We start from the raw sequence: 72089 nt of genomic DNA on the forward strand, positions 1-72089 counted from the left end.
GGTTGTTCACCTAAATTTTCATATAAGTGCGAACAAGAAGCATGGTTACGAGCTGACCCCTAAATATGTAAAGTTTGGAAATGAGTTAAAACTAAAAATATATACAAAATAATTTAAGAAACCCACTCAATGTTACCGTAACATAAAGTGTATGCGTTTCTAACAGTATTTTGAGGATTGTAAAACGAGCCCATTTTCTTTGTATATTAAAGCTTTTCATGGTGTTGACACGTAAAAAAAAAAAAAAAATTGAATCTTATGATGCTTATTCAAATAATAACTTATGGCGGAAATTAAAAGTAAAGAAATTACAGAAAAGTCTAATGTACGTTCTCGTTATAGAACGAAGTTGTCATATTCCAAAAATCACATAAATTAGTAAGATTTTTTTTATTCACGCAGTTCATAGTGTTTTCGTCGGGCATGAAATCAGATTAAATAAAGGGGGAGACAACTCAAATCAGTGCCAGAAACAAAAACCAGCCTTGTGTTCAATACAATTTAGTAGTGAAATCGCTAAAAGTCGTAACTTTTGATTTTCTTATATTTAAAATGAACTTCACCGATTTGGGTGATTATAAATTTTTTTAACATAGCATCGTTGCTCTGTAACGAATACGTACATATACTTTTCTGTAATTTCGATTACCGCCATTAATATCAATTTAAAGTAGTCAAAATTATATTTGTGGAAGGGGAGATATTAATCTAGAATATTTAAAATTATTCCTTTTTGGCTTGGAATCTTAAATTCAAAAGTAATATCATCTTGACACTGCTCTCAGAATACACTTTCTTTCCTACACGTTAATGCTATTCAACATATAATGTGCCGATATTTTATAACTCTAAAAACATAGAAAACCGGATGTTTGACCCTTAAGGGTCTTAACACGTGTGACAAAAATGAATACACTTTTTTCTTTCTGCGCATATCGTCATTCAGCTCGGCCAATCAGATCTCCCCAAAGAGCTGTACCAGCAGCAGTTACCAATACAATATAAAAGGAGTGGATATTTCACCTCCGCGTCCACTTGTCGCTATTTATCTCGTATCACGGACCTTTGTCAGACATTATAGTACCTAGTTCACAGCTTGCTCTGGCTCACACATGCTAGTTCTAACACTACGACAGCTCGTCGATGACCCAACTTTTTCCGTCGACGTTTTTCTAGATTAGAGACTACACTTGCTGCTTACCCGGCAAATTCTGTTGTCCAGCTTTTTCTTTCCCATTTTTTTTGTGGGGATACTGTGTTCCAATTAAAATCCGCCATAACCCGGAGGATCCTATGTACTATGGAAACCCTGCGAAGTTGGGGTCTATAGTATTATACATGAATCTTGATTAATGATGCTGATTATCTTTCTACGCTATCATCTAAATTATTTTGGAATTTTTACTAATTTCGACGTGACACGTAAGTATGTAATGTTTTCGCACGAAATTCGTTAATTTAAAAGATCACTAAATCTAGACAAGTGCCGGTTATAGAAACGAGGTCTAATCTCTGCATATAATCAACGATAAACCTTTTTTTTTTCAGTGTAAGTAATAGTGGTGGGGACGATTAATCGGTATCGTTAATCGAAAGAATCGGGTATTTAAAGGGAATTAAAATTGCATCGTTAAAAATACCTTAGATTTAAGTTTCTTTCATTACGATTCTCTAATATTTTTAAGTCAAACTGTTTGTTTGAAGCAAGATTAATGTTGTCAAAAATTTATAAGAACGTCATTTTCATAACATATTTAATTATGTAGAAAAATTTTATTAACTACTTTGAAGGTGATCTTTATCTTAATGAGTTTCGAAATTTCTTTTTTTCTTTAATTCTTTGAATATAAAAAAAATAATTTTTATTTTACTTTTAGGGTAACTTGCTTTTATATTTCACCATTTCGTTTTTAGTAATAAATGCTTCTCTACATTAAAAAAAAGACCTTGTGTCCAACTCTGCCCTCGTGGGGAGGCAAGTAAATAAGAAGTAATATGGCGGGTGAGAAACGTTTTTTGCGACCACCATAAAAGCGTAAAATACATTTAAACCCTGAAGAATTTCCGCCATGCGACCTTGTTCTAAGTCACTACTAAAAAATTTTTTAAAGCGCTTTAAAATAATAAAAACACTAAAAAAAAAAAAGTAAAAACACAGCCTTTTCGTTTGGATTGGCGGTTTTGCAATATTTTTCAATAATTAAAAAAAAAATTTATAATCAATTTTTATTTAAAATTTCTAAAATATTTTGTTTATATGTATTTACATTTTGTTTTTAAGTAAAATTAAGAAATTAAAAAATTGTTTATATCCATCTTCATTCAAAATGGCTTGCTTTTCGGTGGCTTTACTGGTTGCTCACCTAAATTTTCCGAATGGCAGAATGCAGCTCAGCTGCAGGACCTACTTATTTAAGCTTCACAATTTTTTTTTTGTTTTTTTTTTGAGTGGATATTTTTTTGTTGCCGTAGTTAATGTAATTATTAACAGGAAAATTGAGTCAAAATGGAATCCGCGCTATTTTTAAATATTATTTTCAAGTTTAATTAAAGTTTACGGTATCCTTTTCTTATTGTTTTTGTATTTTTGGGCCGGATTTAAAAAAAAAAAAAAAAAAAAAAAAATGAGAGGAAAACAAACAAAAATTTGATGCTTATACACTTATGTTACCGTTAGTTTTTTTTAATGGTTTAAGTGACTCGTCCAATGTTTGAAGAGTTTCTAATTGTTTTATAAAGGAAAATTGGTGAAAGTCAAAATTAACATTGTGGCGATACACAAAACTAAACAAGGCTTTAGCGTGTATGTACCTCTCATGGAATGTTATTTGGTGCTGGTGCACTTTTTGATCCGCACTCTTTTTAAATAGTACTTTGAAGGTTAATTAAAGTTTTACAATACCTGTTCTTAAATTGTTAGGTGAAAGTACAGAATAGGTACACAACACTCTATCGTCCCCACGTTAAGAATGGCTTTTTAAATGTCATTTCAGCACTGCTCAATAAGTGCATGAGTACCTTTATATTTTCTTGAATAAAATAAAAACTACTTGACGAGAACACTATTGTTCTTGTTTTAATAATTATTTTTTATTCAAAAATAAAAATTTCAATTGTTCAAAACGTTTTTTCCCAAAAGCTTATTGGGATTTTTTTAATTACCATATTTTTGATGAACATGCTCTAAAAATGCTTCAAAATGATCTAATATTTTTTCACGTTATAAGCCTCTCTATACATGGCCTCCTCGACATGAGACCATTTCATTTCTCCTGATTCCGATATGTATTTTAGTCTCTTAATACGAGACCAATAGGCTTGAATATTGTTGGTGCAAACACCGGTAAGCGGATCCACAAAATTTAGTGAATGGTTTAGACTCCCGTGAACATAATTAAACTTGAAAATAATATTAAAATTAAAGTCGACACTTTGAGTTGTCTCCCCCTTATTTAATCAGATTTTATCATGGCTGACGAAAACAGTACGAATGGCTTAGTCGTAAAATTTTATTTTTTCGAAAAAAAAAAATACTTGATCAATTACGTGATTGTTGGAATATGAAATCTGCGTTCTATAACGAGTACGTACATAAAGACTTCTGTATTTTCTTTGCTTTTAATTTCTGCCATAAGGGCCAATTTGAATAAGCATCAAGTTTTTTTTTTTTTTACGTGTTAACACCATGAAAAATTTGGCAAACATAAAATAAAAATATACACACAAAAAATACCAGTTTCTTCAAAAATTGGTTTGTTCTACACAAAATACTATTAGAAACGCATCTATTATAAGCCACGGTAACATATATTAAGTGGGTTTCTAACAGTATTTTTGTATAATGTTTTGTTTTCAACTCATATACCGAACTTCATATATTTAGGGGACAGCTCGCAACCATTCTTCATGTTCGCACCTATCGATAAACACTGTATGATTTTTCAAACCAATTAAACGTTTTGAAGTTAGTAAAACCAGTGAACTCTTTTCCAGGTAGGTAGAAGAGTAACTTATCTTGCCTTGGTTAACATTTATTTGCTATCTTTGGAGTTTTTTAACACTTTTATAATATGCGAGTGACCTTGGGTGCAGCTTCATTGTCGAATTCCATTGAAAAAATATACAATTATTCTTATAGTTTAAGTGACTTCCCTAAGGTGTAACTTCATTGTCGAGTACGATTAGAATAATATAAAATTAGGCACCGCCAAAACTGGGCGGGGGGGGGGCAGGTCAGTACTTTTTGACGGACCGTCTTTTTAAAAATCTACCAAAAATCAGGTAATTATCTGATCAATAAGAAATTTTCAGCGATTATTAGAAGAATGAACTTTATAACAGTGTACTTATTTTTCATAAACGATATTTATATATATATATATATATATATTGCTTACAAAACCCCCCCTTGTTTTGAAGTGGGAACAAATATGCTATAAATAATCATCTGAAACTGAACACAACATATTGTGTTGTTGTAAGGGACAGAATTATAGATTAAAAAAAAAAAATTGTTTGCATACCTTATTTTGACGTCTGAATATCAGAACTTCGATTGTGTTTAATTATCCCCCTTTTGAGTTTTGAAGTGTGAAATTCGGTGAATATGTTAAGTAAAATAATTAATTTAAGTTAAGCAAAACAAAAAAAAATTTTTTTTAATATTTATACGAAAAAGCCATTTTAAAATTTTTGATAAATAAATTAACAATTTTTTTTTTAGCGAGCCGAATAATGCATGACCATTATTAAACAGGACATGCTTTGAATAATCGATACAAAAAAAAATCGATAAATATTGTGCCCTTTGTGTTAAAAATAGCATCATTTTTTTCGATACCGTTTGAAAACGTTTTCCGCCTTTCGACTACGGTGGACCAAACGCAATGAAATAATTTGTTTTTATTCTGCTTTAAATTGCCCCCCCCCCCATTTTGGGGAGCCTGACACATGAAAAACCAAACTCATACAAATGGTCACCCATCTGGTACTGGCCAGCCTCAGCTTAATAATACATTGAAATTTTCGTCACTGAAAAATAAGTTTTTTTGGTCTTCCATAGTTTTCTTCTTATCAAACGCAAATGTAAACAGCGTCGATCTAGACTCTAGATCGACGCGAAATATCTGGTTACCTATATGAATAAGTGGAATTATTTGAAATTCAGGTATTTATATTATAATATTTTTGCATATTCTCTTAGAAAATCATCCTAAATCTTTGTTAGCCAATAAATAAATAAATAAATTAATTATTTCAAAAACCTTTTTTTTTTTTTTTTTTAAATATTTAAGTACGTTTTTTGTGCAAGACAAAAACTGTCAATTGTTTACTTTTTGGGAAAATTTAACATTTAAAATTTAATTAAAAATAGTAGAAAAAGTTTTATATTATTCTGTTTTCTATATGATAAAATTCAGGGTTTTATCTTTCTGAAAAAAAAAGTTACTCAGAAATAATGGATTTTAATAAATGTAATTTAGTTTTAAAAAACAACTTGATTTTGCGGCCATTTTTGGCGGTGCCTATATAAAATCATTGTAATAATATGCAAGTGACTTCCCTTGGATGTAGCTTTATTGTCGGCTTCCATTAGAATAATATGCAATCATTGTTACAATATGCAAATGACCTCCTTTGGATGTAACTTCATTGTCGAATACCATTAGATTAATATACATTCATTGTCATAATATGTAAGTGACCTTTCTTGGATGTAGCTTCGTTGTCGGATACCATTAGATTATTATAAAATCATTGGTGTAATATGCAAGTCACCTCTCTGGAGTGTAGCTTCATTGTCGGCTTCTTTTAGAAAATATACAATTATTATTATAATATGCGAGTTACTTCCCTTGGGTGTAGTTTCATTGTCGAATGCCATTAGAATAATATAAAATTATTGTCATAATATGCAAGTGACCTTCCTTGGGCGTAGCTTCATTGTCGAATACCATTAGATTAATACAAAAATCATTGTCATATGTAAGTGGCCTCCCTTGGATGTAGCTTTATTGTCAGATTTCATTAGATTAATATACAATCATTGTTATATGTAGATGACCTCCCTTGCGTTTAATTTCATTGTACAATACCATTAGATTAATATACAATCATTGTTAGATCATGCAAGTGACCTCCCTTGGATATAGCTTTTTTGTCAAACGACCACTCTAAGTGTGCGAGCTGGCCGTTTTTCTGCAGGGGAGGGGCAAAAAAAAAGTGACATTTTAACGTTAAATTCCACGTAATTTATAAAACGCCGAGTAATGTCACGGAACCTGACGTCAGCAAGCTGTAATGGCGGCTGCTAATACACAAATTAACTTCCTCCGAAGGATAACTTGATATTATAACCCAGAGTAAAATATTAATTTTCGAGTCGAAAACTTGGTACCAACGTAATTATCGCATTTCAAAACGTAGAATCCCAAGCGGGGAAAATAAAAATATTAGTGATTGAAGTTTTTTCCGACGAGAATCGATTTACTATGTAATGTAAACAATGCATTTCTAAATCAAAAAACATTACATATAGGCGAGTATGAAGGGAAAGTGGGGAGGCATAATATGAGTTAATCAGTGTTTGGTTCACTACACCCTTGGCGATATCCCATGCATCACCTACCCCTTATTTTCTTAGGGGAAGGGGGGGGCGAAAGATGAGACCGCTTGAATTCTAAGAACAGATACTACACTTTGATCTTAGACAAAAGGCCAAGAAAACAAAGATGCAAAATATATATTAATCGTATACTACATTGAGACAAGATGTCATATTCCAAACATCACACATCGCTAAACTGCTGATTCCAAATTCTGAAATAAAAACATTCAGAAAGCCATTCTTAGTATCGGGATGTTATGTTATATAAACAATTATTGTTATAATAGACAAGTGACCTCACTTGGATGTAACGTCATTGTCGAATACCGTTGGATTAATATACAATAATTGTAATAATATGTAAGTGACCTCCCTTGGATTGTGCTTCATTGTCGAATACCATTAGATTAATATAAAATCATTGTTATAATATGCAAGTGACCTTGCTGAGATGTAGCTTCATTGTCGAATACCATTAGAATAATACACAATCATTGTTACAATATGCAAGTGATCTCCCTTGGATGTAGCTTCATTGCCGAATATCATTTCATAAATATACAATCATTGTTATAATATACGAGTGACCTCCCTTGGATGTAACTTCCTTGTCTACTACCATTAGATTATGCAAGTGACCTGCCTTGGATGTAGCTGCATTGTCCAATACCATTAGATTGATATACAATCATTTTTATAATATGCAAGTGACCTCACTCGGATGTAGCTTCATTGTTGAATACCATCAGATTAATATGCAATCATTGTAATATTATGCCAGTGAACTCTCTTGGATGTGGTTTCATAGCTGGATATTTGTACTAGCAGAATACCCAACCTTGCCGGGGTTGTATAAGAAAAGTTGACATATGTACTAGCAAAATACCGACATTGCCTGGTATTGGATGAGATAGGTGGGATGTTTTGTAAGAGAAAGGGGATTATGTGGGTTAAATAATGAAAAATGATTGTCGAAATTAGTAGCATATCTAAGAATTATGAAAAATGATAGAATGCGAGTTATTTGATTGGTGTGTTTGTAATGAAAAAAAAAAAAAAAACCCAGCCAGACAATATCTCAGTTATTATTTTAGTAAGAGGAAGGGGATTATGTGGGTTAAATCATTAAGAACGATTTTTGAAATTAGCAACATATGCAAGAATTATGAAAAGTGATTAAATGTAAGTTATTTGTGTTTATAATGAAATAAAAAGCTCATATAGTCTCAAAGTGATTATTTTAGTAAAAGGGGGTCAATTATGTGGGTTGCATGATAAAAAATGATCGTCAAAACTAGTAACATATCCAAGAATTATGAAAAATGAGTAAATTTGAGTTGTTTGTTTGGTGTGTTCGTAATGAAATAGAAAGCCAAGATGATGTATCAAAGTTATTATTTTAGTAAGAAGGGGGCTATAATTAGTGTTGAATAAAAAAAAATGATTATCGAAATTAGTAAAATATCCAAGAATTATGAAAAATGATGCCATGTGTGTTATTTGATTGGTATGTTTGTAATAAAATAGACAGCCCAGACAATGTCTCAAATGTATTATTTTAGTAGGAGGTGGGTGGGTGATAATGTTGGGTAACTCATGAAATATGATTGTCGAAATGAGTAACATATCAAAGAATTATGAAAAGTTATTAAATGTAAGTTATTTTATTTGTGTTTATAATGAAATAAACAGCCCAGAAAAGGTCTGTTATTTCTTTAGTAGGAGGGGGTCAATTATATGGGTTTAATGATGAAAAATGACTGTCGAAATTAGTAACATACAAAAATTATGAAAAATGATGAAATGTGAATTATTTGATTGGTGTGTTTGTAATAAAATAACTAGCCAGACAATATCTAAGTTATTATTTTAGTAAAGGTATTATTTGGGTTAAATTATAAAAAACGATTGTCGGAATTAGTAACATATTCAAGAATTATGAGAAGTGATGAAATATAAGTTATTGGTTTGGTGTGTTTATAATGAAATGAACAGCCAATATATAGTCTTAAAGTCAATATTTTAGTAAGAGGGGATCGATTATGTGGGTTTCATCATTAAAACTAATTTTAGAAATTAGTAACATATCCAAGAAAAGTGAACAAGGATGAAATGTGAGTTATGTGATTGGTGTGTTTGTAATGAAATTACCAGCACAGACAATGTCTCAAATGTATTATTTTAGTAAGAGGAAGGGGATTATGTGGTTAAACTCATGAAACATGATTGTCGAAATTAGTAACATATCCAAAAATTATGAAAAATGATGAAATGTTAGTTATTTGATTGGTGTGATTCTGTTAGCACAAATATCCACCCATCTGATCTGATCCCAGTTATTCTCCGAGGAAACATCCAATCTATTACATCCAATCCCAGGCAACGTCGGGTATTTTGCAAATACATATCTCCACCTTTCTTACACAATCCCCTGCAATACTGGGTATTATGCTAGTAGAGATATAGAGCTATGAAGCCATATCCAAGAGCAATCACTGGCATAATATTACATTGATTGCATATTAATCTAATGGTATCCGACAATGAGGTTACATCCAAGGGAAGTGGGGGTTCCTTTACTGAGTTCGAAAATTAATCAGAATAGAGAGTATTCTATAGATTTACAAAGTGACAGTTTGCCCATGGAATATTGTTGCCACATCTGGGCTAGTGCAGCTACCATTAGTCTTTGACTCTTAGACAATGCCAAAATAGTCTCAAATCTTTTGCACTATCAGCCAAGTTTCAAGCCCTGTCCCACTAACGAAATGTTGCATCCTTGTGCCTGTTTAACAAGTACTTTAATGGAACGTGTTCTGATCAACCTATAGCACTTGTTCTTTCAATGCGCATACTTCAGACTGATCTGACAAGCAGCAAAATCGCACTCCTTCACTATTAATGTAGCTAAATGCTGGAAAACTTAGTCTTCTTTTGGACTGCTAGATTTTGGATTTTTATACAAATTTACACACACACACACACACACACACACACACATATATATATATATATATATATATATATATATATATATATATATATATATATATATATTATGCATATAACTTGCCTCCTTACAAGGCCATAGTTAGACATGAGCTCGGTTTTTAATATTAGGGGAAATCAGCTCCCCAAAAAGGGGCACTCTGGTCAGTAACAAAAGTAAAAAATGTATCAGTCATGCACATATACACACATACATATGGCATAATTAGATTGACACATCAATAGATCACTGTAGTTAAGCAACGATGAGCCTGCCCAGTACTAGAGTGGTGACCATTTTTGAATACTAGGCGCTGTATGTACTGCGCCAGGATGTAAAGGTTTCCAGGTTTGTATCTGGGGTGCATTAAAAACCACTGGGAGAGATGCACCCTCAGTCTTCATTAAGACATACATCTAGGAGAAAGAAAACTTCGATATGAGACCTGAAATCTACCATTTACTATGTCTTTGACTTTCAATTGAACTGACTGATATAAGCAGCTGTTCTAAAAAGTGTGGATCGTTCTAGACAAGCTTTTAACAAATCCTCTGTGTGGATTTCAGATAAGACTATTGCTGTGTGGGTCTCATAGGTCGAAATCGACAGGAGAATCAATTTACACCAGGGGTTGGCAACCTTTTGGAGAGTGAGGGTCAAACAGCTATGTAGAGTCATGGAAGATGGCCAAACAGCTATGGCTGCAGTGTCATGGAGGAGAACCATGGTATTAAATATGTAAATAAATTTTCTGGGTGTTTAAAGAAAGCAAGAATTCAATCTATTATATCTATAAAAATTAACGTGTGTGTGTGTGCATTTCCCTATGCAATAACGCTGTTAATTTTAAGTCTACAGACTCAAAATTTGATATACAGGGTACTGAGATTTGGGAAAATCTTTGATCAGTTTTCGGCCAGAAATTTGGCTGTTAAGGGTCAATGATTTGTTCTTTTTTTTTTACATGGGGATCACAACTTATCAAGGCACATAAGCCACTCGGGGATAAAGGGTATTTTGTGTACAATAATCAATGGGATAATATCGTAGTAATTCCTGGTATTGGAGATTTGATAAAGCGTCTTAATTAAGGGGTTAGGGGCGATTAATCAGGAATTTGTTTATGTTGGACTTGAAGACGTCCAAGTTGTAGTCAGGTGGGAAACAGGCAAACGGAAGAGAATTCCACAGGCGTGCACTTCTCAGAAAAAAAGCTATGTTCATGGAATCTACGTTTAGGCACAGATAAATAGTGGGGGAAATTACTGACAGTGGTTTTAGCTAGACGGGTGTTTATCATGACGGATTGGCGAGGGGGGGACCAACGATTGGATCTCGGACGAGCACTTGCTATGGAAAAAAACAAAGATAGGCTTGCAACGTCTCTTCTGTGGTAGAGAGGTTGCAGGGAAGAGAAGAGAGCATCTGCCACTAAGCCACAAAGTCTATTTTGTACTTTGTCAAGGCAGGATAGGCTGTTTTTTGAAGCTCCAGCAAAAATGTGTCAGCAGTACTCCATCTTTGTACGTACTTGGCTTTTATATAGATAGAGAATTGCATCAGTAGTGAGATATCTTCTGGAGCGGTAGAAGGATCCTACTATTTTCCCAGCGGCCCAGGCAACAGACTTTGCTCTTTGAGAACTCTACCAAACTCCTCCGACAATTTGGGGTCCAAACACTTGAAGTTTTAGATATAGGTTGCTTGGACATGGATGTAACTTTATAACTCGATTTGAGCCCAAAACAATAAATGTTAAGGAGTCATAATAGGGGTCAAATTTAAAAAAAAATTGACCTTTTTTTTTTTTCAACATATACCTTCAAACACCCGGGCAACGCCGGGATGAAATGCTAGTATAATATAATTGTATTTATACAATACCATTTGTTTTGTTACAGGAATAACAATAAGAAAAGAAATAAAATACAAACACATTTAGGATTTTAAAAAATCCTTATTCAACTGCATGAATAAAAAAAATATCAATCAACAAAAAAAGCAAATTTTTGACTACAAATGAAATACACTTACAAACGATAAATATTTGTTCACAAGCATATGTACTTCCAAATAATGACGTCATCAGTTTCTTATTAGCCATGATGTTTTTATATTTTTCGCTTGGCAATATATATATTTCTTGTAGAACTCCGTAGTGGATTCAAAATGAAATTTTGATTTCAAAGATTTGTTGTACAGGAAGTCAATTAACTTCAACTGATATTCTGCCACTTGCTCCACATCTGTTTCGTAAGGAGTACCAAATAACTCAAACAGAATTCTATATTTCTGGGAGTCAGCAAAATGAGAGGAAAACTCGTTTCTCAGATCTTTAATAAAACTCATAAAAATCTCTGGTATTATATCTCTCTTGTGATTTTGGAGACTTTGGGAAATGAGAGTTTCCTTTTTGAAGCTGTGATTCCCACAGTCGAAGCTTTCTCTCAAAAGCAATAATGTGACCAAATATTTCAAATACTACCTTTTTCTTTCCTTGAAGCTCAAGATTCAGAATGTTCATGTGGGTCGTGATGCCCATTAAAAAAGCTAACTTGACAACCCAATGTGGATCTTCAATATGAGAATTATCTTGTTGTTTGTTGGTCGTGATGTCCACTAAAAAAGGTTTACTTGATGAACCACTGTGGATCTAGAAAGATGTTTTTACATTTTCACCCCAAACAGGACACAATTGCCATTTTGATGTAGAGGGCTACTATCGGGGACCTAAGTTGCAGAGATTCTATGTAGGGAGTTTAGCAGCAAGATGTCTGTTCCCATTACACTTGAACTTCTGCATGTCAGTACAGTTCTTTGCCTTCTAAAAACATGGACATCTCTTCTCTCAATGCATATACTCATTCTAGCATTTTTCCTTGGGTAAGCCATCGAACATTTGAAAAATATGTAAGGTCGCCATACTCTGCTTAGACTTATTTCAGAAATTCTTGGAACTGCTGGTAATTTAGTCTTCTTTACAATATAAAATTCATTGTTTTCACGACCACTGCCTTAAAATGCGAGATCAATATCATATTTACATTATCGACGCTTTAAAACAGTTCGGCAATCCCCCAGCTCGTGGGCCAAATGTGGCCCATGAGTGAATTTTGTCTGTCCCACCATCTTACACTGGACGCGATCTAAATATAGGCACACCAAGTAGAGGATTATTCCATTGCTATCGATGGAACCACAGATATGAAGGATGCTTGTCAACTTGCAGTGTTTGTGGGGGGGGGGACGGTGTGGAACACCAACATTTGATATTGTGGAAGAACTTGTGAAATTGATTCCTATGAAAGACACTAGCACTGGAAAAGATATTTTTAAATGGATTACTGAAATGAATTTGGGTTTATCAAAGCTCTCTGGAGTAATCACAGATGGAGCACCAGCAATATTTGGAGAGAAAAAGGGTTTTGTTGCTCCAAAACCATATAAGCGTTGATAAAATAATAAAACTTCATTGCGTTATTTATCAAGAAGCTTTGTGTGCAAAATCACATAGAAATATGGCGGAGTTACTATCTTTAAAAGCATATCTGAGAAAATTTACCACATCCTGTCTGCTCATCCTTCGGCTAAAATTCACGTCTGTAGAGACTTCAATGTTCACAATGTGGAATGGTTAGCCCACTAAAACAAGAAGGAAGGTTCTGTCACGATTTCTCCCTTGCATACAATCCCACTCAGATTGTTCACAAACCCACCCGTACGCCCAATACTGACGGCCAGTATGCAAGTCTCCTAGACCATTTTTTTTTTTTTATTATTATTACATTTTCACCCCAAACAAGGCACTTTGCCACTTTGGTGTAGGGGGTTACTATCAGGGTCACAGCTACTGGGGTATTATGTAGGGATTTGAGCAGTAAAATGTCGGTTCACGCTACACTTTAACTTCTGCATGTCAGTACAATCGGGGAAGCAGGGACCTGGAATGGAATTCCAGAGTGTAGCGGTTCTGGGCAAGAAACTACTGAAGTAGAAAGATCTTTTACATCTAGGGATCTCTACTGTGTGGGGGTGGGATTTAGCTGCCTGTCGAGAGTGTTTACATCATGGAGCCACAAGTGCTTGCAGTTCGTCAGAGCATTCACCATTTAAAATACTTGTAGAACAGGCAGGGGGATGCAACATTTCGTCGATGGGACAGAGAATGAAGCTTAGATGCTAGTTCAGGGCCTATCAGATTGGCGACTCTCTTTTGAACCTTGTCTAGGAGTGAGAGACTAGTAGCAGATGCACCAGCATTAAATGTGACAGCAATACTCCATATATGGGCAAATGGTGGCCTTATAGAAATACAGGATACTTTTTTCTAGCACGGTAGAGAGAAACCACCTTCGTCGCAGCAGTCCTGGCTATGCACTCAATGTAATTGTTCCAACTAATGTTACCTGTGAACGTTAGGCCAAGGAATTTGAAAGATGTACTTTTAGAAGTTTTCTAGATTAGAAGTACTTTTCTCACAACTTGCCCTGAGCTATCTCCACTGGGTTGTATCAGTTAAGGTAAAAACGAAATATAATAACTCCTCAGATGTACCTCCCAATCATACAGTATATCGATATTCTACGGCTGAGATAGCTTCCGTACATTTATATCAGATCTACCTCTGCGTTCCATGTTTAAAATGATGTTCTTTATAGTATCAGACCTGACAGTAGGTATAAAGCATTTTATACCCTCAAAAGAATTCCAGCAAAAACCTAACGGCCAGCCGTGGTTCTCTCCAGAATATGCTGATGCCATTGTGCACAGAAATTATTTTTCATTGCTTCCAACGTAATAGATATACTGAGACTAAAACCACTTTTAGGACTGCCAGCAACCACAGTAAAAGAGTAATAAAAAATGCGAGAGAGTTGTATGCTCAGTCTGTCAAGTCCAAAGTAGTTGAGTAGTGGCTTGGTTCCCACCAGTTTTTGGCAAACAGGATCCTGAACAGAAGCGTGTGCTCTATCATCGATGGACCTGAGGTAATCTCGTCAGCATCAGATAAAGCCAAACTCTTTGCCAAGAACTTTGCAGCTAATTCTATCCTATGTGACCAATGGCACCAACCCCCAGTATTTCCTCCTGTATCAGAAAACATGCTATGCGACATACAAATATATGTGCGTGATGATGCCAAGCTAATCAAAAAACTTGAATCCAGTAAAGCAACTGGCCCTGATGGCATTCCTATTATAGTGCTCAAAAAGCTTTAGCAGAATTGGCTCCCATACTTACAAAGATATTTAAGCATTATCTTAAAGAGAATTGCTTCCCAACCCTCTGGAAAATCTCATCAGTATGACCTGTATTTAATAATTCAGATGATTGTTCATCTCCCTCTCAGTACAGAATAATAAGTCTCCTGTGCATCATGAGTAAGTTGCTGGAATCTGTATTAAATAGAAATGTAGTCAACCACTTCAGCAGAAATAACCTTCTTAGTGACAGGCAAGATGGTTTCCGTTCTGTTACATCTACAGCAGATGTGCTTACGGTTATATCTCATAGGATTAGCGTATCTTTCGATGGAGGCTTCCTCTCTAGGGCAATTGCTCTTGACATATCAAAAATCTTTGATAGGGTATGACATAAAGGTCTACTTCACAAGATCTTCAGCTACTGTATAGCTGGAATGTCTTCTCAATTATTAAATCATTTCTATCTGATAGGTTCATAAGAGAAGTGGTTGATTGGCAGAAATCAGAAGCTGAAAGTATTTATGCTAGAGTTTCTCATGGGTTCATCCTCGGCCCAACTCTCTTCCTGATCTACATCAATGATCTTCTAAATCACATCCTAAGATCATTCATAGACACTAGCAGGACCCGTGGAAATTCCACGGTAGTTAAATCTTTTAAAACACATCAGTAAGACATTCCTTATAAGAATAAACGTATGGAAGCAAGTAGAACAAACAAAGAAATTTAGTTTAAACTTTTATTGAATGTCAATGCGATCGTAACTGATGCTGTTGATATTGTCAGAAAGTGCTGGTGATGATTGAGGCGGTGACAGGGACGTCGATCAGCTGCTTGGAGTGAGACTAGTGGTCAGTCAGCAGGTTCTTGGGAGTCAGATTGTGAATTTAAAAAACTGTGTGACATTGCTGACATCGATCTTGTGCCAGTTCTGATGACCCCAAGTTATTTAATATTTCAGGACATTTTGGATTACATGTGCGAGTAATGAATAGGTCGCAGAAAACTGCCATTGCATCTTGATAAAGCTGTTGTAGATTCCTAGGACTTCCTGTAAATGTAGATGGTAGAATAACTGGTACACCAGAATAACCATTTTCATTCCTTGCTAAATGATCCATTAAGCCAGAATATTGAGCAGCTCTTTGTTGACTTTGATGGCTTTTAATGAAGTTAAATAAGCAACTGTCAACTTTTACATATGCGATAGATTTTCTATTCATTTTGAATTTTATTCAATGAAGATTTGGAAATTCACAAATATTTTTTAAGTCGAATTATTGATATAGATTTCAATTAATGCATCACAACTTCCTGATAATATAAATAGAACACTTTGAGTTTTCTGTACAAAAGTTTTTTTCCATAAAAACATTGTAATCTGTTATAATATTCAGATTCTTGTGTATTACATGCATAGAAAATGAAGTGTTTCTGTAAATCTTACGAAGTACAGTTAAATTTTGATTTTTCGATAATCAAAATGATGTGAGGTAGGTTATACCTATCAAATTTATTGTCAATGTTATATAGTTAAGTAAGCTGGCTAATTGGCTATAAAGTAAGTTATTCCGAACTTTGATCTAACATTTTAATTAAAAAAAAAACAACTTAACATTTTCTTGTATCTTTTTTTTTTATATTAAGAAAAATGTAAGCATCATGCTGAAATAATAAAATGCCATTCTTAATAAGGGGATAGGGTTTGACTATTCTAAACCTTCACCTAATAACGATTTAACGAAAAAAATGTTTAAAATGTTCTTGTATCTTTTTTATAATTTTTAAATAAGAAAAATCAATAAACTTTGATAGCACTATTGTAAGAATCATGCTGAAAGCCATTCTTAATATGAGGAGGGGGGGTAACTATTCTGAAACTTCACCTAACAATGTAAAAAAAAATAAGGGAAAAATATATGTATGAACAATAAATATTTCTTCAGTTAAATAAAATATACTGTAAATCTTTAAATAAGGAATACATATTTATTTAAACCATAATTATTGAAACAAAGTATTTTACTGCATAAAAAAACGGTTATGGGGAGAAGGGTTAACTATTTTGAACCTTCGCCTAAATAGCGATTTAATGAAGAAAAATTTAATGGTCTTGTATCTTGTTTTTTATAATTTGTTTTAAAATAAGAAAAAAAAAACAAAAAAAAAACCGGTAAATATCCAGATACGCTACTACAGAACACCACCACTCTAATTTGTTTTTGTATAGGTAATTGAGGTCGCTGACAACGAATCTGATAGTCAAACCTGGGGCAAATTTACCGTTTGCATGGTATTTACCCCTGAACCCACGAACTACTTTCCACCATTTTGCAGCTTCCGTTTATGCTACGCGCATGCACGTTATAGCATAAATGACGGCTTTACCAAGCAAACTACGTTGGGGGGAGGGGATTTTTTTTTCCCCAGGACATAGAATTTTCTAATTTTCAAAACTACATTATAGCACTTTTTGGGTGGAAAATTTAAAATTAGCTGAAAAGGAAAGCACTCCAAGTTGGAGTGGGGGGGGGTAATTTATCTGTTGTTTTTTTTTTTTTACCTGGAACATAGAATTTTCAAAAAGTAACACACCGACATTTACCAATTAGAAGACGATTTAACATTTTCCGAAGATTTTACTGTGTACATTGGAGGCGCGAGCGAACATCACATCCGCCCCCCCCCCCGCTCGCGCCCCCAATGTACACAGTAAAATCTTCGGAAAATGTTAAATGGTGTTCTAATTGGTAAATGTCGGTGCGTTACTTACGGAAAAACGTTTAACTAAACTGCAAAAGCACCTATTAAGCCACATAAGTTCTATAATTGAATCCCCCCCCCGCAAAAAAAGAATGAAAAACATAAAGATGTTTGGTGCTTATGTTTTTGTAAACCACATTCAAAACTACGTGAGACAAAAAAAAAAAAAAAAAAAAAAAAGTCCCCCAATTTGTTGTACTTTTCTTTAACTGTAAGTCATTAAAAAAATGTCAGTCCGTAATTATTTGTTTGATTGGTACGCCATGTGAGAAGGCAATTTGCTAGGTGAAGCAAGCCGTCGTTCATGCTGCAGCGCACGCGCGTAGTGTAAACGGAAGCTGCAAAATGGTGGAAAGTTGTTCGGGGGTAAATACCATGCAAACGGTAAATTTGCCCCAAGTTTGACTATCAGATTCGTTGTCAGCGACCTCAATTACCTATAAAACAAAAGAAAAGAAATTAGAGTGGTCGGTGTTCTGTAGTAGCGTATCTGGATATTTCCCGAAACTTCACCTAACAATGTGATAAAAATAATGGAAAAATTCTTCAGTTAAATAAAATATACTGAAAATCTTTAACTAGGAAATAAATATTTCTTTAAATAAATTAAATCGTAAGTAATGAAACACTGTTTTATTTCATATTAAAAAAAAATTGTTGTGTCCATTTTTTTTTATAGTATTTAAATATGTATGCCCTGTCGGTGGGCATTAGAAGATGAATGCCTGTAAAAGAAGCAAAATAAAACGAACAAAACATAAGTAATAACTATGTAAACAACGTGAAGCTGTATAAATGTTACAAAATTACTCGATTCGGCATTAAATAACACGAAAAATGATTGATATGCCGTAAAACAAAAACAAAACAGAACAAGACGTAAAATATGTTTTGACTCTGTATTTGCGAATGGTGACTTTGGTGATTTATTTAATAATGTCATTCTTGACTTTTGTAACATGTATTTCTAAACATATTTTTTGTTGTGCAAGGCTCACTCAAAAGTAAATAAATAAAAAAAAACATAAAGTGGCACAGTAAAAAAAAAAACGTACTCGTAGCGTTAAATGTAAAAAATATGTTTATTACTGAATAAAATAGAATAAGCGTTCCTACAATAATAAACAGAAGACATCGCTAAAAATGTAAGTAAAATACTATACTATTTAAACTGGAACGATACCTTCTATGCATAACTGTCTTTAAAATAATCCGTAACCATAAATAGCCAGTTATTATTTTTTATTTTTTTGATCGGGAACTTTTGGGAAATAAAAGGGTTAATGATTTTTGACTGATAAAGATTGAACAATAAAGGGAGATAATTCACATTAATGTTTGCGATGATGATGACGCGTTTCATTAATTAATGTTTGCGATGATGATGACGTGACACCGTACGGACAAGCAAATTAATATATAGGTATATAGATACTGACAACATTTCCATCTAAGGCAACATATTAAAGGCTATAAATGACCACATTCTCTCTGATTCTCTCTCCTCTGATCTTCAGATCATGATAGAATGGGGAAAAAGGTGGCTGGTTACTGAAGAGACGTTGCGAGCTCGTCTATCCTTTCTCGTTATTTTCATGGCAAGTGCTCGTCTGAGCTCCAATCTAGGGTCCACCCTTGCTAACCTTTCCCGAAAAATAATCGTCTAGCTGAAAACACTATCAATAATTTCTTTATCTGTGCCCAAACCTAAACGCAGATGCCATGAACAAAGATTCTTTCTTAGAATTGCACACCTGTGGAACTTTGTTCTGTTTGCCTGCTTTCCAGCTGACTACTAAGTCCAATGTAAAAAAGTTCTTGGTGAGCCGTTCCCCTTATGTAATCGAATTTATCAAATTTCCACCACTAACGATCATTATGATATTGTCCCCTTGACTACTGTATACTCTTTAACACATCCTCAAATGGCCTTTCACACTTGATAAATAGTGACTCCTATGGTAAAAAAAAAAACTTGGTGGTAGACAAAATAATAAAAAAAATTATTTAGACAGTAAATGGCGAATCAGTTTTGTATATAAATTTAATGCAAAAAATGATCCACGTAAGAAAAAAAACGCACACAATTTATTTCCTATAGCAAAAAGAGGTACTAGTGCACTTATTGATCCGTGCTGAAATAATAACGTTATTTAGAAAGCCATTCTTAACATGGGGAGGGGAGGATGTTTTGTACCTATTCTGTACTTTAACCTTACGATTTAATAAAAACAGATATCATAAAATTTCAATTAAACTTAAAAATTATATTTATAAAAATAGCGCCGATCAATAACTGCACTAGCACCCAAAAAAGAAATAGTGTGAGTTTGAGTGGACCATAAATGGAGTAACATTTTACGTTAAATTTATATATAAAACTGATCCCTCAATAATTGTTTGTGAATGTTTATTTTTCCTTCCATGTTTTTCATGGTGTCCACACGTAATAAAAAAAAAAAAAAATTAAAAACTAGAATCTTATGAGCATTTATCACTATACACTACAAACCGAAAAATGTGGCCAAGAAACAAATGTTAGCAAAGACAAAATAAGTTACTCTTCTACCTACCGGAATAAGTATTTTTGCGTTTTCATTTATTATTAATAAAATGTCCGATATTTGACGATCATCTGAGGAGACTCGATAATCGCCTCAAACTTGAAAATTAAAACAAAATACGGATAGAAATCCACCTAATAAATTTCACAGTGACAGTTACTGAATGGATTTATATCAGTATTTTGTTTTATTCTTTATTTTGAGTGATTATCGAGATTCCCCAATCAGCCATTCTATTCTTGTTTTAACTTAGCAACTCGGCACTAGTTGTCTTTTAAATAAAATATTTCAAATAAATTAAAACACAAATATATCCAAGTAGGTAGAAGAGTAACTTTTGTATTTATAACATGTATTTGCTAAATACGTTTATTAACTAATTTCTGGGTTTTGTATCTATAGTAAAAAAATAAATAAATAAGTAAAAAAAATGTCCGATAAATATTTTGAACTGGCCTAAAATTGGGAATAATTTTACGTTAAATGTATATACAAAACTGATCCCTCAATGTAAGCTCTAAAATAATTTTGGGTTTTATTTTACAATCTAGATTCGGAAAAAAAACGGTTAAAAATTGAAAACATAGCAAATGTTATCAAAGGCAAGATAAGTTACTCTTCTACCTATCTGGAAAAGCTTTTACTGGTATTATTCAGTTAAAAATGTTTTTTCGGTTCGAAAATCGTGTTTATCGATAGGTGCGAACAAGAAGCGTGCTTACGATATGTAAAGTTTGGAAAATGAGTTAAAACTAAAAATATATACAAAATAATTTAAGAAACCCACTCAATGTTACCGTAAAATATAAAGTGTATGCGTTTCTAACTGTTTTTGAGGATTGTAAAACGAGCCCATTTTCTTTTTGTATTTTTTTGTATATTAAAGCTTTCCATGGTGTTGACACGTAAAAAAAAATAATAAATTGAATTTTATGATGCTTATTCAAATAGTAAATTATGGCGGAAATTAAAAGTAAAGAAAATACAGAAAAGTCTAATGTACGTTCTCGTTATAGAACAAAGTTGTCATATTCCAAAAATCACATAAATTAGTAAGATTTTTTTTATTCAAAAAATATCTTACGACAAGGGGGATATAAATCTAGAATATTTGAAATCATTCCTTTTTGGATTGGAATCTTAAATTCAAAAGTAATATCATCTTGACACTGCTCTCAGAATACACTTTCTTTCCTACACGTTAATTCTATTCAACATATAATGTGCCGATGTTTTATAACTCTAAAAACATAGAAAACCGGATGTTTGACCCTTAAGGGTCTTAACACGTGTGACAAAAATGAATACACTTTTTTCTTTCTGCGCATATCGTCATTCAGCTCGGCCAATCAGATCTCCCCAAAGAGCTGTACCAGCAGCAGTTACCAATACAATATAAAAGGAGTGGATATTTCATCTCCGCGTCCACTTGTCGCTATTTATCTCGTATCACGGACCTTTGTCAGACATAGTACCTAGTTCACAGCTTGCTTTCGCTCACACATGCTAGTTCTAACACTACGACAGCTCGTCGATGACCCAACTTTTTCTGTCGACGTTTTTCTAGATTAGAGACCACACTTTCTGCTTACCCGGCCAATTCTATTGTCCAGCTTTTTCTTTCCCATTTTTTTTTTGTGGGGATACCGTGTTCCAGTTAAAAGCCGTCATAACCCGGAGCACCTATGTACTATGGAAACCCTGCGAAGTTGGGGTCTATAGTATTATACATGAATCTTGATTAATGATGCTGATTATTTTTCTACGCTATCATTTAAATTATTTGGGAATTTTTACTAATTTCGACGTGACACGTAAGTATGTAATTTTTTCGCCCGAAATTCGTTAATTTAAAAGATCACTAAATCTACACAAGTGCCGGTTATAGAAACGAGGTCTAATCTCTGCATATAATCAACGATAAACCTTTTTTTTTCAGTGTAAGTAATAGTGGTTGGGACGATTAATCGGTATCGTTAATCGTAAGAATCGGGTATTTAAAGGGAATTAAAATAGCATCGTTAAAAATACCTTAGATTTACGTTTCTTTCATTACGATTCTCTAATATTTTTAAGTTGAACCGTTTGTTTGAAGCAAGATTAATGTTGTCAAAAATTTATAAAAACGTCATTTTCATAACATATTTAATGATGTAGAAAAATTGTATGAACTACTTTGAAGGTGATCTTTATCTTAATGAGTTTCGAAATTTCTTTTTTTCTTTAATTCTTTGAATAATAATAAAAAAAATTTATTTTACTTTTAGGGTAACTTGCTTTTATATTTCACCATTTCGTTTTTAGTAATAAATGCTTCTCTACATTAAAAAAAAGACCTTGTGTCCAACTCTGCCCTCGTGGGGAGTCAAGTAAATAGGAAGTAATATGGCGGGTGAAAAACGTTTTTTGCGACCACCATAAAAGCATTACATTTAAAGCCTGAAAAATTTCCGCCATGCGACCTTGTTCTAAGCCACTACTTGCGTTTCTAACTTAAAAAAAATTTAAACAAGCGCTTTAAAATAATGAAAACGCTAAAAAAAAAAACAGCTTTTTCGTTTGGATTGGCGGTTTTGCAATATATTTCAATAATTAAAAAAAATTTATAATCAATTTTTATTTAAAATTTCTAAAATATTTTGTTTATATGTATTTACATTTTGTTTTTAAGTAAAATTAAGAAATTAAAAAATTGTTTATATCCATCTTCATTCAAAATGGCTTACTTTTCGGTGGCTTTACTGGTTGTTCACCTAAATTTTCCGATAGGTGCGAACAAGAAGCATGGTTACGAGCTGACCCCTAAATATGTAAAGTTTGGAAAATGAGTTAAAACTAAAAATATATACAAAATAATTTAAGAAACCCACTCAATGTTACCGTAACATAAAGTGTATGCGTTTCTAACAGTATTTTGAGGATTGTAAAACGAGCCCATTTTCTTTGTATATTAAAGCTTTTCATGGTGTTGACACGTAAAAAATAAATAAATAAATTGAATCTTATGATGCTTATTCAAATAATAACTTATGGCGGAAATTAAAAGTAAAGAAATTACAGAAAAGTCTAATGTACGTTCTCGTTATAGAACGAAGTTGTCATATTCCAAAAATCACATAAATTAGTAAGATTTTTTTTATTCAAAAAATATCTTTCGACAAAGCAGTTCATAGTGTTTTCGTCGGGCATGAAATCAGATTAAATAAAGGGGGAGACAACTCAAATCAGTGCCAGAAAAAAAACAGCCTTATGTTCAATACAATTTAGTAGTGAAATCGCTAAAAGTCGTAACTTTTAATTTTCTTGCTTTTAAAATGAACTTCACCGATTTGGGTTATTAAAATTTTTTTAACATAACATCTTTGCTCTGTAACGAATACGTACATATACTTTTCTGTAATTTCGATTACCGCCATTAATATCAATTTAAAGTAGTCAAAATTATATTTGTGGAAGGGGAGATATTAATCTAGAATATTTAAAATCATTCCTTTTTGGCTTGGAATCTTAAATTCAAAAGTAATATCATCTTGACACTGCTCTCAGAATACACTTTCTTTCCTACACGTTAATGCTATTCAACATATAATGTGCCGATATTTTATAACTCTATACACATAGAAAACCGGATGTTTGACCCTTAAGGGTCTTAACACGTGTGACAAAAATGAATACACTTTTTTCTTTCTGCGCATATCGTCATTCAGCTCGGCCAATCAGATTTCCCCAAAGAGCTGTATCAGCAGCAGTTACCAATACAATATAAAAGGAGTGGATATTTCACCTCCGCGTCCACTTGTCGCTTTTTATCTAGTATCACGGACCTTTGTCAGACATTATAGTACCTAGTTCACAGCTTGCTCTCACTCACACATGCTAGTTCTAACACTACAACAGCTCGTCGATGGCCCGACCTTTTCTGTTGACGTTTTTCTAGATTAGAAACCACACTTTCTGCTTACCCGGCAAATTCTGTTGTCCAGCTTTTTCTTTCCAATTTTTTTTGTGGGGATACCGTGTTCCAATTAAAAGCCGTCATAACCCGGAGCACCTATGTACTATGGAAACCCTGCGAAGTTGGGGTCTATAGTATTATACATGAATCTTGATTAATGATGCTGATTATTTTTCTACGCTATCATTTAAATTATTTTGGATTTTTACTCATTTCAACGTGACACGTAAGTATGTAATGTTTTCGCCCGAAATTCGTTAATTTAAAAGATCACTAAATCTAGACAAGTGCCGGTTATAGAAACGAGGTCTAATCTCTGCATATAATCAACGATAAACCTTTTTTTTTTTCAATCTAAGTAACAGTGGTGGGGACAATTAATCGGAATCGTTAATCGTAAGAATCGGGTATTTAAAGGGAATTAAAATCGCATCGTTAAAAATACCTTAGTTTTACCATTCTTTCATTACGATTCTCTAATATTTGTAAGTTGAACTGTTTGTTTGAAGCAAGATTATTGTTGTCAAAAATTTATAAGAACGTCATTTTCATAACATTTAATTATGTACAAAAAATTTATTAACTACTTTGAAGGTGATCTTTATCTTAATGAGTTTCGAAATTTCTTTTTTTCTTTTATTCTTTGAATAAATTTTTTTTTATTTTACTTTTAGGGTAACTTGCTTTTATATTTCACCAATTCGTTTTTAGTAATAAATGCTTCTCTACATTAAAAAAAAAAACGACCTTGTGTCCAACTCTGCCCTCGTGGGGAGGCAAGTAAATAGGAAGAATTGTGGCGGCTGGAAAACGTTTTTTGCGACCACCATAAAAGCATAAAATACATAAACCCTGAAGCATTTCCGCCGTGCGCCCTTGTTCTACGCCACTACTAAAAATTTTTTTAAAAGCGCTTTAAAATAATAAAAACACTAAAAAAAAAAGGTAAAAACACAGCCTTTTTGTTTGCATTGGCGGTTTTGCAATATTTTTCAATAATTAAAAAAAAAAAATTATAATCAATTTTTATTTAAAATTTCTACGGGACCTACTTATTTAAGCTTCACAATTTTTTTTGTTTGTTTTTTTGAGTGGATATTTTTTTTTTTGCCGTAGTTAATGTAATTATTAACAGGGAAATTGAGTCAAAATGGAATTCGCGCTATTTTTATATATATTATTTTCAAGTGTAATTAAAGTTTACGGTACCCTTTTCTTATTGTTTTTGTATTTTTGGGCCGGATTTAACAAAAAAAAAAAAAAAAAAAAAAATGAGAGGAAAACAAACAAAAATTTGATGCTTATACACTTATGTTACCGTTAGTTTTTTTAATGGTTTAAGTGCCTCGTCCAATGTTTGAAGAGTTTCTCATTGTTTTATAAAGGAAAATTGGTGAAAGTAAAAATTAACACTTGTGGCGATACACAAAACTAAACAAAGCTTTAGCGTGTATGTACCTCTCATGGAATGTTATTTGGTGCTGGTGCACTTATTGATCCGCACTGTTTTTAAATAGTACTTTGAAAGTTTTACGATACCTGTTCTTAAATTGTTAGGTGAAAGTACAGAATAGGTACACAACACACTATCGTCCCCACGTTAAGAATGGCTTTTTAAATGTCATTTCAGCACTGCTCAATAAGTGCATGAGTACCTTTTTATTTTCTTGAATAAAATAAACACTACTTGACGAGAACACTATTGTTCTTGTTTTAATAATTATTTTTTATTTAAAAATAAAAATTTCAATTGTTCAAAACGTTTTTTCCCCAAAGCTTATTGGGATTTTTTTAATTACCATATTTTTGATGAACATGCTCTAAAAATGCTTCAAAATGATCTAATATTTTTTCACGTTATAAGCCTCTCTATACATGGCCTCCTCGACATGAGACCATTTCATTTCTCCTGATTCCGATATGTATTTTAGTCTCTTAATACGAGACCAATAGGCTTCAATATTGTTGGTGCAAACACCGGTAAGCGGATCCACAAAATTTAGTGAATGGTTTAGACTCCCGTGAACATAATTAAACTTGAAAATAATATTAAAATTAAAGTCGACACTTTGAGTTGTCTCCCCCTTATTAAATCAGATTTTATCATGGCTGACGAAAACAGTACGAATGGCTTAGTCGTAAAATTTTATTTTTTCGAAAAAATAAAAAATACTTGATCAATTACGTGATTGTTGGAATATGAAATCTGCGTTCTATAACGAGTACGTACATGATATAGACTTCTGTATTTTCTTTGCTTTTAATTTCTGCAATAAGGGCCAATTTGAATAAGCACTAATTTTTTTTACGTGTTAACACCATGAAAAACTTGGCAAACATAAAATAAAAACATACACACAAAAAATACCAATTTCTTCAAAAATTGGTTTGTTCTACACAAAATACTATTAGAAATGCATCTATTATAAGCCACGGTAACATATATTAAGTGGGTTTCTAACAGTATTTTTGTATGTTTTGTTTTCAACTCATATACCGAACTTCATATATTTAGGGGACAGCTCGCAACCATTCTTCATGTTCGCACCTATCGATAAACACTGTATGATTTTTCAAACCAATTAAACGTTTTGAAGTTAGTAAAACCAGTGAACTCTTTTCCAGGTAGGTAGAAGAGTAACTTATCTTGCCTTGGTTAACATTTATTTGCTATCTTTGGAGTTTTTTAACACTTTTATAATATGCGAGTGACCTTGGGTGCAGCTGCAGCTTCATTGTCGAATTCCATTGAAAAAATATACAATTATTCTTATAGTATTCAAGTGACTTCCCTAAGGTGTAACTTCATTGTCGAATACGATTAGAATAATATAAAATTAGGCACCGCAAAAACTAGGGCGGGGAGGGCAGGTCAGTACTTTTTGACGGACCGTCTTTTTAAAAATCTACCAAAAATCAGTTAATTATCCGATCAATACGAAATTTTCAGCGATTATTAGAAGAATGAACTTTATAACAGTACTTATTTTTCATAAACGATATTTATATATATATATTTTTTTGCTTACAACCCCCCCTTGTTTTGAAGTGGGAACAAATATGCTTAAAATAATCATCTGAAACTAAACACAAGATATTGTGTTGTTGTAAGGGACAGAATTATAGATTAAAAAAAAGTAATTGTTTGCATACCTTATTTTGACGTCTGAATATCAGAACTTCGATTGTGTTTAATTATCCCCCTTTTGAGTTTTGAAGCGTGAAATTCGGTGAATATGTTCAGTAAAATAATTAATTTAAGTTAAGCAAAACAAAAAAAAAATTTTTTAATATTTATACGGAAAAAAGCCATTTTTATATTTTTGATAAATAAACAATTTTTTTTTTTTTTTTTAGCGAGCCGAATAATGCATGACCATTATTAAACAGGGCATGCTTTGAATAATCGATACAAAAAAAAATTCGATAAATATTGTGCCCTTTGTGTTAAAAATAGCATCATTTTTTTCGATCCCGATTGAAAACGTTTGCCGCCTTTCGACTACGGTGGACCAAACGCAATGAAATAATTTGTTTTTATTCTGCTTTAAATTGCCCCCCCCCATTTTGGGGAGCCTGGCTCCGACACACATACACATTAAAAACCAAACTCATACAAATGGTCACCCATCTGGTACTGGCCAGCCTCAGCTTAATAATACAATGAAATTTTCGTCACTTAAAAATAAGTTTTTTTGGCCTGTTTGGTCTTCCATATTTTTCTTATCAAACGCAAACGTAAACAGTGTCGATCTAGACTCTAGATCGACGCGAAATATCTGGTTACCTATATGAATAAGTGGAATTATTTGAAATTCAGGTACTTATATTATAATATTTTTGCATATTCTCTTAGAAAATCATCCTAAATCTTAGTTAGACAATAAATAAATAAATAATTTCAAAAACCTTCTTTTTTTTTTAAATATTTAAGTACGTTTTTTGTGCAAGACAAAAACTGTCAATTGTTAACTTTTTGGGAAAATTTAACATTTAAAATTTAATTAAAAATAGTAGAAAAAGTTTGACATTATTCTGTTTTGTATATGATAAAATTCAGGGTTTTATCTTTCTGGAAAAAAAAGTTACTCAGAGATAATGGATTTTAATAAATGTAATTTAGTTTTAAAAAACAACAACTTGATTTTGCGGCCATTTTTGGCGGTGCCTATATAAAATCATTGTAATAATATGCAAGTGACTTCCCTTGGATGTAGCTTTATTGTCGGCTTCCATTAGAATAATATGCAATCATTGTTACAATATGCAAATGACCTCCTTTGGATGTAACTTCATTGTCGAATACCATTAGATTAATATACATTCATTGTCATAATATGTAAGTGATCTTTCTTGGATGTAGCTTCGTTGTCGGATACCATTAGATTATTATAAAATCATTGGTGTAATATGCAAGTCACCTCTCTGGAGTGTAGCTTCATTGTCGGCTTCCCTTAGAAAATATACAATTATTATTATGATATGCGAGTTACTTCTCTTGGGTGTAGTTTCATTGTCGAATGCCATTAGAATAATATAAAATTATTGTCATAATATGCAAGTGACCTTCCTTGGGCGTAGCTTCATTGTCGAATACCATTAGATTAATACAAAAATCATTGTCATATGTAAGTGGCCTCCCTTGGATGTAGCTTTATTGTCAGATTTCATTAGATTAATATACAATCATTGTTATATGTAGATGACCTCCCTTGGGTTTAATTTCATTGTACAATACTATTAGATTAATATGCAATCATTGTTAGATCATGCAAGTGACCTCCCTTGGATATAGCTTTTTTCAAACGACCACTTTAAGTGTGCCAGCTGGCCGTTTTTCTGCAGGGGAGGGGCAAAAAAAAAGATACATTTTAACGTTAAATTCCACGTAATTTAAAAAACGCCGAGTAATGTCACGGAACCTGACGTCAGCAAGCTGTAATGGCGGCTGCTAATACACAAATTAACTGCCTCCGAAGGATAACTTGATATTATAACCTAGAGTAAAATATTAATTTTCGAGTCGAAAACTTGGTACCAACGTAATTATCGCATTTCAAAACGTAGAATCCCAAGCGGGGAAAATAAAAATATTAGTGATTGAAGTATTTTTTCCGACGAGAATCGATTTACTATGTTTTAAAATGTAAACAATGCATTTCTAAATCAAAAAACATTACATATAGGCGAGTATGAAGGGAAAGTGGGGAGGCATAATATGAGTTAATCAGTGTTTGGTTCACTACACCCTTGGCGATATCCCATGCATCACCTACCCCTTATTTTCTTAGGGGAAGGGGGGGGGCGAAAGATGAGACCGCTTGAATTCTAAGAACAGATACTACACTTTGATCTTAGACAAAAGGCCAAGAAAACAAAGATGCAAAATATACATTAATCGTATACTACATTGAGACAAGATGTCATATTCCAAACATCACACATCGCTAAACTGCTGATTCCAAATTCTGAAATAAAAACATTCAGAAAGCCATTCTTAGTATCGGGATGTTATGTTATATAAACAATTATTGTTATAATAGACAAGTGACCTCACTTGGATGTAACGTCATTGTCGAATACCGTTAGATTAATATACAATAATTGTAATAATATGTAAGTGACCTACCTTGGATTGTGCTTCATTGTCGAATACCATTAGATTAATATAAAATCATTGTTATAATATGCAAGTGACCTTGCTGAGATGTAGCTTCATTGTCCAATACCATTAGAATAATACACAATCATTGTTACAATATGCAAGTGATCTCCCTTGGATGTAGCTTCATTGTCGAATATCATTTCATAAATATACAATCATTGTTATAATATACGAGTGACCTCCCTTGGATGTAACTTCCTTGTCTACTACCATTAGATTATGCAAGTGACCTGCCTCGGGTGTAGCTGCATTGTCTAATACCATTAGATTAATATACAATCATTTTTATAATATGCAAGTGACCTCACTTGGATGTAGCTTCATTGTTGAATACCATCAGATTAATATGCAATCATTGTAATATTATGCCAGTGAACTCTCTTGGATGTGGTTTCATAGCTGGATATTTGTACTAGCAGAATACCCAACCTTGCCGAGGTTGTATAAGAAAAGTTGATATATATACTAGAAAAATACTCGACGTTGCCTGGGATTGGATGAGATAGGTGGGATGTTTCCCAGGAGAATACCTGGGATCGGATAAGATACGTGGATATTTATGCTAACAGAATACCCTATATAGGAAGATCAGGAAAAATTACTGTCCAAATAAGTAACATATCCAAGAATTATGAAAAATGATGAAATGTGTGTTATTTGATATGTGTGTTTGTAATGAAATAACTAGCCTAACATTGTCTCAAATGTATTTTTTTGTAAGAGAAAGGGGATTATGTGGGTTAAATAATGAAAAATGATTGTCGAAATTAGTAGCATATCCAAGAATTATGAAAAATGAAAGAATGCGAATTATTTGATTGGTGTGTTTGTAATGAAAAAAAAAAACCCCAGCCAGACAATGTCTCAGTTATTATTTTAGTAAGAGGAAGGGGATTATGTGGGTTAAATCATTAAGAACGATTTTTGAAATTAGCAACATATGCAAGAATTATGAACAGTGATTAAATGTAAGTTATTTGTGTTTATAATGAAATAAACAGCTCATATAGTCTCAAAGTGATTATTTTAGTAAAAGGGGGTCAATTATGTGGGTTGCATGATAAAAAATGATCATCACAATAACTAACATATCCAAGAATTATGAAAAATGAGTAAATTTGAGTTGTTTGTTTGGTGTGTTCGTAATGAAATAAAAAGCCAAGATGATGTATCCTATATAGGAAGATCAGGAAAAATTACTGTCCAAATTAGTAATATATCCAAAAATTATGAAAAATGATGAAATGTTAGTTATTTGATTGGTGTGATTCTGTTAGCACAAATATCCACCCATCTGATCTGATCCCAGGTATTCTCCGAGGAAACATCACATCTATTACATCCAATCCCAGGCAACGTCGGGTATTTTGCAAATACATATCTCCACCTTTCTTACACAATCCCCTGCAATACTGGGTATTATGCTAGTAGAGATATAGAGCTATGAAGCCATATCCAAGAGCAATCACTGGCATAATATTACATTGATTGCATATTAATCTAATGGTATCCGACAATGAGGTTACATCCAAGGGAAGTGGGGGTTCCTTTACTGAGTTCGAAAATTAATCAGAATAGAGAGTATTCTATAGATTTTTAAAGTGACAGTTTGCCCATGCATGGAATATTGTTGCCACATCTGGGCTAGTGCAGCTACCATTAGTCTTTGACTCTAAGACAATGCCAAAATAGTCTCAAATTTTTTGCACTATCAGCCAAGTTTCAAGCCCTGTCCCACTAACGAAATGTTGCATCCTTGTGCCTGTTTAACAAGTACTTTAATGGAACGTGTTCTGATCAACTTATAGCACTTGTTCTTTCAATGCGCACACTTCAGACTGATCTGACAAGCAGCAAAATCGCACTCCTTCACTGTTAATGTAGCTAAATGCTGGAAAACTTAGTCTTCCTTTGGACTGCTAGATTTTGGATTTTTATACAAATTTACACCCACACACATATATATTTTATGCATATAACTTGCCTCCTTACAAGGCCATAGTTAGACATGAACTCGGTTTTTAATATTAGGGGAAATCAGCTCCCCAAAAAGGGGCACTCTGGTCAGTAACAAAAGTAAAAAATGTATCAGTCATGCACATATATATACATTCATTCATATATACACACATACATATGGCATAATTATATTGACACATAAATAGATCACTGTAGTTAAGCAACGATGAGCCTGCCCAGTACTAGAGTGGTGAGCATTTTGGAATACTAGGCGCTGTATGTACTGCGCCAGGATGTAAAGGTTTCCAGGTTTGTATCTGGGGTGCATTAAAAACCACTGGGAGAGATGCACCCTCAGTCTGCATTAAGACATACATCTAGGAGAAAGAAAACTTCGATATGAGACCTGAAATCTACCATTTACTATGTCTTTGACTTTCAATTGAACTGACTGATATAAGCAGCTGTTCTAAAAAGTGTGGATCGTTCTAGACAAGCTTTTAACAAATCCTCTGTGTGGATTTCAGATAAGATTATTGCTGTGTGGGTCTCATAGGTCGAAATCGACAGGAGAATATATATATACACCAGGGGTTGGCAACCTTTTGGAGAGTGAGGGTCAAACAGCTATGTAGAGTCATGGAAGATGGCCAAACAGCTATGGCTGCAGTGTCATGGAGGAGAACCATGGTATTAAATATGTAAATAAATTTTCTGGGAGTTTACAGACTCAAAATTTGATATACAGGGTACTGAGATTTTAAGTCTACAGAAATTTGGCTGTTAAGGGTCAATTATTTGTTTTTTTTTACATGGGGATCACAACTTATCAAGGCACATAAGCCACTCGGGGATAAAGGGTATTTTGTGTACAATAATCAATGGGATAATATCGTAGTAATTGTTGGTATTGGAGATTTGATAAAGCGTCTTACTTAAAGAGGCGATTAATCAGGAATTTGTTCATGTTGGACTTGAAGACATCGAAGTTGTAATCAGGTGGGAAACAGGCAAACGGAAGAGAATTCCACAGGCGTGCACTTCTCAGAAAAAAAGCTATGTTCATGGAATCTGTTTTGATTTAGGCACAGATAAACAGTGGGGGAAATTACTGAAAGTGGTTTAAGCTAGACGGGTGTTTATCCACCCATCTGATCCGATCCCAGGTATTCTCCTAGGAAACATCCCATCTATTACATCCAATCCCAGGCAACGTCGGGTATTTTGCAAATACATATCTCCACCTTTCTTACACAATCCCCTGCAATACTGGGTATTATGCTAGTAGAAATATAGAGCTATGAAGCCATATCCAAGAGCAATAACTGGCATAATATTACATTGACTGCATATTAATCTAATGGTATCCGACAATAAGGCTACATCCAAGGGAATAATATACAATCATTGTTATAATATGGAAGTGACCACACTCAATTACTCAAAGATATTATAGCACACTCCATCACACAAAGGCATTATGGCACACTCCATCATGCAAATACATTATAGCAGACTCCATTATACAAAGACATTAAAGCACACTCCATTGCACAAAGACATTATAGCAGACTCCATTGCACAAAGACATTATAGCAGACTCCATTGCACAAAGACATTATAGCAGACTCGATTACACAAAGACATTATAGCTGACTCGATTACACAAAGACATTATAGCAGACTCGATTACAGAAAGACATTATAGCAGACTCGATTACAGAAAGACATTATAGCAGACTCGATTACAGAAAGACATTATAGCAGACTCGATTACAGAAAGACATTATAGCAGACTCCATTATACGAAGACATGATAGCAGACTCCATTATACAAAGACATGATTGCAGACTCCATTATACAAAGACATGATAGAAGACTCCATTATACAAAGACATGATTGAAGACTCCATTATACAAAGACATGATTGAAGACTCCATTATACAAAGACATGATTGCAGACTCCATTATACAAAGACATGATAGAAGACTCCATTATACAAAGACATGATAGAAGACTCCATTATACAAAGACATTATAGAAGACTCCATTATACAAAGACATGATTGCAGACTCCATTATAGAAAGACATGACTGCAGACTCCATTATAGAATGACATGATAGCAGACTCCATTATACAAAGACATGATAGTAGACTCCATTATACAAAGACATGATAGCAGACTCCATTATACAAAGGCATGACTGCAGACTCCATTATACAAAGACATGATAGAAGACTCCATTATACAAAGACATGACTGCAGACTCCATTATAGAAAGACATGATTGCAGACTCCATTATACAAAGGCATGATTGCAGACTCCATTATACAAAGACATGATTGCAGACTCCATTATACAAAGACATGATAGCAAACTCCATTATACACAGACATGATAGAAGACTCCACTAAACAAAGACATGATAGCAGACTCCATTATACAAAGACATGATTGAAGACTCCATTATACAAAGACATGATTGCAGACTCAATTATACAAAGACATGATTGAAGACTCCATTATACAAAGACATGATTGCAGACTCCATTATACAAAGACATGATTGCAGACTCCATTATACAAAGACATGATTGCAGACTCCATTATACAAAGACATGATTGCAGACTCCATTATACAAAGACATGATAGAAGACTCCATTATACAAAGACATGATAGAAGACTCCATTATACAAAGACATGATAGAAGACTCCATTATACAAAGACATGATTGCAGACTCCATTATAGAAAGACATGACTGCAGACTCCATTATAGAATGACATGATAGCAGACTCAATTATACAAAGACATGATAGCAGACTCCATTATACAAAGGCATGACTGCAGACTCCATTATACAAAGACATGATAGAAGACTCAATTATACAAAGACATGACTGCAGACTCCATTATAGAAAGACATGATAGCAGACTCCATTATACAAAGGCATGATTGCAGACTCCATTATACAAAGGCATGATTGCAGACTCCATTATACAAAGACATGATTGCAGACTCCATTATACAAAGACATGATTGCAGACTCCATTATACAAAGACATGATTGCAGACTCCATTATACAAAGACATGATTGCAGACTCCATTATACAAAGACATGATAGCAAACTCCATTATACAAAGACATGATAGAAGACTCCACTAAACAAAGACATGATAGAAGACTCCACTAAACAAAGACATGATAGCAGACTCCATTATACAAAGACATGATAGCAGACTCCATTACAGAAAGACATGATTGCAGACTCAATTATAGAAAGGCATGATTGCAGACTCCATTATAGAAAGACATGATTGCAGACTCCATTATAGAAAGACATGAGAGCAGACTCCATTATAGAAAGACATGAGAGCAGACTCCATTACAGAAAGACATGACTGCAGACTCCATTATACGAAGACATGACTGCAGACTCCATTATCGAAAGACATGATTGTAGACTCCATTATAGAAAGACAAGATTGCAGACTCTATTATAGAAAGACATGATTGCAGACTCTATTATAGAAAGACATGATTGCAGACTCTATTATAGAAAGACATGATTGCAGACTCCATTATACAAAGACATGATAGCAGACTCCATTATACAAAGGAATGATAGCAGACTCCATTGTACAAAGACATGTTTGCAGACTCCATTATACAAAGACATGTTTGCAGACTCCATTATACAAAGACATGTTTGCAGACTCCATTATACAAAGACATGATTGCAGACTCTATGATACAAAGACATGATTGCAGACTCTATGATACAAAGACATGATTGCAGACTCCATTATAAAAGACATGATCGCAGACTCCATTATAAAAGACATGATTGCAGACTCCATTATACAAAGGCATGACTGCAGACTCCATTATAGAAAGACATGATAGCAAACTCCATTACACAAAGACATGATTGCAGACTCAATTATACAAAGGCATGATAGCAGACTTCATTATACAAAGACATGATTGCAGACCCCATTATACAAAGGCATGACAGCAGACTCCATTATACAAAGACATGATAGCAGACTCCATTTTACAAAGGCATGACAGCAGACTCCATTATACAAAGACATAACAGCAGACTCTATTATACAAAGACACGATTGCAGACTCCATTATACAAAGACATGATTGCAGACTCCATTATACAAAGACATGATTGCAGACTCCATTATACAAAGACATGATTGCAGACTCCATTATACAAAGACATGATTGCAGACTCCATTATACAAAGACATGATTGCAGACTCCATTATACAAAGACATGATTGGAGACTCCATTATACAAAGACATGATAGCAGACTCCATTATACAAAGACATGATTGCCGACTCCATTATACAAAGACATGATTGCCGACTCCATTATACAAAGACATGATTGCAGACGCCATTATACAAAGACATGATTGCAGACTCCATTATACAAAGACATGATTGCAGACACCATTATACAAAGACATGATTGCAGACACCATTATACAAAGACATGATTGCAGACACCATTATACAAAGACATGATTGCAGACACCATTATACAAAGACATGATTGCAGACACCATTATACAAAGACATGATTGCAGACTCCATTATACAAAGACATGATAGCAGATTCCATTATACAAAGACATTAAAGCACACTCCATGATACAAAGACATGATAGCAGACTCCATTATACAAAGACATGATTGCAGACTCCATTATACAAAGACATGATTGCAGACTCCATTATACAAAGACATGATAGCAGACTCCATTATACAAAGACATGATAGCAGACTCCATTATACAAAGACATTATTGCAGACTCCATTATAGAAAGACAGGATAGCAGACTCCATTATAGAAAGACAGGATAGCAGACTCCATTATACAAAGACACGATTGCAGACTCAATTATACAAAGACACGACTGCAGACTCAATTATACAAAGACATGATTGCAGACTCAAATATACAAAGACATGATTGCAGACTCCATTACACAAAGACATGATAGCAGAATCCATTACACAAAGACATGATAGCAGACTCCATTATACAAAGACATGATAGCAGACACCATTATACAAAGGCATGATTGCAGACTCCATTATAGAAAGACATGATTGAAGACTCCATTATAGAAAGACATGATAGCAGACTCCATTACATAAAGACATGATTGTAGACTCCATTCTACAAAGACATGATTGTAGACTCCATTATACAAAGACATGATTGCAGACTCCATTATACAAAGACATGATTGCAGACTCCATTATAGAAAGACAGGGTAGCAGACTCCTTTATAGAAAGGCATGACTGCAGACTCCATTATACAAAGACATGATAGCAGACTCCATTATACAAGGGCATTACTGCAGACTCCATTATAAAAAGACATGATAGCAGACTCCATTATACAAAGACATGATAGCAGACTCCATTATACAAAGACATGATTGCAGACTCCATTATAGAAAGACATGATTGCAGACTACATTATAGAAAGGCATGATTGCAGACTACATTATAGAAAGACATGATAGCAGACTCCATTATAGAAAGACATGATAGCAGACTCCATTATAGAAAGACATGATAGCAGACTCCATTATAGAAAGACATGATTGCAGACTCCAATTTACAAAGACATGATTGCAGACTCCCTTATACAAAGACATGAGAGCAGACTCCATTATAGAAAGCATGATTGCAGACTCCATTATAAAAAGACATGATAGCAGACTCCATTATAAAAAGACATGATAGCAGACTCCATTATACAAAGACATGATAGCAGACTCCATTATACAAAGACATGATAGCAGACTCCATTATACAAAGGCATGACTGCAGACTCCATTATACAAAGACATGATTGCAGACTCCATTATAGAAAGACATGGCAGCAGACTCCTTTATAGAAAGGCATGACTGCAGACTCCATAATACAAAGACATGATAGCAGACTCCATTATACAAAGACATGATAGCAGACTCCATTATACAAAGACATGATTGCAGACTCCATTATACAAAGACATGATTGCAGACTCCATTATACAAAGACATGATTGGAGACTCCATTATACAAAGACATGATAGCAGACTCCATTATACAAAGACATGATTGCCGACTCCATTATACAAAGACATGATTTCCGACTCCATTATACAAAGACATGATTGCAGACGCCATTATACAAAGACATGATTGCAGACTCCATTATACAAAGACATGATTGCAGACACCATTATACAAAGACATGATTGCAGACACCATTATACAAAGACATGATTGCAGACACCATTATACAAAGACATGATTGCAGACACCATTATACAAAGACATGATTGCAGACTCCATTATACAAAGACATGATAGCAGATTCCATTATACAAAGACATTAAAGCACACTCCATGATACAAAGACATGATAGCAGACTCCATTATATAAAGACATGATTGTAGACTCCATTATACAAAGACATGATTGCAGACTCCATTATACAAAGACATGATTGCAGACTCCATTATACAAAGACATGATTGCAGACTCCATTATACAAAGACATGATTGCAGACTCCATTATACAAAGACATGATAGCAGACTCCCTAATACAAAGACATGATTGCAGACTCCATTATACAAAGGCATGGCTGCAGACCCAATTATAGAAAGAAATTATAGCAGACTCCATTATACAAAGACATGATTGCAGACGCCATTATAAAAGACATGATTGCAGACTCCATTATACAAAGGCATGAGTGCAGACTCCATTATACAAAGGCATGACTGCAGACTCCACTATAGAAAGACAGGATTGTAGACTCAATTATAGAAAGACATGATTGCAGACTCCATTATACAAAGACATGATTGCAGACTCTTTATACAAAGACATGATTGCAGACTCCAGTATACAAAGACATGATTGCAGACTCCATTATACAAAGACATTATTGCAGACTCCATTATACAAAGACATGATTGCAGACTCCATTATACAAAGACATGATTGCAGACTCCATTATACAAAGACATGATTGCAGACTCCATTATAAAAAGACATGATAGCAGACTCCATTATACAAAGACATGATTGCAGACTCCATTATACAAAGACATGATTGCAGACTCCATTATACAAAGACATGATAGCAGACTCCATTATACAAAGACATGATAGCAGACTCCATTATACAAAGACATTATTGCAGACTCCATTATAGAAAGACAGGATAGCAGACTCCATTATAGAAAGACAGGATAGCAGACTCCATTATACAAAGACACGATTGCAGACTCAATTATACAAAGACACGACTGCAGACTCAATTATACAAAGACATAATTGCAGACTCAAATATACAAAGACATGATTGCAGACTCCATTACACAAAGACATGATAGCAGAATCCATTACACAAAGACATGATAGCAGACTCCATTATACAAAGACATGATAGCAGACACCATTATACAAAGGCATGATTGCAGACTCCATTATAGAAAGACATGATTGAAGACTCCATTATAGAAAGACATGATAGCAGACTCCATTACATAAAGACATGATTGTAGACTCCATTATACAAAGACATGATTGTAGACTCCATTATACAAAGACATGATTGCAGACTCCATTATACAAAGACATGATTGCAGACTCCATTATACAAAGACATGATTGCAGACTCCATTATAGAAAGACAGGGTAGCAGACTCCTTTATAGAAAGGCATGACTGCAGACTCCATTATACAAAGACATGATAGCAGACTCCATTATACAAGGGCATTACTGCAGACTCCATTATAAAAAGACATGATAGCAGACTCCATTATACAAAGACATGATAGCAGACTCCATTATACAAAGACATGATTGCAGACTCCATTATAGAAAGACATGATTGCAGACTACATTATAGAAAGGCATGATTGCAGACTACATTATAGAAAGACATGATAGCAGACTCCATTATACAAAGACATGATAGCAGACTCCATTATAGAAAGACATGATAGCAGACTCCATTATAGAAAGACATGATTGCAGACTCCAATTTACAAAGACATGATTGCAGACTCCCTTATACAAAGACATGAGAGCAGACTCCATTATAGAAAGCATGATTGCAGACTCCATTATAAAAAGACATGATAGCAGACTCCATTATAAAAAGACATGATAGCAGACTCCATTATACAAAGACATGATAGCAGACTCCATTATACAAAGACATGATAGCAGACTCCATTATACAAAGGCATGACTGCAGACTCCATTATACAAAGACATGATTGCAGACTCCATTATAGAAAGACATGGCAGCAGACTCCTTTATAGAAAGGCATGACTGCAGACTCCATAATACAAAGACATGATAGCAGACTCCATTATACAAGGGCATGACTGCAGACTCCATTATACAAAGACATGATAGCAGACTCCATTATACAAAGACATGATAGCAGACTCCATTATACAAAGACATGATAGCAGACTACATTATACAAAGACATGATAGCCGACTCCATTATACAAAGACATGATAGCAGACTCCATTATACAAAGACATGATAGCAGACTCCATTATACAAAGACATGATAGCAGACTCCATTATACAAAGACATGATAGCAGACTCCATTATACAAAGACATGATAGCAGACTCCATTATACAAAGGCATGACGGCAGACTGCATTATACAAAGACATGATAGCAGACTGTTTATACAAAGACATGATAGCAGACTGCATTATACAAAGACATGATAGCAGACTGCATTATACAAAGACATGATAGCAGACTGCATTATACAAAGACATGATAGCAGACTGCATTATACAAAGACATGATAGCAGACTGCATTATACAAAGACATGATAGCAGACTGCATTATACAAAGACATGATAGCAGACTGCATTATACAAAGACATGATAGCAGACTGCATTATACAAAGACATGATAGCAGACTGCATTATACAAAGACATGATAGCAGACTGCATTATACAAAGACATGATAGCAAACTCCATTATACAAAGGCATGATTGCAGACTTCATTATAGAAAGACAGGATTGTAGACTCAATTATAGAAAGACATGATTGCAGACTCCATTAGACAAAGACATGATAGCAGACTCAATTATACAAAGACATTATAGCAGACTCCATTATACAAAGGCATGATTGCAGACTCCATTATACAAAGGCATGATTGCAGACTCCATTATACAAAGACATGATAGCAGACTCCATTATACAAAGACATGATAGCAGACTCCATTATAGAAAGACATGATTGCAGACTCCATTATAGAAAGACATGATTGCAGACTACATTATAGAAAGGCATGATTGCAGACTACATTATAGAAAGACATGATTGCAGACTCCATTATAGAAAGACATGATAGCAGACTCCATTATAGAAAGACATGATTGCAGACTCAATTTTACAAAGACATGATTGCAGACTCCCTTATACAAAGACATGAGAGCAGACTCCATTATAGAAAGCATGATTGCAGACTCCATTATAAAAAGACATGATAGCAGACTCCATTATAAAAAGACATGATAGCAGACTCCATTATACAAAGACATGATAGCAAACTCCATTATACAAAGACATGATAGCAGACTCCATTATACACAGACATGATAGCAGACTCCATTATACAAAGACATGATAGCAGACTCCATTATACAAAGACATGATAGCAGACTCCATTATACAAAGACATGATTGCAGACTCCATTATAGAAAGACAGGATAGCAGACTCCATTATACAAAGACACGATTGCAGACTCCATTATACAAAGACACGATTGCAGACTCCATAATACAAAGACACGATTGCAGACTCGATTATACAAAGACACGATTGCAGACTCAATTATACAAAGACACGATTGCAGACTCAAATATACAAAGACATGATTGCAGACTCCATTACACAAAGACATGATAGCAGACTCCATTACACAAAGATATGATAGCAGACTCCATTATACAAAGACATGATAGCAGACACCATTATACAAAGGCATGACTGCAAACTCCATTATAGAAAGACATGATTGAAGACTCCATTATACAAAGACATGATAGCAGACTCCATTATAAAAAGACATGATAGCAGACTCCATTATACAAAGACATGATAGCAAACTCCATTATACAAAGACATGATAGCAGACTCCATTATACAAAGGCATGACTGCAGACTCAATTATACAAAGGCATGACTGCAGACTCCATTATAGAAAGACATGATTGAAGACTCCATTATAGAAAGACATGATTGAAGACTCCATTATACAAAGACATTATAGCAGACTCCATTATAGAAAGGCATGATAGCAGACTCCATTATACAAGGGCATGACTGCAGACTACATTATACAAGGACATGATTGCAGACTCCATTATACGGAGGCATGATTGCAGACTCCATTATAGAAAGACATGATTGCAGACTCCATTATAGAAAGGCATGATTGCAGACTCCATTATAGAAAGGCATGATTGCAGACTCCATTATAGAAAGGCATGATTGCAGACTCCATTATAGAAAGGCATGATTGCAGACTCGATTATAGAAAGGCATGATTGCAGACTCGATTATAGAAAGGCATGATTGCAGACTCGATTATAGAAAGGCATGATTGCAGACTCGATTATAGAAAGGCATGATTGAAGACTCCATTATAGAAAGGCATGATTGCAGACTCTATTATAGAAAGACATGATAGCAGACTCCATTATACAAAGACATGATTGCAGACTACATTATACAAAGACATGATTGCAGACTCCATTATACGGAGGCATGATTGCAGACTCCATTATAGAAAGACATGTTTGCAGACTTCTATATAGAAAGACATGAGAGCAAACTCCATTATACAAAGACATGACTGCATACTCCATTATACGAAGACATGATTGCAGACTCCATTATCGAAAGACATGATTGTAGACTCCATTATAGAAAGACATGATTGCAGACTCCATTATAGAAAGACATGATTGCAGACTCCATTATACAAAGACATGATAGCAGACTCCATCATACAAAGACATGATAGAAGACTCCATTATACAAAGACATGATAGCAGACTCCATTATACAAAGACATGATAGCAGACTCCATTATACAAAGACATGATAGCAGACTCCATTATACAAAGACATGATAGCAGACTCCATTATACAAAGACATGATTGCAGACTCCATTATACAAAGACATGATAGAAGACTCCATTATACAAAGACATGATTGCAGACTCCATTGTACAAAGACATGATTGCAGACTCCATTATAGAAAGACATGATTGCAGACTACATTATAGAAAGGCATGATTGCAGACTACATTATAGAAAGGCATGATTGCAGACTACATTATAGAAAGACATGATTGCAGACTACATTATAGAAAGACATGATTGCAGACTCCATTATAGAAAGACGTGATTGCAGACTCCATTTTACAAAGACATGATTGCAGACTCCATTTTACAAAGACATGATTGCAGACTCCCTTATACAAAGACATGATTGCAGACTCCATTATAGCAAGCATGATTGCAGACTCCATTATAAAAAGACATGATTGCAGACTCCATTATAAAAAGACATGATAGCAGACTCCATTATAAAAAGACATGATAGCAGACTCCATTATAAAAAGACATGATAGCAGACTCCATTATACAAAGACATGATAGCAGACTCCATTATACAAAGACATGATAGCAGACTCCATTATACAAAGGCATGACTGCAGACTCCATTATACAAAGGCATGACTGCAGACTCCATTATAGAAAGACATGATTGAAGACTCCATTATACAAAGACATTATAGCAGACTCCATTATAGAAAGGCATGACTGCAGACTCCATTATAGAAAGGCATGATTGCAGACTCCATTATGGAAAGGCATGATTGCAGACTCGATTATAGAAAGGCATGATTGCAGACTCGATTATAGAAAGGCATGATTGCAGACTCCATTATAGAAAGGCATGATTGCAGACTCCATTATAGAAAGGCATGATTGCAGACTCCATTATAAAAAGACATGATAGCAGACTCCATTATAAAAAGACATGATAGCAGACTCCATTATACAAAGACATGATAGCAGACTCCATTATACAAAGGCATGATAGCAGACTCCATTATACAAGGGCATGACTGCAGACTACATTATACAAGGACATGATTGCAGACTCCATTATACGGAGGCATGATTGCAGACTCCATTATAGAAAGACATGATTGCAGACTCCATTATAGAAAGGCATGATTGCAGACTCCATTATAGAAAGGCATGATTGCAAACTCCATTATGGAAAGGCATGATTGCAGACTCGATTATAGAAAGGCATGATTGCAGACTCCATTAGAGAAAGGCATGATTGCAGACTCCATTATAGAAAGGCATGATTGCAGACTCTATTATAGAAAGACATGATAGCAGACTCCATTATACAAAGACATGATTGCAGACTACATTATACAAAGACATGATTGCAGACTCCATTATACGGAGGCATGATTGCAGACTCAATTATAGAAAGACATAATTGCAGACTTCATTATAGAAAGACATGAGAGCAAACTCCATTATACAAAGACATGACTGCATACTCCATTATACGAAGACATGATTGCAGACTCCATTATCGAAAGACATGATTGTAGACTCCATTATAGAAAGACATGATTGCAGACTCCATTATAGAAAGACATGATTGCAGACTCCATTATACAAAGACATGATAGCAGACTCAATCATACAAAGACATGATAGCAGACTCCATTATACAAAGACATGATTGCAGACTCCATTATACAAAGACATGATAGCAGACTCAATCATACAAAGACATGATAGCAGACTCCATCATACAAAGACATGATAGCAGACTCCATTATACAAAGACATGATAGCAGACTCCATTATACAAAGACATGATAGCAGACTCCATTATACAAAGACATGATTGTAGACCACCATTATACAAAGACATGATAGCAGACTCCATTATACAAAGACATGATAGCAGACTCCATTATACAAAGACATGATAGCAGACTCCATTATAAAAAGACATGATAGCAGACTCCATTATACAAAGACATGATTGCAGACTCCATTATAGAAATACATGATTGCAGACTCCATTATAGAAAGACATGATTGAAGACTCCATTATAGAAAGACATGATTGCAGACTCCATTATAGAAAGACATGATTGCAGACTCCATTATAGAAAGACATGATTGCAGACTCCATTATAGAAAGACATGATTGCAGACTCCATTATAAAAAGACATGATTGCAGACTCCATTATAAAAAGACATGATTGCAGACTCCATTATAAAAAGACATGATTGCAGACTCTATTATAAAAAGACATGACAGCAGACTCCATTATAGAAAGGCATGACAGCAGACTCCATTATACAAAGACATGATAGCAGACTCCATTATACAAAGACATGATTGCAGACTCCATTATACAAAGACATGATTGCAGACTCCATTATACACAGAATGATTGCAGACTCCATTATACAAAGACATGATTGCAGACTCCATTATACAAAGACATGATAGCAGACTCCATTATACAAGACATGATAGCAGACTCCATTATACAAAGACATGATTGCAGACTCAATGATAGAAAGACATGATTGCAGACTCAGTGATAGAAAAATATCATTTCAGACTCCATGATAGAAAGACATGATTGCAGACTCCATTATAGAAAGACATGATTGCAGACTCCATTATAGAAAGACATGATTGCAGACTCCATTATAGAAAGACATGATTGCAGACTCCATTATAGAAAGACATGATTGCAGACTCCATTATAGAAAGACATGATTGCAGACTCCATTATACAAAGACATGATTGCAGACTCCATTATAGAAAGACATGATTGCAGACTCCATTATAGAAAGACATGATTGCAGACTCCATTATAGAAAGACATGATTGCAGACTCCATTATAGAAAGACATGATTGCAGACTCCATTATAGAAAGACATGATTGCGGACTCCATTATAGAAAGACATGATTGCAGACTCCATTATAGAAAGACATGATTGCAGACTCCATTATACAAAGACATGATTGCAGACTCCATTATAGAAAGACATGATTGCAGACTCCATTATAGAAAGACATGATTGCAGACTCCATTATAGAAAGACATGATTGCAGACTCCATTATAGAAAGACATGATTGCAGACTCCATTATAGAAAGACATGATTGCAGACTCCATTATAGAAAGACATGATTGTAGACTCCATTATAGAAAGACATTATTGCAGACTCAATTATACAAAGACATTATAGCAGACTCCATTATACAAAGGCATGATTGCAGACTCCATTATACAAAGACATGATAGCAGACTCCATTATACAAAGACATTATAGCAGACTCCATTATACAAAGACATGATTGCAGACTCCATTATACAAAGACATGATTGCAGACTCCATTATACAAAGACATGATAGCAGACTCCATTATACAAAGACATGATAGCAGACTCCATTATACAAATACATGATAGCAGACTCCATTATACAAAGACATGATAGCAGACTCCATTATACAAAGGCATGACGGCAGACTCCATTATACAAAGACATGATTGCAGACTCCATTATACAAAGACATGATTGCAGACTCCATTATAGAAAGACATGATTGCAGACTCCATTATAGAAAGACATGATTGCAGACTCCATTATACAAAGACATGATTGTAGACTCCATTATACAAAGACATGATTGTAGACTCCATTATACAAAGACATGATTGTAGACTCCATTATACAAAGACATGATTGTAGACTCCATTATACAAAGACATGATTGTAGACTCCATTATACAAAGACATGATTGTAGACTCCATTATACAAAGACATGATTGTAGACTCCATTATACAAAGACATGATTGTAGACTCCATTATACAAAGACATGATTGTAGACTCCATTATCGAAACACATGGTAGCAGCATCCTTTATAGAAAGGCATGACTGCAGACTCCATTATACAAAGACATGATAGCAGACTCCATTATACAAAGACATGATAGCAGACTCCATTATACAAAGACATGATAGCAGACTCCATTATACAAAGACATGATAGAAGACTCCATTATACAAAGACATGATAGAAGACTCCATTATACACACACATGATAGCAGACTCCATTATACAAAGGCATGACTGCAGACTCCATTATACAAAGGCATGACTGCAGACTGCATTATACAAAGACATGATAGCAGACTGTTTATACAAAGACATGATAGCAGACTGCATTATACAAAGACATGATAGCAGACTGCATTATACAAAGACATGATAGCAGACTGCATTATACAAAGACATGATAGCAGACTGCATTATACAAAGACATGATAGCAGACTGCATTATACAAAGACATGATAGCAGACTGCAATATACAAAGACATGATAGCAGACTGCATTATACAAAGACATGTTAGCAGACTGCATTATACAAAGACATGATAGCAGACTGCATTATACAAAGACATGATAGCAGACTGCATTATACAAAGACATGATAGCAGACTGCATTATACAAAGACATGATAGCAAACTCCATTATACAAAGGCATGATTGCAGACTTCATTATAGAAAGACAGGATTGTAGACTCAATTATAGAAAGACATGATTGCAGACTCCATTAGACAAAGACATGATAGCAGACTCAATTATACAAAGACATTATAGCAGACTCCATTATACAAAGGCATGATTGCAGACTCCATTATACAAAGGCATGATTGCAGACTCCATTATACAAAGACATGATTGCAGACTCCATTATACAAAGACATGATAGCAGACTCCATTATACAAAGACATGATAGCAGACTCCATTATAGAAAGACATGATTGCAGACTCCATTATAGAAAGACATGATTGCAGACTCCATTATACAAAGACATGATTGCAGACTCCATTATACAAAGACATGATTGCAGACTCCATTATAAAAAGACATGATAGCAGACTCCATTATACAAAGACATGATAGCAGACACCATTATACAAAGGCATGAGTGCAGACTCCATTATAGAAAGACATGAGTGCAGACTCCATTATACAAAGACATGATAGCAGACTCCATTATACAAAGACATGATTGTAGACTCCATTATACAAAGACATGATTGCAGACTCCATTATACAAAGACATGATTGCAGACTCCATTATACAAAGACATGATTGCAGACTCCATTATACAAAGACATGATTGCAGACTCCATTATAGAAAGACAGGGTAGCAGACTCCTTTATAGAAAGGCATGACTGCAGACTCCATTATACAAAGACATGATAGCAGACTCCATTATACAAGGGCATGACTGCAGACTCCATTATAAAAAGACATGATAGCAGACTCCATTATAAAAAGACATGATTGCAGACTCCATTATACAAAGACATGATTGCAGACTCCATTATAGAAAGACATGACTGCAGACTCCATTATAGAAAGACATGATTGCAGACTCCATTATAGAAAGACATAATTGCAGACTCCATTATAGAAAGACATGATTGCAGACTCCATTATAGAAAGGCATGATTGCAGACTACATTATAGAAAGACATGATTGCAGACTCCATTATAGAAAGACATGATAGCAGACTCCATTATAGAAAGACATGATTGCAGACTCAATTTTACAAAGACATGATTGCAGACTCCCTTATACAAAGACATGAGAGCAGACTCCATTATAGAAAGCATGATTGCAGACTCCATTATAAAAAGACATGATAGCAGACTCCATTATAAAAAGACATGATAGCAGACTCCATTATACAAAGACATGATAGCTAACTCCATTATACAAAGACATGATAGCAGACTCCATTATACAAAGGCATGACTGCAGACTCAATTATACAAAGGCATGACTGCAGACTCCATTATAGAAAGACATGATTGAAGACTCCATTATACAAAGACATTATAGCAGACTCCATTATAGAAAGGCATGACTGCAGACTCCATTATACAAAGGCATGATAGCAGACTCCATTATACAAGGGCATGACTGCAGACTACATTATACAAGGACATGATTGCAGACTCCATTATACGGAGGCATGATTGCAGACTCCATTATAGAAAGACATGATTGCAGACTCCATTATAGAAAGGCATGATTGCAGACTACATTATAGAAAGGCATGATTGCAGACTCCATTATGGAAAGGCATGATTGCAGACTCGATTATAGAAAGGCATGATTGCAGACTCGATTATAGAAAGGCATGATTGCAGACTCCATTATAGAAAGGCATGATTGCAGACTCCATTATAGAAAGGCATGATTGCAGACTCCATTATAAAAAGACATGATAGCAGACTCCATTATAAAAAGACATGATAGCAGACTCCATTATACAAAGACATGATAGCAGACTCCATTATACAAAGGCATGATAGCAGACTCCATTATACAAGGGCATGACTGCAGACTACATTATACAAGGACATGATTGCAGACTCCATTATACGGAGGCATGATTGCAGACTCCATTATAGAAAGACATGATTGCAGACTCCATTATAGAAAGGCATGATTGCAGACTCCATTATAGAAAGGCATGATTGCAAACTCCATTATGGAAAGGCATGATTGCAGACTCGATTATAGAAAGGCATGATTGCAGACTCGATAATAGAAGGGCATTATTGCAGACTCCATTAGAGAAAGGCATGATTGCAGACTCCATTATAGAAAGGCATGATTGCAGACTCTATTATAGAAAGACATGATAGCAGACTCCATTATACAAAGACATGATTGCAGACTACATTATACAAAGACATGATTGCAGACTCCATTATACGGAGGCATGATTGCAGACTCAATTATAGAAAGACATAATTGCAGACTTCATTATAGAAAGACATGAGAGCAAACTCCATTATACAAAGACATGACTGCATACTCCATTATACGAAGACATGATTGCAGACTCCATTATCGAAAGACATGATTGTAGACTCCATTATAGAAAGACATGATTGCAGACTCCATTATAGAAAGACATGATTGCAGACTCCATTATACAAAGACATGATAGCAGACTCAATCATACAAAGACATGATAGCAGACTCCATTATACAAAGACATGATTGCAGACTCCATTATACAAAGACATGATAGCAGACTCAATCATACAAAGACATGATAGCAGACTCCATCATACAAAGACATGATAGCAGACTCCATTATACAAAGACATGATAGCAGACTCCATTATACAAAGACATGATAGCAGACTCCATTATACAAAGACATGATTGTAGACCACCATTATACAAAGACATGATAGCAGACTCCATTATACAAAGACATGATAGCAGACTCCATTATACAAAGACATGATAGCAGACTCCATTATACAAAGACATGATAGCAGACTCCATTATAAAAAGACATGATAGCAGACTCCATTATAGAAATACGTGATTGCAGACTCCATTATAGAAAGACATGATTGAAGACTCCATTATAGAAAGACATGATTGCAGACTCCATTATAGAAAGACATGATTGCAGACTCCATTATAGAAAGACATGATTGCAGACTCCATTATAGAAAGACATGATTGCAGACTCCATTATAGAAAGACATGATTGCAGACTCCATTATAAAAAGACATGATTGCAGACTCTATTATAAAAAGACATGACAGCAGACTCCATTATAGAAAGGCATGACAGCAGACTCCATTATACAAAGACATGATAGCAGACTCCATTATACAAAGACATGATTGCAGACTCCATTATACAAAGACATGATTGCAGACTCCATTATACACAGAATGATTGCAGACTCCATTATACAAAGACATGATTGCAGACTCCATTATACAAAGACATGATAGCAGACTCAATTATACAAGACATGATAGCAGACTCCATTATACAAAGACATGATTGCAGACTCCATGATAGAAAGACATGATTGCAGACTCAGTGATAGAAAAATATCATTTCAGACTCCATGATAGAAAGACATGATTGCAGACTCCATTATAGAAAGACATGATTGCAGACTCCATTATAGAAAGACATGATTGCAGACTCCATTATAGAAAGACATGATTGCAGACTCCATTATACAAAGACATGATTGCAGACTCCATTATAGAAAGACATGATTGCAGACTCCATTATAGAAAGACATGATTGCAGACTCCATTATAGAAAGACATGATTGCAGACTCCATTATAGAAAGACATGATTGCAGACTCCATTATAGAAAGACATGATTGCGGACTCCATTATAGAAAGACATGATTGCTGACTCCATTATAGAAAGACATGATTGCAGACTCCATTATACAAAGACATGATTGCAGACTCCATTATAGAAAGACATGATTGCAGACTCCATTATAGAAAGAAATGATTGCAGACTCCATTATAGAAAGACATGATTGCAGACTCCATTATAGAAAGACATGATTGCAGACTCCATTATAGAAAGACATGATTGCAGACTCCATTATAGAAAGACATGATTGTAGACTCCATTATAGAAAGACATTATTGCAGACTCAATTATACAAAGACATTATAGCAGACTCCATTATACAAAGGCATGATTGCAGACTCCATTATACAAAGACATGATAGCAGACTCCATTATACAAAGACATTATAGCAGACTCCATTATACAAAGACATGATTGCAGACTCCATTATACAAAGACATGATTGCAGACTCCATTATACAAAGACATGATAGCAGACTCCATTATACAAAGACATGACAGCAGACTCCATTATACAAATACATGATAGCAGACTCCATTATACAAAGACATGATAGCAGACTCCATTATACAAAGACATGATTGCAGACTCCATTATACAAAGACATGATTGAAGACTCCATTATACAAAGACATGATTGCAGACTCCATTATACAAAGACATGATTGCCGACTCCATTATACAAAGACATGATAGCAGACTCCATTATACAAAGACATGATAGCAGACTCCATTATACAAAGACATGATAGCAGACTCCATTATACAAAGGCATGACGGCAGACTCCATTATACAAAGACATGATTGCAGACTCCATTATACAAAGACATGATTGCAGACTCCATTATAGAAAGACATGATTGCAGACTCCATTATAGAAAGACATGATTGCAGACTCCATTATACAAAGACATGATTGTAGACTCCATTATACAAAGACATGATTGTAGACTCCATTATACAAAGACAGGATTGTAGACTCCATTATACAAAGACATGATTGTAGACTCCATTATACAAAGACATGATTGTAGACTCCATTATACAAAGACATGATTGTAGACTCCATTATACAAAGACATGATTGTAGACTCCATTATACAAAGACATGATTGTAGACTCCATTATACAAAGACATGATTGTAGACTCCATTATCGAAACACATGGTAGCAGCATCCTTTATAGAAAGGCATGACTGCAGACTCCATTATACAAAGACATGAAAGCAGACTCCATTATACAAAGACATGATAGCAGACTCCATTATACAAAGACATGATAGCAGACTCCATTATACAAAGACATGATAGCAGACTCCATTATACAAAGACATGATAGAAGACTCCATTATACAAAGACATGATAGAAGACTCCATTATACACACACATGATAGCAGACTCCATTATACAAAGACATGATTGTAGACTCCATTGTACAAAGACATGATTTCAGACTCCATTATAGAAAGACATGATTGCAGACTACATTATAGAAAGGCATGATTGCAGACTACATTATAGAAAGGCATGATTGCAGACTACATTATAGAAAGACATGATTGCAGACTCCATTATAGAAAGACATGATAGCAGACTCCATTATAGAAAGACGTGATTGCAGACTCCATTTTACAAAGACGTGATTGCAGACTCCATTTTACAAAGACATGATTGCAGACTCCATTATAGCAAGCATGATTGCAGACTCCATTATAAAAAGACATGATAGCAGACTCCATTATAAATAGACATGATAGCAGACTCCATTATAAATAGACATGATAGCAGACTCCATTATACAAAGACATGATAGCAGACTCCATTATACAAAGACATGATAGCAGACTCCATTATACAAAGGCATGACTGCAGACTCCATTATACAAAGGCATGACTGCAGACTCCATTATAGAAAGACATGATTGAAGACTCCATTATAGAAAGACATTATAGCAGACTCCATTATAGAAAGGCATGACTGCAGACTCCATTATAGAAAGGCATGATTGCAGACTCCATTATGGAAAGGCATGATTGCAGACTCGATTATAGAAAGGCATGATTGCAGACTCGATTATAGAAAGACATGATTGCAGACTCCATTATAGAAAGACATGATTGCAGACTCCATTATACAAAGACATGATAGCAGACTCAATCATACAAAGACATGATAGCAGACACCATTATACAAAGACATGATTGCAGACTCCATTATACAAAGACATGATTGCAGACTCAATCATACAAAGACATGATAGCAGACTCTATCATACAAAGACATGATAGCAGACTCCATTATACAAAGACATGATAGCAGACTCCATTATACAAAGACATGATAGCAGACTCCATTATACAAAGACATGATTGTAGACTCCATTATACAAAGACATGATAGCAGACTCCATTATACAAAGACATGATAGCAGACTCCATTATACAAAGACATGATAGCAGACTCCATTATACAAAGACATGATAGCAGACTCCATTATACAAAGACATGATTGCAGACTCCATTATAGAAATACATGATTGCAGACTCCATTATAGAAAGACATGATTGCAGACTCGATTATAGAAAGACATGATTGCAGACTCGATTATAGAAAGACATGATTGCAGACTCGATTATAGAAAGACATGATTGCTGACTCCATTATAGAAAGACATGATAGCAGACTCCATTATAGAAAGACATGATTGCAGACTCCATTATAGAAAGACATGATTGCAGACTCCATTATAAAAAGACATGTTTGCAGACTCTATTATAAAAAGACATGATAGCAGACTCCATCATACAAAGACATGATAGCAGACTCCATTATACAAAGACATGATAGCAGACTCCATTATACAAAGACATGATAGCAGACTCCATTATATAAAGACATGATTGTAGACTCCATTATACAAAGACATGATAGCAGACTCCATTATACAAAGACATGATAGCAGACTCCATTATACAAAGACATGATAGCAGACTCCATTATACAAAGACATGATAGCAGACTCCATTATACAAAGACATGATTGCAGACTCCATTATACAAAGACATGATTGCAGACTCCATTATACAAAGACATGATTGCAGACTCCATTATAGAAAGACAGGGTAGCAGACTCCTTTATAGAAAGGCATGACTGCAGACTCCATTATACAAAGACATGATAGCAGACTCCATTATACAAGGGCATGACTGCAGACTCCATTATAAAAAGACATGATAGCAGACTCCATTATAAAAAGACATGATTGCAGACTCCATTATACAAAGACATGATAGCAGACTCCATTATACAAGGGCATGACTGCAGACTCCATTATAAAAAGACATGATAGCAGACTCCATTATAAAAAGACATGATTGCAGACTCCATTATACAAAGACATGATTGCAGACTCCATTATAGAAAGACATGACTGCAGACTCCATTATAGAAAGACATGATTGCAGACTCCATTATAGAAAGACATAATTGCAGACTCCATTATAGAAAGACATGATTGCAGACTCAATTATAGAAAGGCATGATTGCAGACTACATTATAGAAAGACATGATTGCAGACTCCATTATAGAAAGACATGATAGCAGACTCCATTATAGAAAGACATGATTGCAGACTCAATTTTACAAAGACATGATTGCAGACTCCCTTATACAAAGACATGAGAGCAGACTCCATTATAGAAAGCATGATTGCAGACTCCATTATAAAAAGACATGATAGCAGACTCCATTATAAAAAGACATGATAGCAGACTCCATTATACAAAGACATGATAGCTAACTCCATTATACAAAGACATGATAGCAGACTCCATTATACAAAGGCATGACTGCAGACTCCATTATACAAAGACATGACTGCAGACTCCATTATAGAAAGACATGATTGAAGACTCCATTATACAAAGACATTATAGCAGACTCCATTATAGAAAGGCATGACTGCAGACTCCATTATACAAAGGCATGATAGCAGACTCCATTATACAAGGGCATGACTGCAGACTACATTATACAAGGACATGATTGCAGACTCCATTATACGGAGGCATGATTGCAGACTCCATTATAGAAAGACATGATTGCAGACTCCATTATAGAAAGGCATGATTGCAGACTACATTATAGAAAGGCATGATTGCAGACTCGATTATGGAAAGGCATGATTGCAGACTCGATTATAGAAAGGCATGATTGCAGACTCGATTATAGAAAGGCATGATTGCAGACTCGATTATAGAAAGGCATGATTGCAGACTCCATTATAGAAAGGCATGATTGCAGACTCTATTATAGAAAGACATGATAGCAGACTCCATTATACAAAGACATGATTGCAGACTACATTATACAAAGACATGATTGCAGACTCCATTATACGGAGGCATGATTGCAGACTCCATTATAGAAAGACATGTTTGCAGACTTCTATATAGAAAGACATGAGAGCAAACTCCATTATACAAAGACATGACTGCATACTCCATTATACGAAGACATGATTGCAGACTCCATTATCGAAAGACATGATTGTAGACTCCATTATAGAAAGACATGATTGCAGACTCCATTATAGAAAGACATGATTGCAGACTCCATTATACAAAGACATGATAGCAGACTCCATCATACAAAGACATGATTGCAGACTCCATTATACAAAGACATGATAGAAGACTCCATTATACAAAGACATGATTGCAGACTCCATTATACAAAGACATGATTGCAGACTCCATTGTACAAAGACATGATTTCAGACTCCATTATAGAAAGACATGATTGCAGACTACATTATAGAAAGGCATGATTGCAGACTACATTATAGAAAGGCATGATTGCAGACTACATTATAGAAAGACATGATTGCAGACTCCATTATAGAAAGACATGATAGCAGACTCCATTATAGAAAGACGTGATTGCAGACTCCATTTTACAAAGACATGATTGCAGACTCCCTTATACAAAGACATGATTGCAGACTCCATTATAGCAAGCATGATTGCAGACTCCATTATAAAAAGACATGATAGCAGACTCCATTATAAAAAGACATGATAGCAGACTCCATTATAAAAAGACATGATAGCAGACTCCATTATACAAAGACATGATAGCAGACTCCATTATACAAAGACATGATAGCAGACTCCATTATACAAAGGCATGACTGCAGACTCCATTATACAAAGGCATGACTGCAGACTCCATTATAGAAAGACATGATTGAAGACTCCATTATAGAAAGACATTATAGCAGACTCCATTATAGAAAGGCATGACTGCAGACTCCATTATAGAAAGGCATGATTGCAGACTCCATTATGGAAAGGCATGATTGCAGACTCGATTATAGAAAGGCATGATTGCAGACTCGATTATAGAAAGGCATGATTGCAGACTCGATTATAGAAAGGCATGATTGCAGACTCCATTATAGAAAGGCATGATTGCAGACTCCATTATAGAAAGGCATGATTGCAGACTCCATTATAAAAAGACATGATAGCAGACTCCATTATAAAAAGACATGATAGCAGACTCCATTATACAAAGACATGATAGCAGACTCCATTATACAAAGGCATGATAGCAGACTCCATTATACAAGGGCATGATTGCAGACTACATTATACAAGGACATGATTGCAGACTCCATTATACGGAGACATGATTGCAGACTCCATTATAGAAAGACATGATTGCAGACTCCATTATAGAAAGGCATGATTGCAGACTCCATTATAGAAAGGCATGATTGCAGACTCCATTATGGAAAGGCATGATTGCAGACTCGATTATAGAAAGGCATGATTGCAGACTCGATTATAGAAGGGCATGATTGCAGACTCCATTAGAGAAAGGCATGATTGCAGACTCCATTATAGAAAGACATGAGAGCAAACTCCATTATAAAAAGACATGACTGCATACTCCATTATACGAAGACATGTTTGCAGACTCCATTATCGAAAGACATGATTGTAGACTCCATTATAGAAAGACATGATTGCAGACTCCATTATAGAAAGACATGATTGCAGACTCCATTATACAAAGACATGATAGCAGACTCAATCATACAAAGACATGATAGCAGACACCATTATACAAAGACATGATTGCAGACTCCATTATACAAAGACATGATTGCAGACTCAATCATACAAAGACATGATAGCAGACTCCATCATACAAAGACATGATAGCAGACTCCATTATACAAAGACATGATAGCAGACTCCATTATACAAAGACATGATAGCAGACTCCATTATACAAAGACATGATAGCAGACTCCATTATACAAAGACATGATTGCAGACTCCATTATAGAAATACATGATTGCAGACTCCATTATAGAAATACATGATTGCAGACTCGATTATAGAAAGACATGATTGCAGACTCGATTATAGAAAGACATGATTGCAGACTCGATTATAGAAAGACATGATTGCAGACTCCATTATAGAAAGACATGATTGCTGACTCCATTATAGAAAGACATGATAGCAGACTCCATTATAGAAAGACATGATTGCAGACTCCATTATAGAAAGACATGATTGCAGACTCCATTATAAAAAGACATGTTTGCAGACTCTATTATAAAAAGACATGATAGCAGACTCCATCATACAAAGACATGATAGCAGACTCCATTATACAAAGACATGATAGCAGACTCCATTATACAAAGACATGATAGCAGACTCCATTATATAAAGACATGATTGTAGACTCCATTATACAAAGACATGATAGCAGACTCCATTATACAAAGACATGATAGCAGACTCCATTATACAAAGACATGATAGCAGACTCCATTATACAAAGACATGATAGCAGACTCCATTATACAAAGACATGATTGCAGACTCCATTATAGAAATACATGATTGCAGACTCCATTATAGAAAGACATGATTGCAGACTCGATTATAGAAAGACATGATTGCAGACTCGATTATAGAAAGACATGATTGCAGACTCGATTATAGAAAGACATGATTGCAGACTCGATTATAGAAAGACATGATTGCAGACTCGATTATAGAAAGACATGATTGCAGACTCCATTATAGAAAGACATGATTGCAGACTCCATTATAGAAAGACATGATTGCAGACTCCATTATAAAAAGACATGTTTGCAGACTCTATTATAAAAAGACATGACAGCAGACTCCATTATAGAAAGGCATGACAGCAGACTCCATAATACAAAGACATGATAGCAGACTCCATTATACAAAGACATGATTGCAGACTCCATTATATAAAGACATGATTGCAGACTCCATTATACAAAGACATGATAGCAGACTCCATTATACAAAGACATGATAGCAAACTCCATTATACAAAGACATGATAGCAGACTCCATTATACAAAGACATGATTGCAGACCCCATTATACAAAGACATGATAGCAGATTCCATAATTCAAAGACATGATTGCAGACTCCATTATACAAAGACATGACTGAAGACTCCATTATACAAAGACATGATAGCAGACTCCATTATACAAAGACATGACTGCGGACTCCATTATACAAAGACATGATAGCAGACTCCATTATACAAAGACATGACTGCAGACTCCATTATACAAAGACATGATAGCAGACTCCATTATACAAAGACATGATAGCAGACTCCATTATACAAAGACATGATTGCAGACTCCATTATACAAAGACATGATTGCAGACTCCATTATACACAGAATGATTGCAGACTCCATTATACACAGAATGATTGCAGACTCCATTATACAAAGACATGATTGCAGACTCCATTATACAAAGACATGATAGCAGACTCCATTATACAAGACATGATAGCAGACTCCATTATACAAAGACATGATTGCAGACTCCATGATAGAAAGACATGATTGCAGACTCAGTGATAGAAAAATATGATTTCAGACTCCATGATAGAAAGACATGATTGCAGACTCCATTATAGAAAGACATGATTGCAGACTCCATTATAGAAAGACATGATTGCAGACTCCATTATAGAAAGACATGATTGCAGACTCCATTATACAAAGACATGATTGCAGACTCCATTATAGAAAGACATGATTGCAGACTCCATTATAGAAAGACATGATTGCAGACTCCATTATAGAAAGACATGATTGCAGACTCCATTATAGAAAGACATGATTGCAGACTCCATTATAGAAAGACATGATTGCAGACTCCATTATAGAAAGACATGATTGCAGACTCCATTATACAAAGACATGATTGCAGACTCCATTATAGAAAGACATGATTGCAGACTCCATTATAGAAAGACATGATTGCAGACTCCATTATAGAAAGACATGATTGCAGACTCCATTATAGAAAGACATGATTGCAGACTCCATTATAGAAAGACATGATTGCAGACTCCATTATAGAAAGACATGATTGTAGACTCCATTATAGAAAGACATTATTGCAGACTCAATTATACAAAGACATTATAGCAGACTCCATTATACAAAGACATTATAGCAGACTCCATTATACAAAGGCATGATTGCAGACTCCATTATACAAAGACATGATAGCAGACTCCATTATACAAAGACATGATAGCAGACTCCATTATACAAAGACATGATTGCAGACTCCATTATACAAAGACATGATTGCAGACTCCATTATACAAAGACATGATAGCAGACTCCATTATACAAAGACATGACTGCAGACTCCATTATACAAAGACATGATAGCAGACTCCATTATACAAAGACATGATAGCAGACTCCATTATAAAAGACATGATTGCAGACTACATTATACAAAGACATGATTGCAGACTCCATTATACAAAGACATGATTGCAGACTCCATTATACAAAGACATGATTGCAGACTCCATTATACAAAGACATGATTGCAGACTCCATTATACAAAGAATGATAGCAGACTCCATTATACAAAGACATGATTGCAGACTCCATTATACAAAGACATGATAGCAGACTCCATTATACAAAGACATGATTGCAGACTCCATTACACAAAGACATGATAGACGACTCCATCATACAAAGACATGATAGCAGACGCCATTATACAAATAAATGATAGCAGACACCATTATACAAAGACATGATTGCAGACTCCATTATACAAAGTAATGACTGCAGACTCCATTATAGAAAGACATGATTGTAGACTCAATTATAGAAAGACATGATTGCAGACTCCATTATACAAAGACATGATTGCAGACTCTATTATACAAAGACATGATGGCAGACTCTATTATACAAAGACATGATGGCAGACTCCATTATACAAAGACATGATTGCAGACCCCATTATACAAAGACATGATAGCAGATTTCATTATACAAAGACATGATAGCAGATTCCATTATACAAAGACATGATTGCAGACTCCATTATCGAAAGACATGATTGTAGACTCCATTATAGAAAGACATGATTGCAGACTCCATTATAGAAAGACATGATTGCAGACTCCATTATACAAAGACATGATAGCAGACTCAATCATACAAAGACATGATAGCAGACTCCATTATACAAAGACATGATTGCAGACTCCATTATACAAAGACATGATAGCAGACTCAATCATACAAAGACATGATAGCAGACTCCATCATACAAAGACATGATTGCAGACTCCATTATACAAAGACATGATAGCAGACTCCATTATACAAAGACATGATAGCAGACTCCATTATACAAAGACATGATTGTAGACTCCATTATACAAAGACATGATAGCAGACTCCATTATACAAAGACATGATAGCAGACTCCATTATACAAAGACATGATAGCAGACTCCATTATACAAAGACATGATAGCAGACTCCATTATACAAAGACATGATAGCAGACTCCATTATACAAAGACATGATGGCAGACTCCATTATACAAAGACATGATTGCAGACTCCATTATAGAAATACATGATTGCAGACTCCATTATAGAAATACATGATTGCAGACTCCATTATAGAAAGACATGATTGCAGACTCCATTATAGAAAGACATGATTGCAGACTCCATTATAGAAAGACATGATTGCAGACTCCATTATAGAAAGACATGATTGCAGACTCCATTATAGAAAGACATGATAGCAGACTCCATTATACAAAGACATGATTGCAGACCCCATTATACAAAGACATGATAGCAGATTCCATTATACAAAGACATGATTGCAGACTCCATTATACAAAGACATGAGTGCAGACTCCATTATACAAAGACATGAGTGCAGACTCCATTATACAAAGACATGATAGCAGACTCCATTATACAAAGAAATGATTGTAGACTCCATTATAGAAAGACATTATTGCAGACTCCATTATAGAAAGGCATGATTGCAGACTCCATTATAGAAAGGCATGATTGCAGACTCCATTATAGAAAGGCATGATTGCAGACTCCATTATAGAAAGGCATGATTGCAGACTCCATTATACAAAAACATGATAGCAGACTCCATTATACAAAGACATGATTGCAGACTTTATTATACAAAGACATGACTGCAGACTCCATTATACAAAGACATGATAGCAGACTCCACTTATACAAAGACATGACTGCAGACTCCATTATACAAAGACATGATAGCAGACTCCATTATACAAAGACATGATAGCAGACTCCATTATACAAAGACATGATAGCAGACTCCATTATACAAAGACATGATTGCAGACTCCATTATACAAAGACATGATTGCAGACTCACTTATACAAAGAATGATAGCAGACTCCATTATACAAAGACATGATAGCAGACTCCATTATACAAAGACATGATTGCAGACTCCATTATACAAAGACATGATAGCAGACTCCATTATACAAAGACATGATTGCAGACTCCATTACACAAAGACATGATAGCAGACTCCATTATACAAAGACATGATAGCAGACGCCATTATACAAAGAAATGATTGCAGACACCATTATACAACGACATGATTGCAGACTCCATCATACAAAGTAATTACTGCAGACTCCATTATAGAAAGACATGATTGTAGACTCAATTATAGAAAGACATGATTGTAGACTCAATTATAGAAAGACATGATTGCAGACTCCATTATACAAAGACATGATAGCAGACTCCATTATACAAAGACATGATAGCAGACTCCATTATACAAAGACATGATAGCAGACTCCATTATAGAAAGACATGATTGCAGACTCCATTATAGAAAGACATGATTGCAGACTCCATTATAGAAAGACATGATTGCAGACTCCATTATAGAAAGACATGATTGCAGACTCCATTATAGAAAGACATGATTGCAGACTCCATTATAGAAAGACATGATAGCAGACTCCATTATAGAAAGACATGATTGCAGACTCCATTATAGAAAGACATGATTGCAGACTCCATTATAGAAAGACATGATTGCAGACTCCATTATAGAAAGACATGATTGCAGACTCCATTATAGAAAGACATGATTGCAGACTCCATTATAGAAAGACATGATTGCAGACTCCAGTATAGAAAGACATGATTGCAGACTCCATTATAGAAAGACATGATTGCAGACTCCATTATAGAAAGACATGATTGCAGACTCCATTATAGAAAGACATGATTGCAGACTCCATTATAGAAAGACATGATTGCAGACTCCATTATAGAAAGACATGATTGCAGACTCCATTATAGAAAGACATGATTGTAGACTCCATTATACAAAGACATGACTGCAGACTCCATGATACAAAGACATGACTGCAGACTCCATGATACAAAGACATGATAGCAGACTCCATTATACAAAGGCATTATAGCAGACTCCATTATACAAAGACATGATAGCAGACTCCATTATACAAAGACATGATAGCAGACTCAATTATACAAAGACATGATAGCAGACTGCATTATACAAAGACATGATAGCAGACTGCATTATACAAAGACATGATAGCAGACTGCATTATACAAAGACATGATAGCAGACTGCATTATACAAAGACATGATAGCAGACTGCATTATACAAAGACATGATAGCAGACTGCATTTTACAAAGACATGATAGCAGACTGCATTATACAAAGACATGATAGCAGACTGCATTATACAAAGACATGATAGCAGACTGCATTATACAAAGACATGATAGCAGACTCCATTATACAAAGACATGATTGCAGACTCCATTATAGAAAGACATGATTGCAGACTCCATTATAGAAAGACATGATTTCAGACTCCATTTTAGAGAGACATGATTGCAGACTCCGTTATACAAAGACATGACTGCAGACTCCATTATACAAAGACCTGATAGCAGACTCCATTATACAAAGAAATGATTGTAGACTCCATTATAGAAAGACATTATTGCAGACTCAATTATACAAAGACATTATAGCAGACTCCATTATAGAAAGGCATGATTGCAGACTCCATTATACAAAGACAAGATAGCAGACTCCATTATACAAAGACATGATTGCAGACTCCATTATACAAAGACATGATTGCAGACTCCATTATACAAAGACATGATTGCAGACTCCATTATACAAAGACATGATTGCAGACTCCATTATACAAAGACATGATTGCAGACTCCATTATACAAAGACATGATGGAAGACTCCATTATACAAAGACATGATTGCAGACCCCATTATACAAAGACATGATAGCAGACTCCATTATACATAGACATGAGTGCAGACTCCATTATACATAGACATGAGTGCAGACTCCATTATACAAAGACATGAGTGCAGACTCCATTATACAAAGACATGAGTGCAGACTCCATTATACAAAGAAATGATTGTAGACTCCATTATAGAAAGACATTATTGCAGACTCAATTATACAAAGACATTATAGCAGACTCCATTATAGAAAGGCATGATTGCAGACTCCATTATACAAAGACATGATAGCAGACTCCATTATACAAAGACATGATTGCAGACTCCATTATACAAAGACATGACTGCAGACTCCATTATACAAAGACATGACAGCAGACTCCACTTATACACAGAAATGACTGCAGACTCCATTATACAAAGACATGATAGCAGACTCCATTATACAAAGACATGATAGCAGACTCCATTATACAAAGATGATTGCAGACTCCATTATACAAAGACATGATTGCAGACTCCATTATACAAAGACATGATTGCAGACTCCATTATACAAAGAATGATAGCAGACTCCATTATACAAAGAATGATAGCAGACTCCATTATACAAAGACATGATTGCAGACTCCATTATACAAAGACATGATAGCAGACTCCATTATACAAAGACATGATTGCAGACTCCATTATACAAAGACATGATTGCAGACTCCATTATACAAAGACATGATAGCAGACGCCATTATACAAAGAAATGATTGCAGACTCCATTATAGAAAGACATGATTGCAGACTCCATTATAGAAAGACATGATTGCAGACTCAATTATAGAAAGACATGATTGCAGACTCAATTATAGAAAGACATGATTGCAGACTCCATTATAGAAAGACATGATTGCAGACTCCATTATAGAAAGACATGATTGCAGACTCCATTATAGAAAGACATGATTGCAGACTCCATTATAGAAAGACATGATTGCAGACTCCATTATAGAAAGACATGATTGCAGACTCCATTATACAAAGACATGATTGTAGACTCCATTATACAAAGACATTACTGCAGACTCCATGATACAAAGACATGACTGCAGACTCCATGATACAAAGACATGATAGCAGACTCCATTATACAAAGACATGATAGCAGACTCCATGATACAAAGACATGATTGCAGACTCCATTATACAAAGACATTGTAGCAGACTCCATTATACAAAGACATGATTGCAGACTCCATTATACAAAGACATGATTGCAGACTCAATTATACAAAGACATGATAGCAGACTCAATTATACAAAGGCATTACTGCAGACTGCATTATACAAAGACATGATAGCAGACTGCATTATACAAAGACATGATAGCAGACTGCATTATACAAAGACATGATAGCAGACTGCATTATACAAAGACATGATAGCAGACTGCATTATACAAAGACATGATAGCAGACTGCATTATACAAAGACATGATAGCAGACTCCATTATACAAAGACATGATTGCAGACTCCATTATAGAAAGACATGATTGCAGACTCCATTATAGAAAGACATGATTGCAGACTCCATTATAGAAAGACATGATTGCAGACTCCATTATAGAAAGACATGATTGCAGACTCCATTATAGAAAGACATGATTGCAGACTCCATTATAGAAAGACATGATTGCAGACTCCATTATAGAAAGACATGATTGCAGACTCCATTATACAAAGACATGATTGCAGACTCCATTATAGAAAGACATGATTGCAGACTCCATTATAGAAAGACATGATTGCAGACTCCATTATAGAAAGACATTATAGCAGACTCCATTATACAAAGGCATGATTGCAGACTCCATTATACAAAGACATGATAGCAGACTCCATTATACAAAGACATGATAGCAGACTCCATTATACAAAGACATGATTGCAGACTCCATTATACAAAGACATGATTGCAGACTCCATTATACAAAGACATGATAGCAGACTCCATTATACAAAGACATGACTGCAGACTCCATTATACAAAGACATGACTGCAGACTCCATTATACAAAGACATGATAGCAGACTCCATTATACAAAGACATGATAGCAGACTCCATTATACAAAGACATGATTGCAGACTACATTATACAAAGACATGATTGCAGACTCCATTATACAAAGACATGATTGCAGACTCCATTATACAAAGACATGATTGCAGACTCCATTATACAAAGAATGATAGCAGACTCCATTATACAAAGACATGATTGCAGACTCCATTATACAAAGACATGATAGCAGACTCCATTATACAAAGACATGATTGCAGACTCCATTACACAAAGACATGATAGACGACTCCATCATACAAAGACATGATAGCAGACGCCATTATACAAATAAATGATAGCAGACACCATTATACAAAGACATGATTGCAGACTCCATTATACAAAGTAATGACTGCAGACTCCATTATAGAAAGACATGATTGTAGACTCAATTATAGAAAGACATGATTGCAGACTCCATTATACAAAGACATGATTGCAGACTCCATTATACAAAGACATGATAGCAGACTCTATTATACAAAGACATGATGGAAGACTCCATTATACAAAGACATGATTGCAGACCCCATTATACAAAGAAATGATAGCAGATTCCATTATACAAAGACATGATAGCAGATTCCATTATACAAAGATATGATTGCAGACTCCATTATCGAAAGACATGATTGTAGACTCCATTATAGAAAGACATGATTGCAGACTCCATTATAGAAAGACATGATTGCAGACTCCATTATACAAAGACATGATAGCAGACTCAATCATACAAAGACATGATAGCAGACTCCATTATACAAAGACATGATTGCAGACTCCATTATACAAAGACATGATAGCAGACTCAATCATACAAAGACATGATAGCAGACTCCATCATACAAAGACATGATTGCAGACTCCATCATACAAAGACATGATTGCAGACTCCATTATACAAAGACATGATAGCAGACTCCATTATACAAAGACATGATAGCAGACTCCATTATACAAAGACATGATTGTAGACTCCATTATACAAAGACATGATAGCAGACTCCATTATACAAAGACATGATAGCAGACTCCATTATACAAAGACATGATAGCAGACTCCATTATACAAAGACATGATAGCAGACTCCATTATACAAAGACATGATAGCAGACTCCATTATACAAAGACATGATTGCAGACTCCATTATAGAAATACATGATTGCAGACTCCATTATAGAAATACATGATTGCAGACTCCATTATAGAAAGACATGATTGCAGACTCCATTATAGAAAGACATTATTGCAGACTCCATTATAGAAAGGCATGATTGCAGACTCCATTATAGAAAGGCATGATTGCAGACTCCATTATACAAAAACATGATAGCAGACTCCATTATACAAAGACATGATTGCAGACTCCATTATACAAAGACATGACTGCAGACCCCATTATACAAAGACATGATAGCAGATTCCATTATACAAAGACATGATTGCAGACTCCATTATACAAAGACATGAGTGCAGACTCCATTATACAAAGACATGAGTGCAGACTCCATTATACAAAGACATGAGTGCAGACTCCATTATACAAAGACATGATAGCAGACTCCATTATACAAAGAAATGATTGTAGACTCCATTATAGAAAGACATTATTGCAGACTCCATTATAGAAAGGCATGATTGCAGACTCCATTATAGAAAGGCATGATTGCAGACTCCATTATACAAAAACATGATAGCAGACTCCATTATACAAAGACATGATTGCAGACTCCATTATACAAAGACATGACTGCAGACTCCATTATACAAAGACATGATAGCAGACTCCACTTATACAAAGACATGACTGCAGACTCCATTATACAAAGACATGATAGCAGACTCCATTATACAAAGACATGATAGCAGACTCCATTATACAAAGACATGATAGCAGACTCCATTATACAAAGACATGATTGCAGACTCCATTATACAAAGACATGATTGCAGACTCACTTATACAAAGAATGATAGCAGACTCCATTATACAAAGACATGATAGCAGACTCCATTATACAAAGACATGATTGCAGACTCCATTATACAAAGACATGATAGCAGACTCCATTATACAAAGACATGATTGCAGACTCCATTACACAAAAACATGATAGCAGACTCCATTATACAAAGACATGATAGCAGACGCCATTATACAAAGAAATGATTGCAGACACCATTATACAACGACATGATTGCAGACTCCATTATACAAAGTAATTACTGCAGACTCCATTATAGAAAGACATGATTGTAGACTCAATTATAGAAAGACATGATTGTAGACTCAATTATAGACAGACATGATTGCAGACTCCATTATACAAAGACATGATGGCAGACTCCATTATACAAAGACATGATAGCAGACTCCATTATAGAAAGACATGATTGCAGACTCCATTATAGAAAGACATGATTGCAGACTCCATTATAGAAAGACATGATTGCAGACTCCATTATAGAAAGACATGATTGCAGACTCCATTATAGAAAGACATGATTGCAGACTCCATTATAGAAAGACATGATTGCAGACTCCATTATAGAAAGACATGATAGCAGACTCCATTATAGAAAGACATGATAGCAGACTCCATTATAGAAAGACATGATTGCAGACTCCATTATAGAAAGACATGATTGCAGACTCCATTATAGAAAGACATGATTGCAGACTCCATTATAGAAAGACATGATTGCAGACTCCATTATAGAAAGACATGATTGCAGACTCCAGTATAGAAAGACATGATTGCAGACTCCATTATAGAAAGACATGATTGCAGACTCCATTATAGAAAGACATGATTGCAGACTCCATTATAGAAAGACATGATTGCAGACTCCATTATAGAAAGACATGATTGCAGACTCCATTATAGAAAGACATGATTGCAGACTCCATTATAGAAAGACATGATTGCAGACTCCATTATACAAAGACATGATTGTAGACTCCATTATACAAAGACATGACTGCAGACTCCATGATACAAAGACATGACTGCAGACTCCATGATACAAAGACATGATAGCAGACTCCAGGATACAAAGACATGATAGCAGACTCCATTATACAAAGACATGATAGCAGACTCCATTATACAAAGGCATTATAGCAGACTCCATTATACAAAGACATGATAGCAGACTCCATTATACAAAGACATGATAGCAGACTCAATTATACAAAGACATGATAGCAGACTGCATTATACAAAGACATGATAGCAGACTGCATTATACAAAGACATGATAGCAGACTGCATTATACAAAGACATGATAGCAGACTGCATTATACAAAGACATGATAGCAGACTGCATTATACAAAGACATGATAGCAGACTGCATTATACAAAGACATGATAGCAGACTGCATTATACAAAGACATGATAGCAGACTGCATTATACAAAGACATGATTGCAGACTCCATTATAGAAAGACATGATTGCAGACTCCATTATAGAAAGACATGATTTCAGACTCCATTATAGAGAGACATGATTGCAGACTCCGTTATACAAAGACATGACTGCAGACTCCATTATACAAAGACCTGATAGCAGACTCCATTATACAAAGAAATGATTGTAGACTCCATTATAGAAAGACATTATTGCAGACTCAATTATACAAAGACATTATAGCAGACTCCATTATAGAAAGGCATGATTGCAGACTCCATTATACAAAGACATGATTGCAGACTCCATTATACAAAGACATGATAGCAGACTCCATTATACAAAGACATGATTGCAGACTCCATTATACAAAGACATGACTGCAGACTCCATTATACAAAGACATGACAGCAGACTCCACTTATACACAGAAATGACTGCAGACTCCATTATACAAAGACATGATAGCAGACTCCATTATACAAAGACATGATAGCAGACTCCATTATACAAAGATGATTGCAGACTCCATTATACAAAGACATGATTGCAGACTCCATTATAGAAAGACATGATTGCAGACTCCATTATACAAAGACATGATTGCAGATTTACCATTGTCCAGAGATGTCATTGGATTTACCATTGTCCAGAGATGTCATTGGATTTACCATTTACCAGAGATGTCATTGGATTTACCATTTACCAGAGATGTCATTGGATTTACCATTTACCAGAGATGTCATTGGATTTACCATTTACCAGAGATGTCATTGGATTTACCATTTACCAGAGATGTCATTTGATTTACCATTTACCAGAGATGTCATTGGATTTACCATTCCCTGATGATGTAATTGCATATACCATGTCCCAAAAATTCCTTTGGACTTACCTTTGTCCAGAGATGTAATTTGATTTACCATTTCCTAATGATTACATTAGATTTACCATTATACCGGTAAGATAATCTTATATGTAAAACTTCCAGAGATGTCATTGGATTTACCATTCCCGAAAGATGTCATTGGATTTACCATAATGCAGGTAAGATAATCTTCTAATCTTTCAATTTCCCGAGATGTCATTGGATTTACCATTCTCCAGAGATGTCATTGGATTTACTATTTCCCAGAGATGTATTTGGATTTACCATAATACAGGTAAGATAATCTTCTAATGTTTAAATTTCACGAGATTTCAAGGGATTTACCGTGTTCCAAAGATTACTTTGGATTTACACTTCTCCAGAGATGTCATTGGATTTACCATTCTCCAGAGATGTCATTGGATTTACCATTCTCCAGAGATGTCATTTGATTTACCATTTACCAGAGATGTCATTTGATTTACCATTTACCAGAGATGTCATTGGATGTACAATTTACCAGAGATGTCATTGGATGTACAATTTACCAGAGATGTCATTGGATTTACCATTTACCAGAGATGTCATTGGATTTACCATTTACCAGAGATGTCATTGGATTTACCATTTACCAGAGATGTCATTGGATTTACCATTTACCAGAGATGTCATTGGATTTACCATTTACCAGAGATGTCATTGGATTTACCATTTACCAGAGATGTCATTGGATTTACCATTTACCAGAGATGTCATTGGATTTACCATTTACCAGAGATGTCATTGGATTTACCATTTACCAGAGATGTCATTGAATTTACCATTCCCTGATGATGTAATTGCATTTACCATGTCCCAAAAATTCCTTTGGACTTACCTTTGTCCAGAGCTGTAATTTGATTTACCATTTCCTAATGAGTACATTAGATTTACCATTATACCGGTAAGATGATCTTATATGTAAAACTTCCAGAGATGTCATTGGATTTACCATTCCCGAAAGATGTCATTGGATTTACCATAATGCAGGTAAGATAATCTTCTAATCTTTCAATTTCCCGAGATGTCATTGGATTTACCATTCTCCAGAGATGTCATTGGATTTACCATTCTCCAGAGATGTCATTGGATTTACCATTCTCCAGAGATGTCATTGGATTTACCATTTACCAGAGATGTATTTGGATTTACCATAATACAGGTAAGATAATCTTCTAATGTTTCAATTTCACGAGATTTCAAGGGATTTACCGTGTCCCAAAGATTACTTTAAATTTACACTTCTCCAGAGATGTCATTGGATTTACCATTCTCCAGAGATGTCATTGGATTTACCATTCTCCAGAGATGTCATTGGATTTACCATTCTCCAGAGATGTCATTGGATTTACCATTCTCCAGAGATGTCATTTGATTTACCATTTACCAGAGATGTCATTGGATTTACAATTTACCAGAGATGTCATTGGATTTACCATTTACCAGAGATGTCATTGGATTTACCATTTACCAGAGATGTCATTGGATTTACCATTTACCAGAGATGTCATTGGATTTACCATTCTCCAGAGATGTCATTGGATTTACCATTTACCAGAGATGTCATTGGATTTACCATTTACCAGAGATGTCATTGGATTTACCATTCTCCAGAGATGTCATTGGATTTACCATTCTCCAGAGATGTCATTGGATGTACCATTCTCCAGAGATGTCATTGGATGTACCATTCTCCAGAGATGTCATTGGATTTACCATTTACCAGAGATGTCATTGGATTTACCATTTACCAGAGATGTCATTGGATTTACCATT

The sequence above is a fragment of the Euprymna scolopes genome, chromosome 34, assembly GCF_053919585.1.
Source record: "Euprymna scolopes isolate OS-2025 chromosome 34, ASM5391958v1, whole genome shotgun sequence".
Lineage (NCBI taxonomy): Eukaryota > Metazoa > Mollusca > Cephalopoda > Sepiida > Sepiolidae > Euprymna > Euprymna scolopes.